General features: G+C 51.4%; 3 protein-coding genes across 13 annotated transcripts; 1 reads left to right on the top strand and 2 right to left on the bottom strand.

The window, feature by feature from the left end:
• The first annotated feature begins 2,177 nt into the window (after positions 1-2,177).
• Znf296 (zinc finger protein 296) lies at positions 2,178-6,176 on the top strand. Its single transcript, XM_034518087.2, has 3 exons — positions 2,178-2,875; positions 3,069-3,212; positions 4,816-6,176. Exons 1-3 carry the CDS (start codon positions 2,605-2,607, stop codon positions 5,805-5,807), a joined length of 1,407 nt encoding a protein of 468 aa, XP_034373978.1. The 5' UTR covers positions 2,178-2,604; the 3' UTR covers positions 5,808-6,176.
• A 113-nt stretch (positions 6,177-6,289) lies between these two features.
• Positions 6,290-31,171, bottom strand: Clasrp (CLK4 associating serine/arginine rich protein). Of its 10 annotated transcripts, none has more exons than XR_004607119.2 (21): positions 31,058-31,171; positions 29,820-29,935; positions 22,021-22,118; positions 21,472-21,573; positions 21,230-21,309; positions 18,381-18,465; positions 17,465-17,613; positions 16,617-16,713; positions 14,685-14,763; positions 14,495-14,568; positions 13,650-13,691; positions 12,288-12,503; positions 11,917-12,186; positions 10,830-11,093; positions 10,524-10,567; positions 10,214-10,274; positions 10,021-10,079; positions 9,895-9,941; positions 7,401-7,483; positions 6,625-6,649; positions 6,290-6,406 (listed from the first exon to the last, which is right to left on the bottom strand). XR_004607119.2 is itself a non-coding variant. In XM_034506820.2 (21 exons), the coding sequence occupies exons 2-21, from the start codon at positions 29,916-29,918 to the stop codon at positions 6,364-6,366; spliced, it is 2,013 nt and encodes a 670-aa protein (XP_034362711.1). In that variant the 5' UTR covers positions 29,919-29,935; positions 31,058-31,171; the 3' UTR covers positions 6,290-6,363. The 10 variants fall into 10 exon arrangements, 7 of the variants coding, with proteins under 7 accessions (XP_034362711.1, XP_076785098.1, XP_076785111.1 ...); XR_004607118.2 differs by having other exon boundaries at positions 11,917-12,189; XM_034506820.2 differs by having other exon boundaries at positions 10,528-10,567.
• Positions 31,172-32,672: 1,501 nt separating this feature from the next.
• Positions 32,673-55,842, bottom strand: Relb (RELB proto-oncogene, NF-kB subunit). Of its 2 annotated transcripts, none has more exons than XM_076929020.1 (11): positions 55,591-55,842; positions 54,490-54,537; positions 45,162-45,490; positions 43,254-43,411; positions 41,413-41,504; positions 40,615-40,746; positions 38,256-38,360; positions 37,182-37,397; positions 36,511-36,579; positions 36,318-36,395; positions 32,673-33,397 (listed from the first exon to the last, which is right to left on the bottom strand). In XM_076929020.1, exons 1-11 carry the CDS (start codon positions 55,640-55,642, stop codon positions 33,009-33,011), a joined length of 1,668 nt encoding a protein of 555 aa, XP_076785135.1. In that variant the 5' UTR covers positions 55,643-55,842; the 3' UTR covers positions 32,673-33,008. The 2 variants fall into 2 exon arrangements, with proteins under 2 accessions (XP_076785135.1, XP_076785143.1); XM_076929028.1 differs by lacking the exon at positions 55,591-55,842 and adding an exon at positions 54,639-54,744.
• Between the last annotated feature and the right edge of the window lie 454 nt (positions 55,843-56,296).

Raw genomic sequence — 56,296 nt, forward strand, 5'->3', positions numbered from 1 at the left:
AGAGAGACAGAGAGACAGAGACAGAGAGAAGAAAAAGGAAAAAAAATTAAAGAGGGACTGGTGGGCACAGTGGGTTAAAGAGCTTGCTGCCAAACCTAAGGACAAGTTCGATTCCCTAGACCTGCATGGTAGAAGGAAAGACACACCTCCTGATTACTGTCCTCTGACCTCTACTTGCATTGCTATGGCATAACAAGGGAACACACACACTAAGTAAATGCAAAAACATTTGAAAGTAGATTAATAAGTGAATTGATTTACTAATTTTAAAAAGTACATTTAAAAAGCCACCTTTGTGTCAGGCATGGTAGCAGATGCCTTTAATTCCAGCAGAGGCAGAGGCAGAGGCAGGCAGATCTCTTGAGTTTAAGGCCAGCCACAGAGCAAGTTCCAGGACAGCCAGGGCTAGCCAGAAAAACCCTGACTCAAAAACAAAGGTCACCTTTATTGGTGCTCTGGGTCCAGCCTCTACTAAGGCCCTCACAGCTTCGAGGGAATTGGGAACAGATGGAGGTCATAGGGAGTGATTTGCAAGGCCTTCAGCAGGGTGTGGCTACTTTAGATATGCTGGCCAGGGGGGCCCTAGGCCCTCAGGAGGACAATTGAATCCAAGCCTGAATAACAATATGAGGAACTTCTGAGCTTGGCCTTGGAATTCATTCAGCAGCCTGAGGACACCTGGGGCAGGACACACCAGGCCCTAAATATGTGGGAGCTTCTGGTAGGTGGGTGGGGGAGGACATTCAGCAAAACAGTTCTTCTACTGTGATGTGGTGGGTGCCAGGAAGAAAAGAGAACTCAGAAAGGATTGAGGGTGGGGCAGGGTGTTGATGTTCAAACCGTGCACCCGAAAGAATTCTTATCTGAGGAAGTTCAGGGGGCCCCAGAGGGAGGCAGAGAGGACAGCTGGCCCTTTGGTTTCCAGCCCTAGCTTGGGATTAGGAAGAAAATACTTCTGTTTTTGTCTCAAATCTTCCCAGACCCCCTGGTACCAGGAAAACCAATTAATCTCAGAGTAGCCAAAAGACCCTCTGGATGTGACCCTACCCCAAGTTCCTGCTCCCCTTTGTCTTGTTAGTTCAGAATGCATAGGCTCCTTCCTGGCTTTTCTTGGTTCCCTCAAAAACTTCAGCTCTTCATATCTATTTACTTATTGAGACAAGATCTCCCTAGATAATACCCTGTTTGGCCTAGAACTCATTATTTAGACCAGGCTGATCAGGAACTCTTGGGCAATCCTCCTGCCTCTGATTCCAACATGGAGTACTGGAATTACATTGTGTACCACCACCAAAAAACCAACCAAACAAACAAACAAACAAAAAAACCCAAAAAGACACACAAAAAAACTTTTAAAAAAACTATTTATTTGTTTCAGGGTCTCATGTACCCAAATTGGTCTCAAAGTCTCCGTGTAGCTGACTGAAACTGGCTTCCACAACTTCCATGTGCTGAGATTTCAGATAGGCAATAGCCACCCTGCCTTCCCAGGTCTCCATTCTGCCCTGCTTGCTCAGTCCTAGTACAGGGGAGAAAACTGAGTCCCTCTTGTGGGGTACCCCCGCCTGCTTCCGATCTTGATTTGGCCCCACCGCACTTGACTGCACAAAGGATACTGTGTATACTATGAAACAGCCCCAAGGGGCCTTGAATTTGTGATTCACAGGCACATGCGTAGCTGGGAATACCAGGCAGCACCGAAGTAAGTGGTGGTGAAAGTGGGGGTCCTTTTTTTTTTATCTTTTCGAGACTGGGTTTCTTTGTGTAGCCCTGGCTGTCCTGAAATTTACTTTAAAGACCAGGCTGGCCTCGAATTCACAGAGAATCTGCCTGCCTCTGCCTCCTGATCACTAGGATTAAAGGCGTGCACTTTACAGTCATTTTCTGTGGTGACCACTCCCTCTCACTGCCACTGTCCATCCCCATATTATAAGGTTTATGGAATGGTAGGTACTCGAGAAATGGGGTACCAAAGTCTGGGATGTAGTCCAGTGGATGAAGAGTGCTTGCTTAGAGTGCAAGAGGTTCAGAATTCCATGCCCAGCGCCACATAATACAGGTGTAGTGTTGCACCTCCCACGCCCCCCACGCAACCCCCCCCCCGTAAGGAGAGGTGGAAGAAGATCAAAAGTCGAAGCCATCATACAAGAGAGAGAGAGAGAGAGAGAGACAGAGCCAGCCCGAGAGAGAGGTTTAAAGTGAAATTTTCTTACTATACTTCCCCTTAAGTGAGAGATGAGAGAGATGTCCACCTCTCCTCGCTTGGGGCTTGGGGCATGAGGCGCGGCATCCCGAGCCTCAGGTTACCACCAGCGCCGAGGGGTGGGCCCAGCAGGGGGGCATTGGGAATAGTTTTTTACCCGCTCCCGGGTACACCAGCCCAGTGGAGGAGGACACAATTTGCGCACTGGTCCTGGGGCAGCGGGCTGGGCGGGGAAGGTCGAGTTTGACCGCCGCAACTGGCCCCGCCAAGACCCCGCCCCAGTGGGCGGAGACAAGGCAGGACCAGCACGTGTAAAAAGTTCGGCGCGGGTCGCCCTGGGCCACTCACTCACCTGAGCGCCAAGCCGCTGAGCGGTTTATCTGGACCTGCGCCCTCGCCCCATGTCCCGCCGCAAGGCCGGCCGCGTGCCTCGCCGCATAGACCCCGAGACCGACGACGACATGGAAATGCCCGACGTCGACATGGAAATGCCCGACCTTGTCATAGATGTGAAGCCGGACCGCAACCTGAGGTCCTTGGCGCAGGAGCCCTGGTCCGCGAGGGACATGCCCATGTCGGGGCTCTCCGATGTGGAGCGTCCCCTCCAAACCGCCTCGCGCCCACTTGGCGCGCCCAACACGTGTGCCCCGTGGATGCCTCTGAGTTCTTCCGGTGAGTCCCTAGCCCTTGCCCCTGCTTGCATCCGGACCTTCGAGTGGGTGACTCTCCCCTGGGGATGGCCTCGGGACCGGCCTGGCCTCCCCAGCTCCTCGCCTCTGACCTCCGGGTTTCCCCTCTCCACCTTGGAGCCCTCACCCGGAGTCGGGCTCCACCCCACCTCTTACCACCCGCTTCCTCCCAGCAGACCGCCAGCCCTGGACCGACAAGCACCCAGATCTGTTGACCTGCGGCCGCTGCGGGAAGATCTTCCCTTTAGGTTCCATCATCGCTTTCATGGATCACAAAAAACAAGGCTGTCAGCTCCTCCAAGTCTCCAGCCCCATCTTAGGTAAGTAATTCAGGGTGCAATGCACTCCTGATCCAGGGTTGGGCTTCCTGCCCTGCGGAGGAGCTAAGGTGGACAGATGGGGCACCGATCATTACTTCCCCTTTCTCCTTGCTCCCCTTAGGGTAGAACCTAAGGCGTGGCTTGGTCTTGCCTGTCCTAGGGCAGGGACTAGAGGATGGGGCGGGGGCTGGGCAGCGGAGGAAGGCCACCCACAAGGTGTGGCCAGTCCCAGAAGACTGGCCCGGGGTTTTGCCACACACCCCTAATTTAGTTTCACTTCTCCTTTCCCGTGGGCAGAAATAACTGACCAGGTGGCTGGACCAGGGTTGGCAGTAGGGACCTAGTGGAGGATGGGACAGTAGCCTGGGGAGCCAAATGGAGGGTACCATACCTACTGTGTTTTGATCCTTCTCATTGAGGTTTAGACAGTTCAGAACCAGGGAAGGGGCATCTGGCGTGTTCCCCTGGCTGGGATCTCCCAGCTGAGTGTTGGGAAGCCCCTAGTCTGGTCTCTGCATACTCGAGTTGTATATGGGGAAGGAATTCAAGCTCTGCGTGGTGCTTGCTCCGTCGAGTGAGCTCTTGTTGGGTATGAGATTTTAAGACTTGATCCGAACTTGAATGTCTAGCCTCCAGTGTGGTGCCCAGGTGGAACTTGGGAAATGTAATTTGGGGCTGGGCCAGAGAGGGTCTGTAATCCAATCAGCTTTGGTTGAGGGAAGGGCTAAGATGGCTTCGCCTGAAGCAACTCCAGCAATACTCTGGGCACTTGGTGTGGGTCACTGCTCAATTTAACGTTTTCCACGGGTCTCATGCTAGCCTAGGTAGCTGGTGTTAGTTATTATAGGCCTGGATAGCTGTGAGTACTTTTTTGAGACTGGGTTTCTACATGGCCCTGAGTGGCCTAGAGCTCTCTGTAGACCAGGCTGGCCTCCAACTCACAAAGATCTATCTGCCTGTCTCTGCCTCCCCAGTGCTGGGATTAAAGGCACGTGCCACTGCCTGTCTGGCTTAGCTGTGTGTATTTTTGTATTGTGTGAAGCTCAGCTCACCTTTGAGGGCTTATAGTGACCAAAACTCTCAGCTGTTCCCTATTTGAGGTCACAACCCTAGAAAGGGCCCCTCAGATTCCCATACTCAGCAGCTTAGGGAACAGGCAGAGAGGATAGGTCTTGTCCAAGGTTACACAGCTAGGGAGGAAAAGCCTTGAATTTAGCAAGTCTCTGCTTAGCTTTGGCCTGTGCTATCATAAAGGCCACCTCATCCAGTACTGTCTGGGATTGGGCTATCTAAAGTAGGTCTGCCAAGTGTCCTATAGATACTCCTAGACTCCATGGGTCTAGAAAAACCATCGAACTTGGAATCCAGACACCAGCCCACCTTCCCCAGTAAGTGGTGTCTGTGCCAGGCAGGCCCCAGCTCTGAGCTTTCATACTAAGATCTGCTTTTTGAACCTCTGTCCCTGCTTCCCCAATGCCTTGGTGATCCCCCTATACTATGAACAATGAAACCTGTTTATACTTCAGGAGGTTCCTTGAGGGCAGCATCCCCCCCAGGGTGGTACTGCTGGCCTGGCAGTGATCCTTTGCCCCTTCCCTTCCAGAATCCAAAGAGCTGAAGCCTCTGAGCTGCCTCCAATGTGGCAGACAGTACACCAGTGCTTGGAAGTTGCTGTGCCATGCCCAGTGGGACCACGGGCTATGCATCTACCAGACACAACAGTTGGAGAACCCAGAGGCTCCGCTGCTGGGCCTGGCTGAGGTAGCTGCAGCCATGTCAGCAGTGGCAGTGGGGCCAGTTGAGAACAAGCCCCCTCCAGTAAGCAGTGCTGCACGGCGGAGCCCCACCTGCTTGGTGTGTAAGAAGACCCTCAGCTCTTTCAGCAACCTCAAGGTCCATATGCGTTCCCACACTGGTGAGCGCCCCTACTCCTGTGACCAGTGTTCCTATGCCTGCACTCAGAGCAGCAAGCTCAACAGACACAAGAAGACCCATCGGAGCCCCTCCACTTCTGTCAGTAGCCAAGGAGTCTCTCCAGCAGCCCCTCCTGAACCAGCTGCCTCCGCAGCTGCTCCAGCCAGCACACTCCCATGCCAGAATGTGGAGAAGGCTGGAGCTGCAGCAACAGCAGGACTCCAGGAACCTGGGGCCCCTGGCAGTGGGGCTCAAGGCGGTCCAGGTTTTGTTGGCTGGGAAGCCACTGTCAAAGTAGAGAGGACTGACCCTGTAAAGATGGAGAAGACTGAGAAGACACCACCTAGCAAAGTAGAGAGGACTGTAAAGATGGAAAAGACTGAGAAGACACCACCTAGGAAGAGCCATGGGCCCGGGGGCAAGTGTGAGTTCTGTGGGAAATCCTTCACCAACAGCAGCAACCTGACCGTGCACCGACGCATACACACTGGCGAGCGGCCCTATACCTGTGACCAGTGCCCCTATGCTTGTGCCCAGAGTAGCAAGCTCAACCGCCACCGCCGCACCCATGGTCTGGGGACTGGTAAAACTGTCTATAAGTGCCCACACTGCCTTGTAGCCTTTGGCCTACAGGCCACACTAGAAGAACACCTGCAGCAGAAGCACCCAGCGATGGCCTGAGACGTGTTCTGTACAAGTGTCACCTCCCCAAGCAGACATGGGCTAGCACTTAGCCTTCCCTTTATATGAATAAACCATCTCCTGTTTATTCATGTGCCTGGACTTGGACTTTCTTGGGGTGTCTGAGGTGGGAGGCTCCCCCTCTATAGTATGGACAGCTGGACAGACCGGTTTGGAGTGGGGGGTAAGTGCCCTGGGCACTGGAGGACTGGCACAGAAAGCCGTGCTCCCGGTTCTTGGTGTGGGTGAGGCCGGGGCAGGGAGAGGCCTGGACCTGTCACCAGAGGCTGCTGGGTGCAGTCCAGTCCTAGCCCGTCATCCACTGGCCCTGTCCACACATGCCACAGGCTGGGCCCTTGACTGGATTGGCCCCTTCCTCCAGCCCCTGCAGGCCTCACTCACCACACCCTGCAGGCTGCGGCACCTGCAGCAGTCTCCAGCTGCATGTAACCTGGAAGTTCTAAATTAGAGGACATGTGAAGTCCATTAAATAATGTTAGCTTTTATTTCACTACAGAAACCCAGCAGCATAAGAGCCCCCGACTCAGTCTTCTGCCTAATGTCTGTAATGGGGGCTTCGGGACCTGGACCTCGAGCGCCTGCAGAGAAGAGGAAGACTTTGAGGGTGGGATGCTGGGAGCCTCCCTTGTATGCACACATGCACCAACATGCCTGGAGACTGGAGTGCAGAGGGAGGACTGCCTTCTCTAGGGAACATGTACAGCCCCACCAAATGAAAGGATGCCAAAGGGAGGGACATGGGGGGATTCTAGAAGACTTGGAGGGTCGTCCATGGTGGTTGGGCCAGCAGCCTCACCTGCGGGAAGAACTGTACTCTCGACCTGAAAAAGAAAAGGAGGGTGGTGTGATGCCCGCCAGCCTCTGATGCGCCATCTTGGAGTCTGTTCCTCACCCTTGATAGGCCATCTCTGTGCCAGAATCAAGCCCCTCCCCCCACATTCTCAGCACAAAAGGGACGGATGCAGACTGTTTTGTCACTGCTTTGTTTTGAGACCAGGGTCTTACTATGCAGCCCTGGCAAATCTGAAACTGGCTATGTAGACCAGACTGGTAGGACCTTTTAAGATAGTCTCCCTGTGTAATCCAGGCTGGCCCCAAACACCAAATCAAGCCGTCCTCCTACCCCAGGCTCTACAGTGCTGCTCTCTTGGGGTGGGGGGACCTGTCTTGTTTTGTAGTCAAGGTTGATCCTGAGTTTGGTGGTGACTTTTCTAGCCCAGATGCCTGACTGTCAGGTTAGAATTTTTTATTTGAAGCAGGATTTCTCCTTGTAACAAGGTTGGCCTCTACCTCTGAGTGCTGGGACCAGAGGTAAGAGCACAGCACCCTCATGCTTTCTTTTATTGTTGTTGTTTTGTTTTTGTTTTTTTTCGAGACAGGGCTTCTCTGTGTAACCCTGGCTGTCCTGGAACTCACTCTGTAGACCAGGCTGGCCTCGAACTCAGAAATCCGCCTGCCTCTGCCTCCCAAGTGCTGGGATTTAAGGCGAACACCACCACCGCCCGGCTAGCCCTGATGCTTTCTAGTGGTCTCCTGACCCTGCTACTGCAGGAAGGGCAGGGAAGCACTCACTGTATCTCGGGGAGGGTGAGCGGCTCTGGCGGCTATACTGGCGTTCCCACTCTTCTCTCTCCTTCTCTCTTCGCTCTCGCTCCCTGCAAGGGGAGAGGGGGGGCAACCAACAGGGAGGGGTGAGCACCTGCTGGACTGTACAGCACCTCTCCCCAGATCAGGAAAGCCAGACCTAGCATACTTAGAGGGCTGGCCAATTGTCTCCCCATAGCCAGGACTGGGAACGCTGGCAGCCTTGTCTGCTCTGTTCTGGGGGCTGCGAGAAGGACCATGATGCTATCCAGAGAACAGCAGAGTAAAACAATCAAGGCTCTCAAGGCTGGAGAGATGGCTCAGCGGTTAAGAGCATTGACTGCTCTTCCAGAGGTCCTGAGTTCAATTCTCAGCAACCACATGGTGGCTCACAACCATCTGTAATGAGATCTGATGCCCTCTTCTGGTGTGTCTGAAGACACTGACAGTGTACTCATATACATAAATAAATCTTTTTTAAAAAAAAATTGAGGCTCGCCTGGCAGTGGTGGCACATGCCTTTAATCCCAGCACTTGGGAGGAAAAAAAAAAAATTGAGATTCAGACAAGGATGATGCAAACAGGTGGTGACGGTGAAGTGGCACCCCGGTAACTCTTTAGAGTTTTTTTTTTTTTTTTTAATGTAATTTTTAAAGATTTATTTATTATATTTACATGAGTATACTATAGCTATTTTTAGACATACCAGAAAAAGACATCAGATTCTATTACAGATGGTTGTGACCCACCATGTGGTTGCTGGGAATTGAACTCAGGACCTCTGGAAGAGCAGTCAGTGCTCTTAACTGCTGCTGAGCCATCTCTCCAGCCCTTTAGAGTTCTATCTTTGAGAAGGTTGACTGTGATTGGTCTTGAACTCATGATTCTCCCGTGGAATTGTACACGCATGAAACACCATGCCTCCACCAGACAACAATGTCTGACATTCAATAACGAGCATGCCACACACAATGACATGACAAGACAGCTCAGTAAGCACTGTGCCACAAGCATGACAACCCAAGTTCTACCCTCAGGTCCTACACTGGGAGAAGAGTCCTGCTATCTACAAGTTATCCTCCAGGCCTCCACCCTCCACACATTCACACACGCATGTGCACAGGCTGGCTAGCTAGCTGGCTGGCTGGCTGGCTGGCTGGCTGGCTGGCTGGCTCCCTCCCTCCCTCCCTCCTCCTCCCCCCTCTCACACCAAGATAGACATGATCTTCCATGCCTATAATCCCAGCACTTGGGAAGATGGAGCTGGGTTGCTATGAATTCAAAGGTAACCTGGGCTACAGAGTAAGTTCCAGGCTACCTAGATCTACACTATAAAACACTCATCTCAAAAAAGAAAAACAAGGGCTGGAGAAATGGCTCAGTGGTTAAGAGCACTGGCTGCTCTCCTAGAAGTCCTAGATTCAATTCCCAGCAACCACATGGTGGCTCACAACCATCTGTAATGGGATCCAATGTCCTCTTCTGGTGTGTCTGGAGTCAGCTAGAGCATACTCATATGCATAAAAATAAATAAATCTGTTTTGTTTTTTTTTGTTTTTTTTTTTTTTAAAGACAGGGTTTCTCTGTATAGCCTTGGCTGACCTGGAACTCACTCTGTAGACCAGGCTGGCCTTGAATTCAGAAATCTGCCTGCCTCTGCCTCCCAAGTGCTGGGATTAAAGGCGTGTGCCACCACCGCCCGGCTAATAAATAAATCTTAAAGTACACATTAAAAAAAAAAAAAAAAAAGAAAAGAAAAGAAAAAAAGAAAGGAAGGAAGGAAGAAAAACAAAAATGCAAATGATATGTACTGTAAAGAAATGACAAGCAGGAGCAGGAGCTGGCCTGGGCACCTGGCAGCAGGCCCTCCCACAGCCCAGTCGGTTGGCATGGCTTTCTACAAGACAGGAACCATCCCCTGTTCCACAGAGCAAGACAACTGAGCTCATGAAAGCAAAATGTTTGTTCCTCCACTATAACACAAAGCAAACAGAGCTGACAGGACCAGGCCCTATCCCTGACAGCAGCCCAGGCTGTGGCCAACCGAGGTCTTCAGGTAAGAATGCTGCCTGGTTTCGTGGGCACTGAGCAGATGGCCCACTTGAGGCTCCAAGATTATAAGTAACTACCCAGAGCCACTTGCTCAGAGACTTAAGACAGCTGAAACTAAACCCCAAGCCTATGATCTGGGCCCAGGCTCTGACTACTGCCCAACACAGAGTGGAGGACAAGAAAGAAGAGAAGGAGGAAAAGTTCTTGGCCAAGAGACCCGCTACAGGCAGTCTCACTTCCCCACTTGTTAAGCATCAAACACCAAGGAAACAACTGCCAGGCATGGGGAGGCCGGGGAGTTTTAAGACACTGTTCAGACATGAGGTCAGAAGGAGAAGAGGACAGCAATGGCAATGGGCTTCGGAGCCAATGAAAGGAGCCAGAGGCTCCAGCAACAGGAGGATGGGTGGACCACAGGTCGGGGCCTTACTTCATTCGGATCTTTCGGGCCATGGCTCGCAGTTCATCCTCTCGCTCCTGCAGCAGAAACAGCCGTGAGGGGTGGTCCAGCCCCCCACTCCACCTGCGTGCCCTGCCCATCTGAGCACAGCCCGACCTGCCGCTCATGCTCCTGCTGGATCATCTTCTCCTGAGCTGCCTTCTTATCCGCCTTGACTGTGGAGGAAGGGTGTGAGGTTGAGGGCCGTCCGTGCTCATAGTCCCTTTGCCAACCTGACCTGCTCAGGCAGCCTCAGGAGAGGTCAGCCCACTCTTCCCATAGCACCGGCTGGACCGGAGGCAGGACTTACACTGGCGGTTCAGAGCCTTCTGCATCCGCAGCTTCAGCCTCTCCTGTGGGGTCAGCTTGGGCTGCGGGAGAAGGGGCGGGATAGGCGTGGGTGCCCAGAGCTCGCCCAGCCCACCTCAGCCAAGAGTCTGGGACTTGGGGGCCAGCTGGAGCCCCGTGGGAGGCGGGGATGGGACTTAGTTTGCCTGGGTAGCCCTTCCCCAGTCCCTGGGCTGGCTCTTCCCTCCCCCTGGGCCCCCTGCAGGCCCACCGGGCCCAACTCTGGACACTGCTGCTGACGGGAATTAGACGGGCGAGTTCCAAATTCTTACTGACTTTGGCAGCTCCTGTCTCTTTACCAGCGGCAGGTTCGGTCCTGGGTTTTGAGAGAAAATGGCAATGCCACTCTTACCATATGCCTCAGGACCGGCATCAGCTATGGGTTCCAGACTCCTCAGGATATGTTCCTGACCCCCAGAACCTAGGCAGAACCACATCCCTCTCCGACAGCCTTCTCAAGCCAAGGCCATGCATGATGGCACTGACCCTACACTGCAGTATAGCCAGGGTACTGTCACATTCACCTCAAAATAAACTGAGAGGGGGCTCCCTCAGCACCAGCCAGGCCCCTCACTCACTTTTTCAGCTTCTCGCCCACAGCAGGGGACGCTGCCGGCCTGGTCAGCTTCTCCCTTGGGGGCGACGGCGAGTGGCTCTGGTTCTGGCTGTGGCTCCGGCTGCGGCTTCTGCTCCGGCTCTGGCTGCGGCTGCGGCTTCCACTACGGGTCAGACTTCGGCTCCGGGAAGGGCTGAGGGACCAGCTGCTACGGCTATGACTGCTGCTATGATGCCTGGGGCCCCGGGCACCCCGCTTGTAGCGGTCACCTGAACGGGAGCGGCTCCTAGGTATAGCAGAGGCGGAAGGCTGTGAGGCTCCAGGGACCTACAGGAAGTCACCCCAATTCCCAAATGCACAGGCCTCCTTTGGGGGCGAACACTTCTCCTACATACTTCCCTCAGAGACCGAACAGCTCCCTAGACACATTCTAGACCAGTCAGCATCCGACACCATTTCTCACTAGACGCTTAGGTGCTAATACCCTGGGGGAGCTCAGGGCACTCAGACGCCACAATTGTGATAGGCCCCATTCTGGCCCCCTCCCCTCCCTCCACCGTTCCCCTGTGGTCATGCTACAGGGAAGACCCAGAAGCCAGTTTCCAAGCACTTAGTGAATCTCCCTGGGCTGACTAGTACTCGCCATCAGTACTGAGCATATACACAGCCTGGTAACATGTATGTTCGGCCCACTTAGAGCAACAGAAAGATGAGGGCTTGCCTGGCAGTTAATGACTGGTGACCCCTATAGCTGTGTCTGTTCTACAGACAAAGGAATTCCAGCTCTGTCACTAAGCCTAGCCCTATCCAAACTCTCCACCACTGTTTTCCCCAACCAAACCTAAAACCACCACAGCCTCTGTCCCCTGGGAACCCGCCCTCTTCTTCAAAGACTGTTGCCCCGCCCACGAGGTTCCCAGGTCTCGCAGACTGGGAAGTCCAGGTAAAAGCCAAGGAGATACCTTCATGCCCCACCCCATACTTTGGGTACTTACCCCGTCCAGCTTCCACTGGTGCTTCCCACGAGAAGAGGGGCGGGCCTGATCTGTCCCCAGCCCGCCTCCCCAGTACCCGCTCCTGCCCTATCGCAAACATTCTCCAGCACAGACCTGCTCCTTCGGCGGGGCGCGTACCCGCTGCGCCGGGCGGGCGACCGTGAGTAGCGGTGTCCGTCGCGAGAACCGCCGTCTGAGTGCCGCCGTCCGCGACTGCGGGAGCGCGAGTAGCGGCGGGAGCGCGAGCGCGAGCGGGACCAGGAACGGGAGCGGGAGCGCGCGTGGCGGCCAGAGCGATAATAGCCGCGGCGGGAGCGCGAGCTGGAGCGCGAACTGGATCTGGAGCTGGAGGTCCTGGAGGCGGAGGACGAAGAGGAGCGGCGGCTGCTGAAGCACGGGGGGAAAACGATTTGTCAGCGACACTGCCCTAGAGGGCCCGTCCCTCCTCCCGGCGGTCAGCTAGGGCAGGCACGAGCGTTACCGACCGGGCGCTGGCATTACGGCCTGGAGCGGGGCCACCCGGTTGGGGAGGCGCGGGGGGCTTCCCTGGGGCAGCCCCCGATGCGGCGGCTGCAGCAGCTGCAGCAGCTGCCTCTTCGTCGCTGCCTCCAAAACTGGTGATGAAAGTGATTTTTTCCTCGCGGCCAGGGCTCGGGGAGCGAGAGCGGGAGCGGGACTCGGAACTGGATTCCGAAGGTGACCTGCAGCAGGAGAGAGGTGGGCAAAAGGGAGGCAGCACTCAGAACCCCAGCTGCACCAGGGTCCTAGTGGGATGTGTGAGTTCCAGGCCAGCCTGGTATACATCCATAGCGAGGTTAAGAGCTAGGATAGAGAGACCTTGTCTCAAAAAAAGAAAAAAAGGAAAAAAGAAAAAAAGAAAAAAAAATTACTAAATAAATCTGTGGCTGGTGGGTTGGCTCAGCAGGTAAAGGCTCTTGGCCTGCAAACCTGACAACCCCAGATCAATCCCAGAATCCACATGGCAGACAGAGGACTGGCTCTAAGCTGTCCTTTTATCTTCAGCTCTGTGGTACATGTGCACTGCCCCCACCCAGACTGATAAATGTAATTTTACCAAAAGAAAATGGGCAGAAAGTAGAGGGCTGGGTAGTGGCACATGCCCTTAATCCCAGCAATAAGAAGATCTGAGTTTGAGACCAGCCTACTCTACATAGAAAGTTCCAGGACAGCCAGGGCTACATCAGAGTCCTTGTCTCAATAAACAACAATAACAAAACAACAACAAAAAAACAAAAACAAACAAACAAAAAAAAAAAAAGAAAAGAAAAGAAAAGAAAAAAAGAAAAGACTGGGTGTAGTTCAAAAGCTTTGCCTATGCAAGAGACCCTGGGTTCCAGCCCTAGAACAGTAGCAAAACACAGTGAGGTCTTCCTGTTATACCTGGAGAGGAAGTCCTCAGCTAATCCCATCCCATAAAACACTGGGCCTAGTGGGAACTCCTTTTAGGGAAAAGCAGGTCAACACAAAAGGTCCCTGGCCCACCAGGCCCCGCCCCCTGGCCTTAGAGAGGGAGGGCCCTCTACAACCCAATACCCTGGGACATCGCCCTGGAGCCCCTGTCAGTGCTTGGCATTTCTCACTAATTCTGGGAATCTCGTGTTAAAGACATCAGATTTCCATGTCACTTATGTTGTATTTGATTATATCACAAGCCTGTATGTTAACACTGGAAGAAAAAAGAGATTCTGAATTTTAAAAAATTTTTTGGAAAAGCAAAACTGATATAGACCCACCCCCCACCTACAGACCACAGGATGCCTTCGGCCACAGGACTGACCCAAAAGGTCACCAACAATGACAGCTTCTTCCAGGGCACTGACACTTACCGCTTATAGGGGTCATAGGTGGGGCTGTCTCGGCGAGCATAACTATGGAGATAACAGAGAAGGACAGAGCTAAGACCAGGCTGGCCGGTGTAGACCTGGACCTATCCCACCCTGAACCCCAGTGCTGCAGACTGTGCACCCCATCTCATCGTGGGGATCCCACATCTGTCTCTGTATTACACCATGAGGCTCTAAGCAACAGCAACCAGAACAGCCCTGGTGCTGCCAGCTTTCCAGTGCCACACTGGAAGCCATGATGACCAATCCCCGATCCATGCTGGCATGAAAACAGTGTGCCTAACCTAATTCAGTGACATATCTCAAATCTGAGGCTTCACTCTTCATGGGGAGGAGCAGTCCCTGTGGGGGCAAGTGACTTCGTAGGGTGGTACTGTCACACACGATCCTTCATCAGACATTTGCCCAGGGCTCCCAGGCCAAGACTATTCTCTACCCATATGCAACTGCTCCAACCAATCCTCTCTCAAGACTTCATTGTGGGTCGTGGCCTAGGCCTCTCTCCACTTTGCAATGGAGGAAACTATAGCTAGAAGAAAGGAGTCACTAATCTAGACCCTGTAGACCTGAAACTGACCAGCACGGGTGGGTTGTGTGTGATTGGGCTCTGAGTTCTGGCCACAATTCCCCCAGCTATCCTTAGCAGCCGCCTGTCCCACTCCCCAGGAGTCCCTAGTCTAGCAGGGTGACTGTGAGGTAGGGGCAGGTGGCCAAGGAAAGCTCTATAATTGTCGCCTCAGGTGCATCATTAGGACTCTTTGCTGAGCCAAGGCCAGGCTCCACTAAAGGCCCTGGCAGTTGAGGGTTGCCCAGGGGTGAAATCCTACCTGGGAGGGCTGATCTTGCGGCCCCTCAGGCGCTTCTCCCGGAACTCTCTTCGCTGTCTCCGGGAACGACGGCCCTAGATGGGGAGTACCAGGAGGGTGAGGAATGTGCCCTCACTGGAGACACACTTCTGCCCATGTGCCCTCACTGGAGACACACTTCTGCACCTTCCCCCCCCCCCCCCCACCTCACCGAGTACATGGCTTTCTCCTCCTCCAGGGCCTTGGCATGTTTGATAGCCTCTGCCTCTTCCTTGTCTTTCCGTAGCATCCTGCAGAGGAAGTTAGAATCGGCATGAAGGGCTCAGAGTGGGCAGAGCCCTGGTAAAGGCAGCAAAGACAGTAGGAATCTAATGGTAATCCACGATTCCTGGATAACTATGTCCTTTCTCCCTGATTCAGGGCTTTGCTTTTATAGGATAGCTGGTCTCGAACTCACTATGTAATCCTAGTAGCCAAGGGATGTGTAGGCATGCACTGTCCTGTCATTTCCTGCCCTTCCCTTTGATGGGGTCTTGTTCTGTCAGGTTAGGTTTGAACTCATGACCTTCTTGCCTCAGCCTCCAGACTGCAGAATCATAGGTGTGGGCTACTACACCTAATTTCTCTGAGATGTTCAATAGATTTTATTGAGCACCTAAAAAAACTGGTTTTAGATCTGTTTTCTGTGTGCTTTGCCTGTGTGTGTGTCTGCCTATCACATGTGTGCCTGGTGCTCCTGGAGGCCAGAAGGTGGCAGGTGCCCCAAAACTAGTTGTGAAGCACCCTCTTCAAGTTTCCTCTGTGCTGGTTTAGAAGAATTTGGCACTCGGGGCTGAAGAGATGGCTCAGAAATTAAGAACATCGACTGTCCTTCCAGGGAACCCGAGTTCAGTTGTAAGCACCCGCATCTGATAGCTCACAACTGCCTTGAACTCCAGCTCCAGGGGGTCCAGCACCCTTTTCTGGCCTGCACATGATGCACAGAACTAACTATACACAGGCAAAACACCTATACACATAAAACTCACAACAAAACAAAAAGAACCCACAAGAAAACTTTAAAACCTGTATGTGGCTACTCCATGCCCGTAACTGTGAAAGGCAGAGACAGGAGGATTGCCAACCATCAGCACAACTCCAGGTTCAGTGACAGATGTCATCTGGAGGCATCTCAGAGGACTAAGTGGACAGACCAGCAGAGTTGATGTCCTCCTCTGGTACTAGCATGGGCAACGCACCAGTGTGTGTGTGCGTGTGTGTGTGTGTGTGTGTGTGTGTGTGTGTGTGTGCGTGTGCGTGTGTGTGTGCGTGTGTGTGTGTGACTATACACACACAATTTTAAAATAAGATTCTCGCCGGGCAGTGGTGGCGCACGCCTTTAATCCCAGCACTTGGGAGGCAGAGGCAGGCGGATTTCTGAGTTTGAGGCCAGCCTGGTCTACAGAGTGAGTTCCAGGACAGCCAGGACTACACAGAGAAACCCTGTCTCGAAAAAAAAACAAAAATAAATAAATAAATAAGATTCTCTTCAATTTTTTTTGGGGGGGGGTGGGGGGGCAGGTGGTAGTGGCAGCAACAAACACCTTTAATCCCTTAAGGGCAAAAGCACTAGAACAGTGGTTCTCAACCTGTGGTCCTGACACCTTTGGCAAACCTGTATCTCCAGAAATATTTACATTACAATTCATAGCACCAGAAAAATTAGTTATGAAATAGCAATGAAAATGATGTTATGGTTGGGGTCACTACAACCTGAGAAACTGTATGAAAGAGCTGCAGGGTCAGGAAGAGCAGCTGTGCTAGAGGGTTCTAGGTTCAGACTAGGGCAGGACCTGGGACTGATCCCTAGTTCCACACAAAAAACAGTTTCTGATCTGTTGGTGCCACTGATGTAAACCAGGTACAGGCAGTGGCAGAGGCTTGCACCTCATTATCATGTGAACCAATGCATAAGACTGACCACTAGAGGGTGCTGTCCCCAAGGAACTAATAGCTTCCAGGTCACATTGTATGCCAAGATGTTTCTGCAGAAAGTGGGCCCACAAATTCATAGTTCACAGGCTGAGAACAGCTGTTGGTAGCAGGCATGTGATGCAGAAGCCAGGGAAGGGCCAGAGTATGGCATACCAGGCAGCACTCTCACCTGACAAAGTCCCCGTCAGCCATGCCATAGGTTGTGGCCTGCTTATTGAGATCAGCCACCTGCTCCTGGTTCAGCTCATCCACGTCCACCTCCACGTCTGCACCAAGAGAAAGGCTGTCAGGGACCCAAGCCCCAGGAGAAGAGGAGGGGAGCACCCCAAGTCAGGGCAGTTTTGCTAGATAGAGCACCTTCAGGGAGGATGTTGCTGTGCTAACACAGCTGTGAGGCCCAAGCTGGGGCTTGGCCAGCACAGCAGGGACCAGTGTAGGTAGGTGGATGAGTCTGTGGAAGGAGTGCAGGAAAGAGAAGAGGATGGAAGGTGGAAAGAGACGGAGGTGGGGTGGGCAGCAGAGCAGCGCAGAGGGAGGGCAGGAAAGGTGGACATGAACTTCGGCTCTGCCTGGGGCTAAGCCCGCATGTGCACCAGAAAGAGTAGGATAGAGAGGGGGCAGTGACAGTCTTCTTACTGGGCACACCCAGAGGGAAGGAGGTGACGGTGGGGTATGGACAACAGAGGCTGGAAGATGAGGGGCAGCTCTAGGAACGGGGAAGGCGGCTTTCCCAGAGCAAAGCATGGCTACCCCAGGTAGAAGAGGAAGGGCCAGCTCCTAGATGGAAGATCTTCTAGATCAGTGCCCAGAGATGGGGAGTGAGGGGAGGCACACTGGGAATAGGGTGCAGGCAAGACAAAGGACAGGGAAAGCTGGAAGTAGCAAGAGCCTGATGCCCTGTAGCTGAGGTGGGCAAGGAAGGCCTTGTAAGCATGGGTACCCCACAGAGGGCGAGGGACGAGACACAAAACCGATGCCCAGGGACTGCAGGTGGGCAGGGCAGAGAGGGGACCCCACCGATGTCGGGGATGACCTCATCTTCATCCGAGTTGCTCTCCTCCTCTGCTGGTGACTCTTCCTCCTCTGGCTTCTCAGCCACCTTCTCTACCTCGGCCACAGTACTATCTTCATAGGTATAGCCAATGGAAGCCTTCTTCTCTGCCAGCCTAGGAAAAGAGCCATGAGCAAGAGGGCACCCAGTAGGAGCAGGGCCACAGGTAGGCCCCAAGTGGCTACATATTACCTAAGCTGTGCCACTCTAGCCCACCCCACTATGGCCTGGTCCTTCCCATTCCTGTCCTAGTACAGGGCCTCCTCTTCCAAGAAGTCCTCCTTTCCTGCCTAAGGTACCACTGTCCTGGACTGCCCAAATTTGCCCATGTTGGCCTACTCCTGTCAGGATACAAGCCTGACTGTCATTCAGTCCCAGAGTCATCTTGGACAAAGTGCTTTCAGGGGCCATACTGAGAGGCCACTGGTAACTTCAACTGTCAATACTTCCCGCCTCATCCCAGAACCCTTATCCTGGAGCCAAGGCTGAGTGTTAAGAAGCAGATCCTGTAAGTGGTTGCTCCCAGATCTGAGCAGGGCTCCGACAGCAGCACCCAACCAAGCTGGCTTTTGAGATGGCTGGCAGCACTGATGCCTCCAGGGCCCGGCAGAGTGATGTCAGTGCTGTGGGCTGCAAGCTTACTGCATGCTGCACCACAAGTGCGTGACTCCCCATCACCCATGGTCCTCGCAGCTCCGGCCTAAAGGCTGACTCCAAGGGTACTGCTTTCCCCGGCCTTCCCCACAGGAATCATTCCTCCTATTCTGCAAGGTAGGAGGACAAGCTTGGGCGGAGCCTGTCCACTGTTGCTGCCTCTTCCTCTACATATATGGAGGCAACACCCATCAAGTCCCCGCCCCATCATATCAGACCCTGACTCACTTCTTCTTCTCATCCTCGCTGGGTCTCTGCAGGCCTCCGTACAGCTCATCAATGTAGATCTGATACAAGCACTGTTCCTCAGAGACTGGCAAGGAGAGGCACAGGTCAGCCCAGCCAGGCACATGTGAGTAGAGTGGGACACAAAGACACAGGAGGCGGGAGGAGGGGGACAGCCAAGGCAGGGTCACCTATCTCAAATCATTCTTCTGTCTAGGACCCAGGTGACTACAGTACATCAGCCAGATGATCCGCTCACACTGTGACCTGGCTCATGATGTTATCCCTTGACCTGTGTCTCAGTTCCCTCTTCTGTAAAATGGGATCCCTCACAGAGTGAGTAATTTGGACCTAGGGGCCCCTACCACTGTCATGGAGCCTGTCTGGCCTCCAGAACCATAAGCATGCCTGTAAGTGTTGGGTATCATCTAGACCCCGCAGGCTGCCACGTGCTCCTGTGGGTTAGTTTCTGTTAACGGAGTGTCTGCTGACTGTGTCTCCCCCCCCCCCCCCAGCACCCACTTCAGGAACTTCCCAGGTACTGAGGCAGCCAGTTTCTCCTCAGCCCCGCTTTGGGGCTCATGTGAGTCCTTTCCTGCCCCTCTGCAGGCTTCAGCTAAGCTCTTCTTTCTTTGTAAGGGGAACAGGTGAGGAGCAGAAGACCACACCTAAGCCAAACCAGTCCTCTAGCATGGAACTACATCCCCAGCCCTCTTTTTGAGACAGGGTTTCATAAAGTTGTTCAGGCTGTCCCAGGCAAATCCTGAACTTGATATCTCTCTGCCTCAGCCTCTGGAGGAGGTGTGGTGCCGGACCACTGTAGGACCCTGAGTGCCTCAGCTTTTCTGTCTGTGGCATCGGGGTCTGTGCTAGGTAACAAAGCATGGCCCCTCTGTGGCTGTGACAGACACCTGACTCCTGCCTAGTCTCCATATCCTAAAAGGCCCTACTGCCCTCTCCCACAGCTCTTTGGCCTGTCTTCAATGCCTGTACTCCAGGACCTCTGTGTACTCTATTTCAGGGGCTTGAGTCTATCTATACCTCCCCTGGCCCAGCAGAAAGCACAAGTCTACCCTGCTGTCTTACGTCCCTTCAGGAACACTCACAGACCATCTCTTACACTACCCAGGCTTGTTCTCAGACTGCTCATGTGAGTGTGCAGTGGCTCTCTGCCTGTCCCTGGGGCCCCACCCCAGAGCAGCACAGGACACACTGCTTGTAGGAGTGACCAAAGAACTAAGGGAAGCCCAGGTTTCAGCTACAAGGAACCATGTGGCCTGGACTGACAGCAAAAAAAATGACAGCACCATGGTGACAAATGACAAACTTCTTCCTTTGTTGTTTTTTGTTTTGTTTTGTTTGTTTGGTTTTTTTTTTGTTTGTTTGTTTTTTTGAGACAGGGTTTCTCTGTGTAGCCCTGGCTGTCCTGGAACTCACTCTGTAGACCAGGCTGGCCTTGAACTCAGAAATCCACCTGCCTCTGCCTCCCAAGTGCTGGGATTAAAGGTGTGAGCCACCACTGCCCGGCAATGACAAACTTCTTGACTCTAAGGCTGAACTGCCTGCTAGGATGTGGCTACCTCTGATTTTAACCACATTTTATTTTAATAAAAGCATCTTAGAAATACAGAAGTCAGGGACTAGGAAGCCCACGTGCAGGGCCACCTGTGTCAGCCTGAAGCAAGGCTTTCAGACCCACCGACACACCTAATACTCCACGGGGAGGAAAAGAGACCTGCCAGAAAAGGAGTTTGTGTGGATGACCCTGACCAAGGGCACCCACCAGGGAGCTCTCCATGCTTAGGCAGAGGCAGGGAAGATGTAATATCCAGACACCCATGAGTTCTGACTAAAATGGAGGTATCAAACTGGACATAGTGGTCCTTGCTTGGGGAGGGTGGGGCAGGGATGATGGCTTCCAGGCCAGCTCGGGCTATAGAGTAAGACTGTGTCTCAAACATACAAACAGTGAGAAAAACATCCCTAGGTCTAATGGTACAGCTTTATAGGGGAGCACTTTCCTAGCATGTGTGTGTGTGTAGCCCTGGACCAATCCCAGCTCCACAAAACACAGGAGGGAAAGGGGAACTACTGAGTCCTCTCCCTGTAGAAAGCCACGCAGGGACACAGCGGAGGTGTTAATCTGTTTTGTCTGCAATGCTAGGCACAGAACCAGAGTCTCCATCTGATCATGCATGTCATGTGCAATGTAACAAGGCATGTATGTAGAGGTCAGGGGACAATTCAGGAGTGGGTTCTCCTAAGCTAACTCAGGTTGTCAGGCTTTCATGGCAGGTACTCCATGAGAGAATACTGAGCCAGTTCCCTGGTTGGTACCCAGAGCCTTACACATCCCAGTGCTCCACCACCGAGCCACATCCCCAGCCACATACAGGTGTACCCTGATGATCTGACAGAGAAGCCTGCCTAAGAAGATCTGCCCTCCTGGGGAAGCCCAGCAGAAAGTCCTTGTCTCCTGGACCATCACCTCTCATTCACAAAAGGGAACAGTGAAGGCCAGACTTGGCATGCCCAGGGCTCTGCTCACAACAAGACAGAGTTTCTTCCTAGGTCCCTCACCCATGAAGTGGGTGCCCTCCTCCCTTCTTTTTTAGAAAAAGGGCTCTATATAGAATCAGAGGAAAGAGATGGGAGGCCTCCTGGGCAGAGACATCCAAGTCTCTAACTTCACAGAGACCCTGTGCCAGTTTCATGAAGGAAGACCCAAAAGGGGGAGAGGGTACACAGACTAGGACAGAACCAAGGGCAACCAACAGCAAGTACCTGGGTGAGCCTTGTCTAGGTGGTCCAGCCTCAGGCCCCCATGCCCCACACCCCGCCCCGCCACTCACTGCCGGCGAAGTCGTTCTGCACCAGGCCTCGGTACCGCTCGTAGTTACACTTCCGCTCATCTGACTCCTGTTCCGGGGAGCTTTGGGGAGGAGTGGGGTTAAAGAGAAGGTGAGAACCCAAGCCCCAGGCATCAGAAAAGGGGTGGTGAGTGGTGGTGGTTAGGCTCCTGGCTAAGGGAGGGAGTGGGCAAGGCTCAGGGTCAAGGGTATGCTGGGGCAGCCCAGCCTTGCAGGACACGTACATGGTGGTGAGCAGTGGGGGGGTGTAGTCAGGGATGTGGTCTAGATGCGCACGAACATCAAAGCGGTCAATCATGTTGTTGGTGTCTCCCTGCCAGGGCATCCTGAGGTGGGAGGACACAGTCAGAGAGGCAGATCTCAGAGTCCAAGCACTTGTCCCCACCACTCCAAGCTCCTCTGACATCCACCCAAATCTACACTTGAGGTCTGGGGCCCAACAAGTCATTCACCTGCCAGTCCACAAGCTCAGGATTTCACTTCTCAGAGCCAGGCAATAGGAAGGAACTTAAGCCAGGCTGAGGATGTACTAACAGAGGCACAGCCACCCTGAAACAGGACCCCCTGGCAACTTGCCCTCTGCCACCAGTCAGCCCTGACTCCTTCCCTACTGTGAGCACCCACATAACTTCTGACAGTCAGCTGCACATGCCTTCCTGGCCTGATTACACAAGTCTGTCCTTATCTGAGCCTCTACTGCAGACTCTAGAGTACCCTCAAGTTCTTCTGACACTATGCTGCCCACCTTCCCACTCCCACCCCCACCGTCTTACATGTTCACAGGGCTCTCAGCAGCCAGGGCAACTGCAGAATCCAGGTGAACCTTGCAGGCTCGGCCATGCACCTGCAGGAACTGGGCGGGGTCTTTCTTCTGCAGGGATGGACACGTCAGAAGTCACCAAGGAGCCAAGGCCCATCATGCCTCCCTAAGTAGACCTAGTGGTCACTTGGCCTCTGGGTCAAGTCTCTGAGCCACACCTCACAGGTGAGCCAACATGCACAGCATCAGCAGCTTAGCCACCCTCAGGGACAGGGAACGGTGTCCTTTCAGGCGTGGCCAGAGGTGCTGTGCTCTGCTCTAGCTGAGGCGTCCTGCCAGCCAGGCCTATCTATCCCAGCTACTTCAGAACTAAGACAGGAGGATGAGAAATTAAAAGCCTACCTGAGCTACAGACATACACTGTCTCAAGTGTTACCCCTAACTCTTCACTCCCATCCCAAGCCATCCATTTGGAGCACAGTGCGAGGCCTGAACCTGGTGCAGCCTCTGGGGCAGCAACATCACATGGGCAAGGACAGTGGTGCATCTGCAGGCACAAGGGAGACAGGAGGCAGAGAAGGTCCCACTCCATATGCAGTGGGACAGTGGAACTGACAACAGCACAGGCAAGGCACCAAGAAACTCAGTGCCACACAGGCTAACCCAGGCTGAGGCTGTGCTGGGGCAACAGTGCACTGCCTAACTCCCAGGCAGGAGGCCCTAGTTCCACTTAGCTCCACCCTTGGCACTGCAAAGAACTGCAATGAATAAAAAGTCCAACAAAAAATATCATCATACGACCCAGCAACTCTACTTCTAGGTACAGATTTTACACATGCTAATGTTCATGTCAGCACTACTCACGGGAGCCAGAAAATGCCAACAACACAGCAGACTACTTGTATAATAAAGTGTGGCATTACTCAGACATAAAGTGGACCAACATGCTATCTACTACAACACAGCAGAGCCTTGAACACACAGGACCCAAGGAAAGAAGCCCAAAACACTGCATCAAGTGGACAGACACTGAGAAGCTCCCCAGAACTGAGGGTAAGGGAGGATGGGAAGTGAGGGCTCCCAGACATGCGCAAGGCACTGGCATCATTGCTTGTGCAGTGTGGGGACTGAACCCTGGGCTTTGAGCATGCTAGGCAAGCATCCTGCCACTAATTCAGTGTAGCGATGAACTGTGAACTTTAATGGGTAGTTGGCATGGCACTTATAGCTCAAAAAAGCTGTTAACACAGAGTGCAGCCAAGCATGTCAGTATTTGCCCATAATCCCATCACTGGGCAGGCAGACAGTGGATCCTGGCTGCTTCCTGGGTCAAACACATCAAGAGAGAGCATCTATGGGGAATATCCAACATCGGCCTGTAGCCTCTACATGTGCTAACATACTTGAACAGAAAAGCCCATACATAATGCACCCACAAATTATTACTTTCCTTTTATTTCAACATATTTTGTTTAGTTTTTAGATTTATTTTTATTTTATATATACACGAGTATACTGTAGCTATCTTCAGACACACCAGAAGAGGGCATTGGATCCTATTACAGATGGTTGTGAGCCACCATGTGGTTGCTGGGAATTGAACTCAGGACCTCTGGAAGATCAGTCAGTGCTCCTAACCACTGCGCCATCTCTCCAGCCTGCCTGCCTGCCTGCCTGCTTTCTTTCTTTCCTTCTTTCCTTCTTTCCTTCTTTCCTTCTTTCCTTCTTTCCTTCCTTCCTTCCTTCCTTCCTTCCTTCCCTCCTTCCCCCCCCCCTCTTTCTTTCTGGCTTTTCAAGACAGGGTTTCTCTGTGTACCCTTGGCTGTCCTGGAACTCACTCTATAAACCAAGCTACCTTGAACAAGATGCACCTGTCTCTTGAGTGCCAGGATTAAAAGTGAGTGCCACCACCTCCTATCTTTGACACAAATAATTTAAAAAATAAAACAAACCAAAACCAGCCCAAAAATAGGACACCTACATGGGAGCCCACCTAGTCCACTATCCTGAAGCCTGAGTCCTGGGACTGGGGAAAGGGCTACAACTGCACAAGCCACGGCAACACAAAAGCATCATGGAGAGTGTAAACTATGGTGGGGAAAGCATAACTGCCCTGGCCTGGTAGTTACTGGGGTCACGTCGTATGAACCAGGGAAGAGCCACAGGAGGGGCTCTATGCTGCTCCACGAATTCTGAGATGGCTCCCACAGTTCTGCCAGAGTCTCAGCACGTCCTCTGGTTGGGTCCTGCTGTGCACGGGTCATCTTTTCCCTGGAGCAAGTGGCTCTGCTCTCTGTAATGCTTCCCTTGTCCCTCAAAGCCATGATCCTCCCCTCTTCCCAGCAACCTCTGGGCATCTCCCTGACTTTCCTCCGCTCTCCTGGTCCAGGCTCGTGGGCCTGTCCACTACTGTTCCCTCTTAGTAGGGCCACTCTCTCCCTTACCTCACATCTCCTGAGCCTCCCCCAAGCAACCCCATGTGAGCACCTTGGGTCTTCAAGTTTTCTTCAGGGCAGCAACCAGCACCTGCTATCCAGCTCAGCTAGCTTTGTCACCACCTCCCTCCCACAAGAACATGCAGCAGGATGTCTTTCCCCCCCTCCCCACCCCCAGGGGTTGGGATCTGTTTTGCTCAGTGCTGTGTCTGTCCCCAGGGCCTGGTCCCCAGTGGACTCTCAAGACCTGTAAATCAGGCAAGAGAAGAAAAGGATCCTCTCTGACAGAATGCTGGGCTCTCAGCCACAGCCTCCCAACGGCCAAGGTGCTTATAGTCCTCAGCTTCCCCCAGCGGGGAGTGGATGCAGGCCCTGTGCAAAGACCCACAGTGACCACAACTGGTACCCTGCTCATCTGACAGCTGGTCGCTGGGCTGTCAAGACACCCTGAGTTCACAGTGAAAAAGCTGACGGTGCAGCTGGGAAGCTGTGAAATCAAGTCCTGGAGCGCATCTGCCTGCCTTCTTCAGTTCCTCCCTTCTTCAGTTCCTCGGGCCGCCACCGGGCCTCCAGCTAGTCTGAGGCTAAGACTCTAGGGACTGCCAGGTGCAGCATGGAATCTGGCAAGTGTGTGAGAACCCTGGAGAGATCTGCATCTCAGAAGTGGCAGGCAAGGGCCCAGGTAAAGTGCCCCAGGCCAGGGCATGCCTAGGGGGATGACACTGTGGAAAAGCCAAGGAGCCCTAACAGCCTGGCTCTCACAACAGCATTGTTTGTGAGAATATTCCCAGCAACCCTAAAACGCCCATTTCCCACATGAGGAAACTGAGGCAAAGCCACATGGCCTGCATTTGAAACCAATCACCCCAGCATCAGGCAGAGGCGGCCCAACCACAGGCAGGCCTAACTCCTTTCTGCCTTTCGTTTATTTTTTCCAATTTTAGGATAATTGTTACTGAGGTACAAAGTAGCTAACATAGAACTATACTCAACTATTTTCATTTGAACTTCTGTGCTGCACTGGGGATTAAACCCTGAGCCTCGCCCACACTAGGCAAGTGCTCTTCTGATTGCCGTGCTGGCCCAGCCCTTAACTGCTTCAGCACACAGACAGCATAGTGTGTCTCAACTAACACACCCCTCTCTGTGTGAACTACACTTCCCATCTCTATGACGGCCTCATCTTGAAAAGTGCAAACTGTACATACTTTAGAACAACCCTCTCCTCATCCAGTCAACAACTACCACTCTTTGTGTTTGCATTACCTGGCATGCTGAAACCAGCCATACTGGCGGTTTGGTTTTCCTTTTTTTGTTTGTCTGGGACAGGGTCTCATCACGTAATTTAATTTGACCTGGAACTCACAGAGCTCCAGCTGCCCCTGCCTCCCAGTGTGTCTGTCTCTAGGTTTGTGCTCCACATTGGATGTGAGGTAACTAGCCTTTCAGTGCATGTACATGGTCACTTTCACATGTGTGCATGTTTGCAGGGATCACCCTCTGTCACTCTCCCACCTTGTTCACTAAGCCACAGCCTCTCATCCAAACACGAAGCTAGCTGATAGGGCTGGCTGACCTGGCTAGCCAGCTTGATCTGGGGACCCAGTCTCTGCCTTCCTAAGGCTGAACGACAGGCAGACCACCATGCGAACTGGTCCTCATGCTTTTGTAGCAAGTTCTTTAACCACTGAGCTATCTCCCAGCCCACAGCTCCTTCATTCACTCACCTACACAGTTAGTTTCTCCTAACTCTTGGCTCTGTGGGCCATACTGCAAAGAATCTTCCTGAGATGCTGAGCCCGGGCTGAGTGGAGCATGTACCCAGTGTGGAGGATGTCGAGGCTCCACCCCAGCACTGGAGGCAAACGCATCAACTGAATCCACTCTTACCTCCCAGGCTGTGCTCCCTCAGGTTCAGACAGGGCACGAGTCCATACAGGCGGCTCCCTGTCCTTCACTGCTTCCTGTAACGCTTCAGCACGCACAAACAGACACCCAGTCCCCACATCCCAAGCTCCACCCTCTAAGGCTCACAGTTCAATGTAGAGGACAGCCCTGCACTCCATACTGATGACCTATCTACAGGGAAGGGCGGGCATGAGGAAGTCAGGGGAATGCCTGGCCCAGCAGTTAGCTGGGCCTTCCAGGAGACTTATTTCCCACCTGTGCATCGACAGGGGACTGTAGTTCTTTTTCTTTTGTCCTTTGAGACAGTCTCACCAGGTAGCCCCATGTGGCCTGAAACTTGCTACAGAGATCAGGCTGACCTCAAACTCAGAAACACCACCCTTTGATTCAAGAATTAAAAGTGTACCACCCCATCAGGTCCTGTAGATTGCACTTCTTTATCCAAATTAGAGAAGAGACACAAAGGCACACACTTATAATCCTAGCACCCAGGAAGCTGAGGCAGAAGGAATGTGAGTTGGCGGGGTAGCCTAGGCTACACAGTGAATTCTAGGCCAGGCTGTACAACTTAGCAAGATCCAATCTCAAAAGGAAAGATGATGATGAGAACAGGAACAATGACAGCAGAGAAGCCATAAAACCTGAAACAAAGCCGTCACCAAGAATGATGGGGTGCAAACCAGCCACTCACAGACACGCTTGAACAGGCAGCCATCGCCCAGCCTGGTTTCCTCACCCCGACTTCCCATGTACCATCCCAACAGCCACAAGTAGTAGCCTGGCCATCTCCCAAAGCTAGGCTCCACACATCTGCATGCAGATCACACTCCCGTCCTCAAAGCTAGGCTCCACACATCTGGACGCAGATCACAGTCCCGTCCTGGACACTGGTTGCTTGTATGGACCACATCACAAAGAGCTCCACAGACACTTGTTGTCATGCTCTCCCTACCACCTAGCAAGGACTGTTCCTTCCTCATCAATGCCCTGAACAAAACCTTAGGAGGCTCCCTGCCAACAGGGAGGCGAGCCTGAACACCCTCACCAGGCTCCCCTCCGTGTCACCCACCCACTGGTCCCAATTCAAAATCCATTCTACCCAGCAACAGCAGGGGCTATGAGTCTGTTATTTCTCTTTCCTCTGCGTGTGGAGGGGTGGCACTGGCTAGGCAAGCACTCACCACTGAGCCACATTCCAGCCCTTCAAGTTAACCCTTCCTGAGCCTCAATTACGCATGACACACAAGCAGTGTGGCCATCTCCTCCCTGCTCAGAGAGGAAGCTAATGCCATTTAAATGGCTCTGAGGTTTCCTAATAACTGGACCACATTCACAAAGCTGCTGCCTCAATGACACAAGTGCTGACAAGGGCCACAGGCAAGGAAGACTGGTAGAGTCACCTGTAGCTGTGGCCGTGGCAGGGAGCTTACCCATGGCTTCTGGTAATGAGCATGGATGAGTCCTCCATGCTCTGTGTGTAACTCCAAATACACTCAAAGTCACTAGGCTTGACTTTCAAGGAATTCTCTCTGGTATGCTGTTGTGCCCCACCAAGAGTGAAGTCACCCCAAGGAAACCCCACAAAACTCCCAACGGCCAAGTACACACTGTTCTACATATCCAACCCCCCAATCAGCCTGCGAGGGAGCTGCACCCAGTTGCTCTCCACTGGCAGGCCACCCATCTCTACTTCCCCATTCAGTGGTCCCTCACACATCTGGCCTAGCCCACCAGGAAGGGAATCTACATGCCTTCTTCCTTGAGGCTGAATGGACCTGGGCGACTTTCAGATCATCAGGACAAAGGATCATGGGAAAACACCCGGAAAGTCTCTCACCAAGAAGCATGAGAGCCCCTGCCCCCTTTCTCTCATTTCCTCTCTGCTGGGTGGAAGGAAGACATGAGAACCGGAGCCTTCAGAGCTCTCTCAGACCTCAAGACAAAACTTCTTTGGAGATAAGATACAAATGTCTGTCATGTTAAAGCTATTTGCTCATATTTCATTTCTCTGCTACAGCCAAATCAATTCCACATAGTGCATCATTCTGTACTCAGAAGAAAACATTAGGCAACAGAGCGAGCCAGGAGGCCAGAATAACTTGAACAAGGGAGGCAGGCAGAGATCGGAATGGCACAAATCTGGAGGAGAGGTAAAAAAAAACAAAACCAAACCAAACCTAAGGGCCAAGTGGTTCAGTGGCAAACTGCTTGCCTAGACCCTATCAGAACAGCAGTGGCCTATGGGCGTGGCTCAGTGGTAGAGCCCTGCCTAGAATCCTCCAGTGAGGGGCTGGGGGCGTGGCTCAGTGGTAGAGCCCTGCCTAGAATCCCCCAGTGAGGGGCTGGGGGCGTGGCTCAGTGGTAGAGCACTTGCCTAACATAAGGCCTTTCCTGGCTTCCATTCTCAGCACCTCATAGGGAATATCCAAACTATGTACAGCCTTGAAAGCTATAGTAAAGAGACTGGCCTTCTCCCAACGACACTCAGGAGCCATAGGATTCTGAGCAAGAGACAGGCAGGGCCAGTTTACATTCACAAAGACCTCTCTAATCTGCTGAATGGGTTTCTCAAGACAAGACTGAAGGCAAAGGGAACAGAGAGGCTGGGCAGCCACACTGTAGTTAATAGGATGTCTACAGAAATGCCAGTCAAAAGAACTGAGCCAGGTAAGCTACTGTCATTTCACGCTGGGGAGCAGTCCCAAAACCAAGCAAGTCAGACTAAGCTGTATCTGTGATGGTAGATATGGAAAAGACCAGCAAAGATGTCCAAGAAAGCCAGGCAGAGGCCTCAAGGACTTTGTGGTCAAAGCATGGAGTTTGGTTTGTCTTTTTATTTATTTTTCTCCAGAAGCAATAAGAGTATCAAACAAGAGAGGGGAGAGGTCAGCTACCACTGATGAATCTTGATGGACTACTGCTAGATGCCAAGTCAAGCCTCAAGAATGGCTGAGCTGCTCTGGGCACTGGGAACACACTGATGGAGGAGCAGAAAATGCTCCAAATGTCTTACTCTTGGATGTTCAGAGAGCTACAGAGTCTTTGGTCTTTGACACCGGTGCACCAAGGCCACACCAGACACAGTAGGCTGACACAAACAGAAGCCCTCACGTTCACGCCAACCACAAGGCTGAAGAAATGACTACAGCTGAGCATGGAAACAACTCACACCTGTAAGCACAGCACTCAGGAGACAGAGGCAGGAAGAGTCTGAGTCTGAGGCCAGCCTGGGTTACCTAACAGGATTGTCTCCAAGAGACTGGGTAAGGGCAGCTCAGGTGGTGGGAGGCATGTGCAAGGCCCAGACTTCTATCTCCAATACCACAGAAAGTGGTCACAGTAGAAAAGGGGGGGGGGGGGCGGGGAAGACTAGGATTCTGAGACAAAGAGCTCCTGCCTTGACACACTTCCAGACCCAGGGCCCTTCCCTTGGAGCCCACCCACCCCATGCTCACGTCTGCTCACTCACAATCTTCTCATAGTACTCCCGACGCCGCTCTGCCCTCTTCTTGTAGTCCACCATCATGCCTCGAAGCTTCCGCTCATGCTTCCGCGCCTCGTGCCACATCGTGCTGAGGCTTCTACCTGAGGAAGGAGGGCACCAGATACATCAAAGGGACTGTAAAGATCACTTGGGTAAGAGTTACAGTCCTCTGACAAGTTGGTGTTGATCCTGATGCTAAATCCCAAGTCCCCTGGCTTCAGGGGAGAAAGAGAAGCCTTGCTGCAGACCTGGGGGCCGAGTGCACAAAAGGATTCCTAACAGTCCTGTGGCAGAAGGTCCAGGACTGAGAAAGTTCTCGGTGACCTAGGTAAGACCTCCTTCAGGGAAAGAAATCATCCTAGATTCTGGGCACCACAGTCCATATGAAAGACTATGGAGTAGGTAGCCTTTGGAAGGCTGAGGAGAACTGCCTTGAGGTCAAGGCCAGCCTTGGACAGTGTAGCCTAAAGATGGAGATCCTGCTTTAATATTTTTTAAAAATTGGCTGGGAGTAATGGTGCATGCCTTGAATCTCAGCAGTGGAAAGGCAGGACAAGCAGATGTCTGAGTTTGGAGCCAGCCTGGTCTATGTACTAAGTTCCAGGCTAGCCAAGGCTACATAATGAGATGCTGTCTGGAAAAAAAAAAAAAAAGATAAAAACAGAATAGAATTTTTGAAATAAAAGGAGTGTCTGAAATTGATCCTTAGCTGCCAGGGCTGGGCTCACAAGAACCCCAAAGATCCCTCTGCAGGAACCATGCATGGTGAAAGGGTGGCGGTGGGTGCAACAGTGTTGCAAGCCAGGTTAGTGGACAGAGACAACAGCACAGTAGAGACGTGCTGCTTGGGGAGGAGGGTGAGGCCAGGTAAAGGGCATGGACAGATGAAGATGGTCAGGCAGCTAAGATCTAAAGGAGGGATGTGAAGCGGGCCAAGCGTGCAGGCCAAAAGAAGAGATTGCGGCCCTGGGCGGGAGCGAAGGATGAAAGGCAGGAACAGAGCTGGTCTGGGGACCGGGGTCCGGGCCGAACCGCAAAGCCTGGACTCGGGCCTGAGGAGGGGCGAGGGGCGCAGCCTGAGGCCTGTCAGGCCGGAAGCAGGCGGGGCCACCCTCGGGGCCCGGCGGACACCCACGGCAATTCCCCGAGCGCCTCGGACAAGGATGAATGCCGACTGCCACCGCTCGGAAGCCTGGAGGTCGGGGTCGGACGCCTGCACTCACCGGCTGGTCGCCACCTCCCACTGCTGCGCTCGCGCGCACTCACGACCCGCACCGGAAGCGGAAGTGAGAGGTTGCACGAAGGAGAGAGGCGGCGCTACACAAAAGGCACTTCCTCGGTCGCGAGGAAGGGCTCTGAGATGTGGGCGTGTTTCTCACGATTGGTTCGAATTGTGGGCGGGGCCTATAGGGTTGCAGGATCTGAGACGGGTCCTAGAGGTAAGGTGGTCTGGAAGCTGCAAGAAGAGGAGCCCAGCATTCCAGACACGCTTTGTTGTTGTTTTTAATGATTTATTTATTTTAGGGGCTAGAGTGGTGACAAATCGATTGAGCGTTGGCTACTCTCGCCGAGGTACTGAGTTTAACTGCCAGCACTCACATAGCGGCTCACAACCAGTCTCTTAACTGTAGTCCTAAGGGATCCAGTACCCTCTTCTGATGTGCGTACATGCCGAGAACACCCATATGCAAAAAATACAAAAATAGAAAAGTCTTTTTAAGCCGGGTGGTAGTGGCGCACGCCTTTAATCCCAGCCCTTGGGAGGCAGAGGCAGGCGGATTTCTGAGTTCGAGGCCAGCCTGGTCTAGAGTGAGCTCCAGGAAAGCCAGGGCTACACAGAGAAACCCTGTCTCAAAAAACAAAAAAAAACAAAAAAAAACAAAAAAACAAAAAAGAAAGAAAGAAAGAAAGAAAGAAAGAAAGAAAGAAAGAAAGAAAGAAAAGTCTTTTTAGGGCTCAGCGGTTAAGAGCACTGACTGCTCTTCCAGAGGTCCTGAGTTCAATTCCCAGCAACCACATGGTGGCTCATAACCATCTGTAATGGGATTCGATGCCCTCTTTTGGTATATCTCATATACATAAAATAAAGTCTTTTTACAAAGATTTACTTTATGTTTGTGCCTGAAGGTGTATATTTCTCTGAGATACACACATATATATTATATAATTTTAATTAATTCCATATATACCTATATACATAGATGTGTATGTATATGTATATACACATGTAAATATGTGTATATATATGATTAATTTAAATGATTTATAGGCTCTGGTCCAGTTAATACAACAATGGCAGACTATGAACAGAAAGTCCAAGAATCCAGTAGATACTCAGTCTACAAGGCTGGATGTCTCAGCTGGTCTTCAGTATACACTGGAATCCCAGAGAAGAAGGCTCTAATGCCAGTGAGGGAATGGACTTGCTAGGAAGACGAGGGCAAGCAGGCAAAGACCTAAAGTTTCCTTCTTTCACATCCCTGGGTAGGCTTCCAGCAGCACTTGTGGCCCAGATTGATCTGGATTAAAATGTGTCTTCCCATCTCAAGATCCAGATTAGAAGTGGATTTTCCTACTTCAAATTAAGCAAAAATCTCTCACATGCATGCCCTTCATTTTTGGGTTTTAGTTCCAGATGTAGTCAGGTTGACAACCAAGAATAGCTGTCACACAGTGTGAGCTCCCGTGTGGATACTGCGATTGAACCTGGGTCCTCTGGAGAGGACCAGCAATAATTCTTAACCGCTTGAGGCATCTGGCCAGCCTCTCAACTACAATCGGTTTGTTCCAAACAAACCTAGCCTTTCCTAGGCAAATAAGAGAAAAGACCCCAAAGGCTCAAAAAACTAAGTTTTATTGGGAAAACTGAACAAACAACCTACTCCCTTCTTCAGGATTAGGGAAGAAGGCTGGGGATCTGCTCCCTCCTCCCCTATGTACAATCTCTGAGAATCTGTCCTGAGAAGGGGCCCACCTACAGGAGCCCCTTTTCCTCTTCGGACTCAGCATTCTGTATAATGGGCTCAGAGAGAACCAGAGCTCTCCCCATCTTCTCGCCAGCACTGCAGATGTCCGATTCAGGATGAGGAAGCTGGAAGACTTATCAAAGTTGGCTTCAAGGATGGAGTGCTATACCACATGCCTCACCCAGTGCCTCCTCTGTCACCTCAGAGGCTACGTGGCTTCAGGCCCTGGGGATAGGAGGCCACCCCCAAAGGCTGCCTCTCGGTACTGGTTGGGGAACATGTTGCTGCCCACAAGGCTAGCGGTACCAACATCCCCGGGGCCCGGAGCTGCAAAAGAGTCCAGCGACAGGGGCTCTGGGCCAGGAGACTCCACAACTGTGGCCCCTGCAGCCCCACTGCCCACCACAGCACTGGCAAGTGGTGGTGCTGGGGGCAGCAGGTCCAGCATAGTGAAGAGCGTGGGGGCGGAAGGATCATAGGCAAAGCCATCGTCCAGGAGGTCGGGGCCGCCAGGAGGCTCCAGCCCGGGGAGGGATATGGTACCAGGGAAGAAATCAGTATCTGCCGGCTGCAGAGCTGACGGCGGGAGGAACAGGCCTGATGAGGAAAGAAGAATGGCTGGGTTTAGGGCCTACCTCTGGCCAGGCAGTAGCTAACTTGGACTCCATCGTACTAAGTGTATTCTATCTTGGGCCTTTAACCCTAACCAGAGTAGAAAGAAAGTACCATCACTTTTTTTTTACTTTTAGTGTGTGTGTGTGTGTGTACACATGATGCATGTGTATGGGCACACCTGCTACCATAGTGCATGGGAGGTCAGAGTTCAGCTCTGTGGAGTCATTTCATTCCTGCTACCTTTATACGGAGATAGAACTCAGGTCCAAGCTTGCACGACAGGTGCCTATATCCACTGAGCCAGCACACTACACCACGTTTTTTAATGTGCATGACTGTTTACCTTTGTGTATAATGTATATATGTATAACACATGTGAGTTTCCCAAGACCCTGTCTTTAAGATTGGCAGGGCTGGAGGGATGACTCAGTGGTTAAGAACACTTCCTGCTTCTGCAAAGGACCAGGGTTGGGTTCCCGGCCCCCACTTCCAGCAGCTCAAATCTGCCTGTAACTCAAGATTCAGAGGGATCTGACGCCCTCTTCTTGCCTCCATGGGCAATTGCATAGTTGTGACATACACTCACTCATGCTGACATGCATACACATATGCGGTAGGAAAAGAAAATAAAGGCGGGGTCTCAGGCCATCCAGACTTCTCATTGGTTAAAGGTGGTTCCTGACATCCCTGATGACTGATGTCAGTTCAGACCTGGAACCCTCGTGGTGAAAGAAGAAAACTGACTCCAGTAAGTTGTTGTCTGATCTCCACACAAAATCTGTGTGTGTATGCACCCACACACAAGCAAAATGAATAAATAAATATTAGTTATAAAACTTAAAAGCAAGACATGGTCTCTTATAAACCAGGCTGGCTTCAAATATGCTAAGTAGCCCATAGTGACTTTGAACTCCAGATTCTCTTGCGTTCACCTCCCAGGTGCCACCACATCTGATTTATTATGTGTTGCTGGGCATCAAACCCGAGGCTTTGCACATAACCCAGCCCTGTCCCCCAGCTTCACAATTCTCCTTTAATAAAAGGAAACTGAGACAGCAAGTGATCTAAGAGCCAGTCTCAGCTGTCTATTCACAGAACCAAAGTAGGAGCCAGAGAGAAAGACAGACAGACAGACACTCCCTTGCAGCCACTGTGGAACTCACCACCATTTCTCAGCTTCCCAGTTCCTGGGTTTACAGGTATGAACCACCATGCCTGCCCTCTCTAGTAGTTTAATGCAATCCATCTGAAAAGGGATTGAGGGACTTCCCAGATCAGATTGGCCTAGGTACCCCTAGGTACCTAGGGGTATATAAGGACTATATATATATATATATATATATATATATATATGGACTATAGGGAATTGCCTTGATTGTTAATTGACGTAGGAAGGTCCATCCTATTGGGAGCAACAACATTTTCCTGGCAGGAGGTCTTGGACTCAATAAAAAGTTACCTAAGCTCCACCTTGAACCCCCTTTAGTACCCCCCATGCATATCAGCTTGCCCAGAGCACCCAAGATCAGATTTGCAGCTTTTTTTTTTTTTTTTTTTTTTTTTTTTTTTTTTTTTTTTTTGGTTTTTGAAGACAGGGTTTCTCCGTGTAGACCAGGCTGGCCTGGAACTCACAGCTCGGTCTTCATTTGGGTCCCAAACACTTGAGCAGGGCCTATCCCAAAAGATGCTGCCTGTCTGGAATATGTTTTCCTCTAGCTGGGCTGCCTTGTCTGCTCTCAGTGGGAGAGGATGTGCATAGCCCTGCAGAGACTTGATGTGCTAGGGTTGGGGGGATACCCAGGTAGGGCCTCCACCCTCTTTAGACTGTCTCTAGTGTTGTGCTAACCAGACCATGGGGACCCAAGGCAGCTGCCTTTGACCAGAAGACCTACACAATGAAAAGGGAAATGGCTCTGATGTTCATCCTTCCTGAAGCAGTTACCTCTCGCCTGGTTTTTGGAAAAGGAGAAATAATGTTCCAGTCTGCTGTTTGGAATTTGATGTGAATGCAAATAAAAATGAAATAACCTGCCGGGCAGTGGTGGCCGCACGCCTTTAATCCCAGCACTTGGGAGGCAGAGGCAGGTGGATTTCTGAGTTCGAGGCCAGCCTGGTCTACCGAGTGAGTTCCAGGACAGCCAGGGCTACATGGAGAAACCCTGTCTCGAAAAACCAAAAAAAAAAAAAAAAAAAAAAAAAAAGACTTTCTAAGGAGCCCTGAGTCTCAGAGATGTGGAGCAGCTTGGCTGCTGCGTCCCTGCAGAGAGCACGAGTCTCCCCTTATCTGACTCCGAAGCCTTCTGAGTGCTCCTCTGTGGGAAGATAAGTTTAACACAGGGTCTCCCAGCGTAGCCCCTCGGTGTGTCATGGAACTTTACATAGGCTATGTTGGCCTCCAACTCTTGGTAATTCCCCTGCCTCAGCCTCCTGAGTGCTAGGATCGTAGATGAGAGCCACTGACAGACGTCTTGACCCCTGATTCTTTTTACTGCATGTTGCTAGATGTATGGTCAGCTACTGACCTTGGGCAAGCATTCAGAGGGTATAAAGAAACCAGAAAAGGACTCAGGATGGCTCAGTGGTTGAGAGCACTGGCTGCTCTTGCTGACAATCCAGGTTCCATTCCCAGCATCCACATGGCAGCTCACAACCTTCAGTAAGTCCAGTTCTAGAGAATCTGACACCCTCTTTTGGCCTCTGTAAGAACCAGGCATGCATAGGGTCCATAGACATATGTGCAAGCAAAATACCCACATATAGAAAATAAAACATTCTTTTTAAATTACGAAAAGGAGGGGAAAGGGGGGGGGGGGCTTCAGACAGCACACTCACCTGAGCTGTGGCCAGGCAGGAAGTGGTCCAAGAACACTGGGAAAGGGGGGGCTTTAGACAGCACACTCACCTGAGCTGTGGCCAGGCAGGAAGTGGTCCAAGAACACTGGCTTCTTTTTCCTTCTTTTGCTTTCGATTCCATGTGGATCTGGGGGAAGGTGAAGATGGGGTTCCATATCCCAACAATCCACCCACCCCAAGCAGGTAACCTGTCCCCTCCCAGGGACCTGGGGATGGGTGTAGGCAGGGGTGGAGGGACACACCGGAGCTGCTCAGCTCTCCAAGGACGTCAGGCAGTCCCTGCTTTCGCTTCTTGTCCACACCGTAGCTGTCTGTTCAGGAAAACAGAAGCATTCAAAAGTCATACATCCGTTAAACACAGAGGTCGCTATGTCAGTCAGTCACAGAGGTCATTATAAAAAGGAAAGGTTCTTCACTAACTTATGCAAGTAGATTTCTGTATCCCAATAGAATAAAAGCTAAATACAGTTCTCTCTGGATCCTACCACAGGACCTTTGCACTGGCTAATCCAGTTGCTTTCACCCTGACTCGCTCACTCTCCCTGTGCATGCATGTGTGGAGACCAAATGTCAGTATTGGTTCTCATTCCTCGTTTATCATCTAACTTTCTCTTTTGTTATGTTTTAAGATAGTTTCTTAGTGGCCTGTGGTTTGCTGGCCAGCCTGGACTTGCTGGTTAGACTAGGCTGGCCAGAGAGCCTCAGGAATCCAGCTGACTCCGTCTTCCCAGTGCTAGGGACATGCCACCCTGCCTGGCTTTCTACAAGAGTGCTAGGATTTGAACTCAGGTCCTCATGCTTCCAAGGCAAGCCCTAAACTGACTGACCTACTGCCCCCAGGCCTGCTTTCTGCTTCTCCTGCTTCTCTAAAGACCTGGTCTCCAGGTGGAGTAGCTATGGGTTGAGCGGTTACCATGATCCCGAGGCAGGTACGTGAAGGGCAGCGGCTCGCTGCACACCCCATCGGTGAGCCGCTGCAAGAAGACATTGACAGTCACAGGCTCTGAGATCTCCAGGTCCTCGTAGGGTGGTGTTTTGAACACGATGGCAATCTGCCGGTGCACATCAGCTTGAGAGAAGTCGGCACGACCTTCCCAGGAAGCTGTGCTGAACACCACGGATATATCCTCTGGTAGGGTGGGTCGGGTAAGAATACAACTAAGCCAAGGGAATGGGACAGTCCACAGAGCCCCTACTCACTCATTCTACCAAGATATCAAACCAAGATTACAAATAATAAAAGGACCCAGGGAGGCCGGGCATAGTGGTGCACCCCTTTAATGCCAGCACTCAGAGGGTAGAGGCTGGACAGTCTTGATACTTTTAAAACAGTGTGGTCTACACAGTGAGTTTCAGGCCAGCCAGTAATATACAGTGAGTCCCTGTCTAAAGCAAACAAACAAACAAACAAACAAACCCAACTACCCAGCTTCTCTACACAAAAGTGAGTGACACAGGAATGGTGACAAGGACATGTAATCCCACTACACTACAGTAGCTGAGCAAATCAGCAATCCTCCTGACTCCTGTAGTCAATAGGGAGACTGAGGCGGGAGAATTGTGAATTCAAAGTAAAACCTGGAAGACTAAATGAGACTAAAAATTTGGTGTAAAAGACCTAGGGATATGGTTCAGTGGTACAGAGCTTCTATAAAATCCTCCAGGGAGGGACTGGGGCGTGGCTCGTCGGTAGTAGGGCCCATCACTGGGGAATCCTTGGCAGGTGCTCCCCTGCTGAGCCACGGCCCCAGCCCCTCTTAATGCATCTGCACAGTTGCATCTCCAGCACAGCAGTGTACTGAAAGAGCACTGCACAGCCCTGGTTGGCTCACAGGCCTCATACCTGGCAGGCCTGAGCTGGCTCACAGACCCACTGCCTGCGTCTGCCTGTCCCTGCAGCTGGGGCTCTGGCTCCATCCAGAGTGCTGCCCTGTCTAACCAGCACCCACGTCCACCTCTGTCCTCTGCATGGCTTATGGACCCTCACCTTTTTGCACCTTGTCACACAGCAAGTACAGCTCCTCTCCACCTGTGCACGGCCCGCTCTCCTTGTTGATTCGGCAGATCCGCAGCTCCGATGTGTTGGTGGACTCTAAAAAGTAGTGCAGAAGGAAAAGCGACAGTCATCACACCAAGGTGCTTGCTGACAGGTGAGCGAGACCCCATCCAGGTGGAACACAGGATGCTCAGGCAGGAGGGTACGAGACAGGCAATGGCCAGAACTCTACTTTGAAGTCCATTTAGTGTCTATCCAAAATGGAGACCCTCAGACTCAGGGAGACTTGGCATGTTGAGGGTGACACAGATCCCAAGATGAGCATTTGCAACCTGCACTACTGTGTCTGTTTGTTTGTTTCCCAAAGTGGAAGTGATGGAACACGGAATCTTGTACTGGCTAGATTTGACCACTGAGCCACACCCCCAGCCCCTCACTGGGGGATTCTAGGCAGGGGCTCTACCACTGAGCCACGCCCTCAGCCCCTCACTGGGGGATTCTAGGCAGGGGCTCTACCACTGAGCCACACCCCCAGCCCCTCACTGGGGGATCCTAGGCAGGGGCTCTACCACTGAGCCACGCCCCCAGCCCCTCACTGGGGGATCCTAGGCAGGGGCTCTACCACTGAGCCACGCCCCCAGCCCCTCACTGGGGGATTCTAGGCAGGGGCTCTACCACTGAGCCACGCCCCCAGCCCCTCACTGGGGGATCCTAGGCAGGGGCTCTACCACTGAGCCACACCCCCAGCCCCTCACTGGGGGATCCTAGGCAGGGGCTCTACCACTGAGCCACGCCCCCAGCCCCTCACTTGGGGATTCTAGGTAGGGGCTCTACCACTGAGCCACAACCCCAGGCCCTCACTGGGGGATCCTAGGCAGGGGCTCTACCACTGAGCCACGCCCCCAGCCCCTCACTGGGGGATTCTAGGCAGGGGCTCTACCACTGAGCCACGCCCCCAGCCCCTCACTGGGGGATTCTAGGCAGGGGCTCTCCCACTGAGCCACGCCCCCAGCCCCTCACTGGGGGATTCTAGGCAGGGGCTCTCCCACTGAGCCACGCCCCCAGCCCCTCACTTGGGGATTCTAGGTAGGGGCTCTACCACTGAGCCACACCTTAACCCTCATTTTTTTTTTAATTAACTAGATTAATATTGATCGGCTGCCCAAGCTGACATTGGATTTACCATCCTCCTGCCTGAGCCTCACATGTAGTTGGGACTACAAACATGTCAGTGTCACCGTGTACCTGCCACCTGACCTTACGTCTTATAGTACTCCATTGTCTAGCAAGACCAGCAGTCCTTGTCCTTCTTTTGTTAACAGCTCTCAAAACTAGGGCCCACGCCTCACCAGCCATGAGAACTGCTGAGCCTTCCCTTAGGTCAGCCATAATCCTAAAGGCTGGATTGGGCCAGAACAGCTACTCCTCATGTCCGCTGCTGATTGGTTAGAAGAGTAAATGACCAAACTCTTTCCACCAATGTGAGGATGAACAGAGGCTGTGAGCAACAACTGTACATTGTTGTATATTGTTAGCCGTGGTGGTGCCTGCTGCAAGTCCACCACTGGAGAGGTGGAGGCAGGAGGATGGCTGATTTGCTCAGTTACATATTGGGATCTTCTCTTAAAATAGTAAAAATAAATAAATAAATAAATAAATAAGTAAATAAATAAATAAATACAGGGCTAGGGCTGGGGATGTCGCTCGAGCGCTTCCATAATATGCACAAAAGCCTGGTTCACTCCTTAGTCCCAGTAAGTGGATTATGGTGATTCGTGCTGGTCATCTCAGCTCTTAGGAAGGCAGGAGGCAGGAGAACAGGGAGCCTACCAGGCTCCAGCGGGTATTTCCCAAGCTGTGCTTATACAGGAGTCTCAATTAAAATTAGTGGACTACAAAATAAAACCCAGTGCTATGAATGTAGAAGGATCCCACGGGAGGGAGAGAAGATGGAGGCGGATCAGTGAGGAACCGTAGTGCACTCTGTATGTGTACAGAACTGTCAAGGAACAAAGTTCATCAATAAACAGTGCCAAACAAAAAGAGAAATACATACAGAAACGGACAAGGTACAAACTGCACTGACCATCCCTGGCTTTGGATGTAAATGTGATGTCTGGGGCTGTGGCACTCACCATGTGCCCAGAAGGGGAAAAGAGAGAACAGAAGTGGAGACCCAGCTCCCCTGAGACTGTGGGCACCAAGCTACCGTGTAAATGTAGCAAGAAGGAAACATAAAACAAATTAAACCCCACAATGATGCCCTGCTCATCCGTGCCACTGTTCCGGGTACTTTGGCACACACACCTGTGACAACTCAATCCCAAGGGACATGGCATCCTTTACTCACTCTTGTCGTAGACAGGCTCAGAGAGAATGGGGTCCATGCGGTGCAAATGCCCCTGCTGGTCGCGATAGGAAGCCTGGAAGCAGATCCTGACAACATTCATGTCCACCTCCTGATGGTTCTTCAGGGAGCCAGCTTGGAGAGAGCAAAGGGAGGCTGCGGTCAGCTAGGCTGCTGCAGGCACAGTGATGAAGGGGAAGGGTGCTAAGGTGGAGTGATGGACGCTTGTCCCAGCACAGGAAATGTAGAGGTAAGAATATCCAGTGTCCAAGGTTATTCTCAGTCACAGGGTAAATTCAAGGGCAGCCTGGCCTATGTTGAGACCTTGTCTCGAAAACCAAAATGAAAAATCAAATAAAGGGGCAGTAAGATGGCTCAGCAGTGAAAGGTGCTTGCTGCAAAGCCTGAGAACCTGATTTCATTTGCTGGAGCCCACAAGGGAGAAAACTTTCTCCCACAGGGTACCCTTGGAACTCCACAGGAGTGCTCACACCATGCAGAACCCACACGTGTGCACACAAAATAAATACATGTAATACCTTTTAATTTCTTAAAAAAGAAAAGAAGCTGAGCAGTAGTGGCGCCCAGCACTCTCAAGGCAGAGGCAGGAGGATTTCTGAGTTGAAGGCCAGCCTGGTCTACAAAGTGAGTTCCAGGACAGCTAGGAATAGACAGAGAAACCCTGTCTTGAAAAACCAAAACCAAACCAAACACAAACAAACAAAAGCACAAAAACAAACAAACAAACAAAACAAAAACCAGCAAAAGGGCCAGGGCTAGGGAGACAAGTGGGGCACTTACCATTGTAGGGGTCAATTCCCAGCTGGATCTTTCGCTCAATGGCAGCTTCAATTTCCTTCTTCCTAACACACTGGATGCCCAAGTTGTTAAAGCTGAGTGGGAGACAGGACAGGCTGTGAGGGGGGGTGGCACCCTCTGGACAGTACAGACAGCTGTGCAGATGCTGTAGACACAATGCAAGGAGGAGCATGGGAAAGACCTGGGACTTGAACCTCTCACAGGCCACCAGGAGTCATATTGTAGTGAGACCAAGAACTTGTCTTATTTTTACTGTATAGAAAACCTAGGCAGGCTCCTTTATATCAAAAAGGTGCAAAGAAAGCCTGGTTCTGTGCACTTGGGAAACTGAAGCAGGGTGATCCTGAATTTGAGGCTAGCCTATGGTACACAGAAGGATACTCACTCTAAGTAATTAAAAGACTAAATGAGCCAGGCATGGTGGTAAATACTTCTAATCCCAACACTCAGAAGGCAGAGGCAGGTGAATCACTGTGAGTTCGAGGCCAGCCTGGTCTACAAATCGAGTCCAGGACAGCCAGGGCTATTACACAGAAAAACCCTGTTTCGCTGGTGAGATGGCTCAGTGGTTAAGAGCACTGACTGCTCTTCCAGAGGTCATGAGTTCAAATCCCAGCAACCACATGGTGGCTCACAACCATCCATAATGAGATCTGATGCCCTCATATGGGTGTCTGAAGACAGCAACAGTGTACTTACATTAAATAAATAAATAAATAAATAAATAAATAAATAAATAAATGGAAGAAAAAAAAAGAAAAACCGTGTTTCAAAAGACAATAAAATAAAACAAAATACTCAATAAATGGCTGTGGTTGTGCTCTTAGCTCTCAGGAGGTAGAGGCAGGAAGATCATAAATTCCAAAGTCAGTGGGCACGGTGGCACACTCTTCAATCCCAGCACTGGGGAGGCAGAGGAAGGAAGGTCTCTGTTCTAGGTAACAAGTTTCAGGCCAGCCAGGGCTACAAAGCCAGACTGTCAAAAGAAAAAAAAGTGAGGGTCATCCTTAGCTACAGTGGTAGATTTTGAGTCTAGCCTGGCCTATGTGAGTCCTTGTCACAAAAGCACAAACTAGAGTTAATTAGGTGGCTCAGCAGGTAAAGGTCTTTGTGAGCCAGCCTAACTACCTGAGGAAAATCCTGGGAAGCCACGCAGTGGAAGGAGAGGACTGAGTCTCATAGGTTGTCCTCTGATTCAGGCAACTCCGTTAAGATGGGTCTAGAGTCCACAGGCAGCTCCGATTTAACTGTGCATCTGTGCTCCCTTCCCTTTTCTGACCCTGCCTCCTCCTCTACAGAACAGAGCTAAATAGAATAGGTATGCGCAGGTCTGGGGTACCTGCCTGTGGAGACTGAGTCAGGAGGAGCTCAAATTCTAAGTTAGTTGTGACTACATGGCAAGACCCGGTCTCAAAAAGCAAAAGGAAAAGCAAATATGGAACGGATGTGCATGTGTGCAGTAAGTAGGTTTGCAGACCTGTGGGGTACACACCTAACTTTCCCCATCCTTCCAAGATGAACAATAGGGGGAGTCTGGCTAAGATGACGGCGACCTGGGCTTTCCCAGGTGCTGATGGTCACCTTTGGAGTCTCCAAGAACAGAAGTGAGAAACTGGGGTCAAAGGTCAGGGTCCAGCAGCAGTGGTGGCCACGCCTTTAGTCCCAGCACTTGGGAGGCAGAGGCAGGTGGATTTCTGAGTCCAAGGCCAGCCTGGTCTACAGAGTGAGTTCCAGGACAGCCAGGACTACACAGAGAAACCCTGTCTCGAAAAACCAAAAAAAGAAAAAAGAAAAAAAAGAAAAAAAAAGTCAGGGTCCAGTACCTGTGCCGGGGGCTGACGTGGGGCCGCAGCCGCACCCTGCAGACGCCGTCAGTGCAGTCTTTCCCCACGAGGCTGTGTGGGTGTACCCGATGTGGCCAGTCCTTCCACACCAGGCACGCCGTCACCTCCACCTCCCGCAGCCCGCCACAGTCTCGAAGCTGCAGGAAGACATGGGCTTGTTAGGAATTTGGTGGAACCCTATCCCCATCCAGGCTCCCTGGGGCGCCCTTGTTGCTAACCCCACCTCTTCTCCCTAGACAACTAGGGAAAAGCACTGCTTAAGATCCCTAAGCTATGCAAAGCTGGAAACATGGCAACAGTGGCCAGGTAACCTTGCGATGTGCCTTCTCTTCCACCTCCCTCCTTGTGTCTCTTCCTTCCCTACCCACACCTGTTTTGTTGGATTCTTCTTTTAAAATACAGTTTTTGAGACAGGATCTCATGTACTCGGATGGCCCAAGTTTCCTTATATTTGCTTTGTAACCAGGCTGCCCTTGAACTCCTGATTTTTCTGGCCCAGCCTTCCAGATGCTACATTACAGGTATGAGCCACCGTGTCCTGCTCTTTCTTGGATTTTTAAGATAAGCCTCATGTAGCCCAAGATAGTCTTGAATTCACTATGTAGCTGATGAGTGAACTTGAGCCCTCGCTTCCCCTGCCTCCAGAGTGGTGGAAGGCCTGTACCACTACATCCAGCACATAAAAAAATGTACTTTTTTTTTTTTTTTTTTTTTGAGACAGGGTCTCACTATGTAGACCAGGCTGGCCTCAAACTCATAGAGATCTGGCTGCCTCTGCCTCCTACCTGCTTGGATGAAAGGCCTGTGTCACCAAGCATGGCAGATGTAGTCCTAAGAGCTGAGCAAACATAACTCAGAGAGAGAAAGGAGAAAGATGGGCATACAGACAGAGACAGTCAGAGAGACAAGCTAGCTGTCCAGGACAACATACACCTGTAGTTCTGCCTAACTTTGGGGGCTGAGACAGAGGGATCTCTTCATGAGTAGCAGTGTTTGGGGTCAGCCTGGGAAACAACTGAAGATTCCAGTTCAAAAAACAAGCAACCACAACAAAAAACAGGCCTGACAGTATAAGCCTGTGATTCCATCTGCTTACGAGCTGAAAAACGATAAAAAGTTAAGTACCAACCTGGGCAACAAAATAAAAACTTTTTTTTTTTGGGGGGGGGGGGTGAGACAGGGTCTCTCTGTGTAGCCCTGGCTGTCCTGGAACTCACTCTGTAGACCAGGCTGGCCTCGAACTCAGAAATCCACCTGCCTCTGCCTCCCAAAAATAAAAACTTAAAATCAGAAGGCTGAGGGTGTGGCTCAGTGGTAGAGCCCCTCCCTGCCTAACAAATACAAAAATACCCAGGTTCAATCCCCATTGCTGAAAAAAAATTCCAGTAGAAAACCTGATTTCTTATTCAGTAGTCATAGATGACGGGGGAGACAATAACCAGTCCCAGTAGACTGCACCGACTCTCCCGGTTTTGCTCTGGATCTGTGTCTGGGCTCTGCTGGCCTGGTCTCTGAAAGCGGCCCAGAATTGCAAGGCCTACTATGTGACATACACTTCACGGGGGAGTTTGAGTGAGTGCTTCCCTCTAGTGGCGAAATGGGATGTTGAGGGTACCTTTGAATGGCACGCCTTTGGGATCCAGATGCTAATTTGTCATCGGAACAGCCTCACACGCTATATCACAGAACCCGTTGTTGTCTTCCTTGTTTTACAAAAAGGGCCACACACTGCAATCCAGGATGGCTCCTCTATCCTCCCCAAGTCTCTGGCAGCGCCGGGGTTTATAAAGGTGAGCCAGCACCCCAGGCCCTTTTGAGGTTTGCGGATGGATGGAAGCCCAGCTATTCCCAGGCATCATGGCCAGGGGACAGCAGCACAACACGCACCTCAATGGCGGGCAGGGTCTTGCTGGCTTCCGTGCTGCTCTCCCCGAGGATGCTGCCGGCCGAGCGGCCCTCGCACTCGTAGCGGAAGCGCATGCCACGCTGCTTTGGCTGCTCTGTGATGACTAGGTGTGGCCGTGGGCATGGGCCGGGTGACACCAGCCTGCCCAGTGTGCAGCTCCAAGACGGCGTGGCCGGAGGCGGTGGTGCGGTTGGGCCCAGCGTGACGCTGCTCAGTGAGGCTGGCCCGCGGGGCACCAGGCGCGGCATCTCACTCAGCTGTGTCCCGTCCAGGCCGAAGCCGTTCTCCTTAATGTATTCGTCAATGATTTCTGCGGGACAAACAGAGGAGATCCGTGAGGCTGGGGATAGGGCTAGGCTCCTTTCCTGCCTTCTCACACTTTCCCTGCTTGGTTTTACTTTTTGTCTTTTGTTGGTTGTTGTTTTGATTTGATTTTGGTTTTCTGAGACAGGGTCTCCTTTGTATAGCTGTGGCTGGCCTGGAACTAGGCAGATCTTGAAGACACAGAGATAAACCCTCTTCTGCTGAGATATACGCCACACCCTGCACTTCACCCTTATATTTTGCTTGTTTGATTTGTTTTTTTTGTTTGTTTGTTTGTTTGGTTGGTTGGTTTTTGGTTTATTTTTTGGAGGCACGGTCTCTGTGAAGCCCTGGCTCTCAATTCCCATTCTTTGTGAAGCCCAGAACTCAAGAGATCCACCTGCCTCTGCCTAAGAATGTTGAGATTAAAGGTGTACACAACTACCCTGGCTCACCCTTGATTAAGTCTTTTCCACTTTATTTTACCGTGTGTGTGTGTGTGTGTGTGTGTGTGTGTGTGTGTGTTGTCTGCATACGTGTCTGTGCATCACTTGGAAGGTCCAGTGCTCTCAGAAGCCAGAAGAAGGCATCAGAACCCTTAGAATTGAAGTTAAAAATGGTTGTGAACAACCATATAGATGCTGGGAAGAGTAGCCAGTCCTCTCAACTTCTGAGCTAGCTTTCCGATCCTCTAAAGATCTATAAAAATGACGCATATGCACGTATCTATATAGGGGTGTGTGCCAGCGAGTGCCCAGGTGCAGAAACCCGAAGAGGGTGTCAGCTGCGCTGGAGCTGGGGTTACCGGTGGCTGTGAGTCTCTCAACGTGACTGCTAGAAATCCAACCTCGGCTTCTCTGGGAGACCGGCTAACACTCTTAACTCCGGAGCCAGCACTCCAGCCCCGCCCCTTGGGTTTTTGAGACAGGGTCTTGCTGTGTAGCCAAGGCTGTTCTCCAATACAAGCTCCTCTTGCCTCTGCCTCTCTAGTGCTGCAGATACAGACAAGTGCTAGAAGGAAAGCCACGCAGCAATTCCACTGCTGTACCTCTACTTCAACACCATATTCACTTTCCCACGAGGCGCCTTCTCCACTTGTTCCACCCACTATCTATCTCCCAATTGGACAAAGGCAGTTGCCAGTTTGTATTTGTGCCTTTCACACAGCCAAAGGGATTTTGTTAGTACCAACCCGTCCATCTTTTGCCTAGAAGACTCCCATGGCTCCGAATTCCTTGGCAGTAAAGGCCAACAATATCCCCACATAAAACTTGCCTCAAATGTGGATAGAGTTCTTAGTAGAATTTGCCTTACAATCTCCCAGTGAGGGGCTGGGGGCGTGGCTCAGTGGTAGAGCCCCTGCCTAGAATCCCCCAGTGAGGGGCTGGGGTGTGGCTCAGTTGTCAGGGTGCTTAGTATGGGGGTGTGAATTTGAACCTTCCCATGGCTTACATGGCAAGATCCTGCCCTCAAATAAACGAACAAGGCTGCAGCTCAATTGGTAGAGTGCTGGCCCAACATGCACAGGGATAAAGCCCTGGGTTCCACCTCAGCACCACATCCAATGCCAGCCCCAGGGACATAGAGAGGTGAGGAATAGAAATTTAAGGTCGACCTTAACTAGATGGTCATTTTAAGGCCTGCCTGGGCTACTTTTTTTTTTTCTTGATTTTTCTTTCTTTCTTTCTTTTTTTCTTTCTTTCTTTCTTTTTGTTTGTTTTTGTTTATTTGTTTGTTTTTGTTTTTCGAGACAGGGCTTCTCTGTGCAGCCCTGGCTGTCCTGGAACTCACTCTGTAGACCAGGCTGGCCTTGAACTCAGAAATCTACCTGCCTCTGCCTCCCAAGTGCTGGGATTAAAGGCGTGTGCCACCACCGCCCGGCTTTTCTTGAATTTTCAAGTCAAGGTTTTTCTGTTTAGCCCTAGCTGTTTGGAGCTCACTTTGTAGACCAGGCTGGCCTCAAACTCACAGAGATCTGCCTGCCTCTGCCTCCCAAGTGCTGGGATCAAAGGCGTGCACTACCATTTCCCGACTTCAGCCTGGGCTACTTGGAAACCTGTCTCAAAAACAAACAAAACCGCCCTTAAAGTCCATTCTCTCAGGAAAAACAACGAAAACAAAAAAACAGCGGTGCCCCTTCTGTCTCTTGCACTCACCTAGCTTGGTGACCTTCAAGCCCATGAACCTATTCCTCCTCTCTCCCAGTTCCTGGCTTTCCCTCCATTCAACCCATAAGGCACCTCTTCCATGAAAGCCACACCTCTTTACCTTGCTCCCTTTTCTTCCCTGTCCCTTTATCTTTCTGCTTGTTCACTTTGTAGCCCAGGCTAGCCTAAAACTCACTATGTAGCTCAGATTGCACTCAAATTCTCTCTGTCTCTCTCTTTCACTGTCTTTTCTTTCCTTCTCTTTCATCCTTCCTCCTCTTCCTCCTTACTTTCTTTCTTCCTTTCTTCCCTTCTTCCTTTCTTTCTTTCTTCCTTCCTTCTTTCCTTCCTTCCTTTCTTTTTTTTTGAGACAGTGTTTCTCTGTGTAGCCCTGGTTGTCCTGGAACTTGCTCTGTAGACCAGGTTGGCCTTAAACTCAGAGCTCTGCTTGCTTGTGCATCCTGAGGGCTGGGATCAAAGGTGTGCATTACCACCCTTTGGCTCAAATTCTCTTTGATTTTCCCGCCTCTGCCTGTGAGTGCTGAGGTCCAGGTTTGGGATCTGGGCCTGCCCAGCTGCACTGGGCCAAGCCCCGCCCTTCACCTCACTTTCTCTGCTCATTCTCTGTTCTCTTCTGACTCCACAGTCCACACTGTTAGCTCCTCCAGGGTAGTGATTTAGTTTTGTTCAAAGCTGGATTCCTGGTGCCTGGCACTGGGTCTAGTACAAGAAAGACCATTGCCACTCATGAGTGAGCACTGGCCACAGAGAACAGAAACATGGACACCTGCAGAGTGTGCTGGAGCTCAGATCCCCGGTACTCCTCGAATCACACCAGAACCTGCTCCCATCAAACAAGGTGTGTCCCAGCTCTACCAATGCCAGGACCCTCATCCTCCCAAACAAACACCTGCCTTCTGATACTCACCCAATTCATCTGTGGAAGGAAGAGAAAAGAAAGGTGAGCGTCAGACACCATCAGACATGACATCTAACACAGACTCCCCCACCCTGTCCCCAAGGCAGACTCCCTGGGGCTCCCATTCCCAATCTCCTTTATCCCTTCCAGGCTACCCCTTCAGTTCTTAATGTTGGGGGCCCAGCATCAAGGTATCCCCAAAGGAACTCAAGAGGCCCCCCACACCAGCCATCCACTAAAGCCCTCAGACCAGGAATGAGAGTGCTGTCAAGAACTTGTGGAACACGGGGAAAGGGAGAGCTGTGAGTGGATTTGGGGTGTGTATGTGTGTAGCTGACAGACATGAACAGTTCTAAATAAACTGTGTACAGGTTCCATCCTGAAAGTCCACCCTGGGCCTGAGGAATCTGGTCAAGCTCGGGGTACTGCCCACTTTGCACCCTATCCTAGCTCCCAAAATCTCAGGCTCACCCCTACTTTGTAGAGGGGATGGGGAGAAGAGGGTAGCAGCCATGCTACATACCTAGTGAGACCTCATCACTTCCCCAGTAAAAATCCACGATGATGTAATGGAAACCAATCTCCCATCATTCCCCAGACAGGACTAGGGGAAGCCAGAGGAAGCAAATGGGCCCAGAAGTCACTCAGCAGGGAGGGTCACTCAACTGTTATTGTGAACAGGGAGTTATTGTGAAAGCTACTAGCTAGGAACTGATCACATAATATCCCAGTATCTGCCAGATCCCTCCTCCTGCCTTGCCTCCTGCCCTTCCTTTCTCTACGCTCCCGGGAGTGGCTCCTGGCAGCCCGAACTTTGCCCCTTACAAGGCAGTTTTCATGTATCCTTATCTCATCAGATCAGTGAGATCAGTAGATGCCAAGTTCCCTTCCAGTGAGATAAGGAGTAAGTCTCAAGGGGACCTGACAGGACCAACCTCAAAATACTTTGTTCTGGAAAACCCTTCTTAGATGCTGGATAAACCCGGAGATGCATAGACAAACTTGAACTTCCAGGTATTGCAGCATGTGACTGTAATCCCAGCTCTAAGTTGATGAGGCAGGAGGACTGACACTAGTTTGAGGCTAGCCTGTGCTATACAGCGAGCTTCAGGTCAGCCTAGGCTAAATGGTGAGATCTTGTCTAAACCAGACCAAACCTAAACTCAGGAAATTCTACTTGGGGGTTCTCAACAGATTCCTGGGAGCTGGGTGTGGAGGCACATACACCACTGTCATCCTAGCATGTGGGGTGCTATGGAGGGAGGACTGTAGCTCTTCCAGGCTAGCCTGGGTAACTTAGATACCAACAATCAAACAGAAAACATAGCTTCCAGGCTGTGCATGTGGACGGAGTCCAGACTATCTGAGTTTGCCTGTCATGTGTCTCACTAAGACACTCGGCTTGAGAACTGAATAGTGGGAACCATGCCTGCCACATTCTCCCTCCACCCAGAGTTCTGCTTGTGTCTGGCACATCAGAATGAAGGAATTTGTCCTTCGACCTGCCCTGCTCCATCAACCTGTCCCCACCCTACTTTTGAATGTCACTGACCCCATGACCTCTTTACAGCCATCACTGCGTTTATAATCTCACCTTTGATTATAGAGCTGCTTTCTTGTCTGCAGAGAGTCTTGTAAGGACAGGGCTGGGACTATCTTGGTCACTGCTGTGTCCCCAGCAATGACCAGCACTGAGTCTGATGTAGAACTGGTACTCAATAAATAATAACTGAACAAATGCTATCAGGATCAACCTGTGGGGGACCTCAATGCTGTGATTCAGGCCACACAAGCCTCAGCTCACTCCTGTCCTGAACCAGCATTTAGGTCACTCCTGTCTCTAAGACCATCCCCTGCCTTTCTACACCTCTGAAACTCTCATTTGCTGTGCCTGCTCCAGGACTTTTGGTGTCCACCCTGAGAGAAGTCTAGGTCTAGACGACCACTGAGGCTACAGACTTCTCACAGTGCTAAGATCCAGCTGGCTCTGTCTTCCAAATCTCAGGGGATAAATTATGTTTCTCATTTTTTTTTTTTTTGGTTTGGTTTGTTTGTTTGAGGTAGAATCTCACTGTGTAAAACAGGATGACTTCAAAGTTGAGATCTTCCTGCCTCAACATCCCCAAATACGGGGATTCCAGGCATGTTATGGTGGTTCTGAAGTTAAAGTCCTGTTTCCCAATTGGTTCTTGGTCTATCAATAAAGATGCCATGGGCCAATTACTATGCAGAAAGAATAGGCAGGACTCCTGGGTCCCTCCACCATGCTTGGGAGAGAGAAAAGTCAAGCAGCCATGTGAGATCTTGGGCAGAGCAAACACATGCCGCTTCTATGGGCAGAGGTTGGAAACGCTGAGCTGGGACTGATGGTGGCTGAGCAACCGAAGTTGACTTGGGGAGCTGAGTTGGGAGTTCTTGGAAGGGCACACTAGCCGAGGTAGATTGGGAGCGCCCTCAATTGTGCCAATAAAGGTAAGTTGAAACTGAGCAACTGTGCGGGTTTGTGTTTTTCATTTATGGATCCATTATTCTCTGGGCAAGGGCTGGTAGTGTGGTCCTTTCCTAGAGTTTACTCAGGGTAGCAAAAGCTATACGCAACAGATGACAGGGTGCCAAAGTGGAAGGCGAGAATCTACTATTAATTTAAGAATTCTCGGATGGAGCCAGGTGGTGGTGGCACATGCTTTTAATCCCAGCACTTGGGAGGCAGAGGCAGGCAGATTTCTGAGTTCGAGGCCAGCCTGGTCTACAGAGTGAGTTCCAGGACAGCCAGGGCTACACAGAGAAACCCTGTCTCAAAAAACCAAAAAAAAAAAAAAAAAAAAAAAAAAAAGAATTCTCCGAGAATTGGTTTCTCAGAGAGCAGAGCAGAGCAGAACAATTCATGTGGCTACACATGCATTGAGGCTGGGGTCAGGGAAACTTGAACAAAGGAACACAGGGAGAGCCTCAGCTCAGAGCTGCTGGGATCCCCTGCCCTGCAAAGAGACAGGATGGCTGCTCTGAGGTAGAGAGTCAGATAGTAAAAGCTGCCTGCTTCCTACAAGCAGGTAATAAAGGATAGACTTTTAAATTTTGATGTAATTGTTTTTAAGGATAGAAGGGAATTTACAGATTTTGCCCGAGCCACGTGGGGGTTTCCTCCTGCAGTTCAAAACTGACACAAAGATGAGAGGCAGAGAGCCAGAAGGTAGACACTGCAAACAGTGAGCTCCACAGAAGAGAGGAGTCAGGGAAACTGAATGGACAAGTTTTAGAGAAGATTTGAAAAGTCTTGCCAGGACAATTTCTTGGGATCTTTGAACATGGTCTACTCATTTATAGGTTTTCTTTGCCTGGTAGGACAAAAAATAGAGCCTGGAAATAAGCTTAAACAGTAAGTAGACATTGGTAATAAAATATTGAGACATTTGATCTTTAAAAAATAGAAGGCAGTAGAAACTTAGACCTTGAGAATTATACAGAGAGCCTGGAAATAGACTCGTACAGTAAGTAGACAGAACTAGTAAATAATTTAATACCTCATGAAGGTTAAGACACAGACAGTAAAAATACTGTCTCATTGATTAATATTTGTTTAAAGTGCTTTATTTGCTTTGATTTGTTTTATTTATCAAAATGAGTGTGTTTTTGAGTTTGGTAGTGGCATTATTCAGAGGTGTGGCCTTACTGGAGGAGGTGTGGCCTTGGAGAAGGTATGTCACTGGGGGTGGGCTTTGCAGTTTCAGATGGTCAAGCCAGGCCCATTATCACTCTCTCTTCCTGCTGCCTGCTGATTTGGATATAGAAATTTCAGTTACTTCCCAGCATCACGTCTACCTGCATGCCACCATACTTCCTGCAATGACAACGATGGGCTGAGTCTCTGAACTGTAAGCCAGTTTCAATGAAACGTTTTTCTCTGTGAGAGTTGCTGTAGTAAGCTGGGTGGTAGTGACAGTGTATGCCTTTAATCTCAGCACTTGGGAGACAGAAGTAGACAAATCTCTGAGTTTGAGGCCAGCCTGGTCTATAGAATGAGTTCTAGGACAGCCAAGGTGTGGTAGTTTGAATGTAATTTACCTCCATAGGCCCATAAGGCACTGTTAGAAGGTATGGCTTTATTGGAGTGGGTGTGGCCTTGCTGGAGGAAGTGTGTCGTTGTGGGGATGGGCTTTAAATTTTCATATTCTCAAGCTACACCCAGTGTGGTACACAATCTCCTTCTGCTGCCTGCGGATCAAGGTGTCGAGCTCTCAGGCCCTTCTCCAGCACCGTGTGTGCCTGCAGGCGATTATGGTTTCTGCCATGACAATAGTGAACCAAACCTCTGAAACTGTAAACCAGCCACAATTAAGTGTTTTTATAAAAGTTGTCATGGTCGTGATGTCTCTTCACAACAACAAAAACCCGAACTAAGACAGGCTGGTATCCAGGGCCTTGTACAAGGGTTTAACCCTGGGCTATACCACCAGCCCTTCAGGGTTTTTGTTTATTTATTTCAATTTGAGACAATCTTTTATGCTGCCCAGTATGGTGTTTTGAATGAGAATGGCTCCCATAGACTCATGTTTGAATACTTGATCTCCAGTTGGTGAAACATTTTGGAAAGAGTCAGTAAGTGTAGCCTTGTTGGAGGACGTGTGTCACTGGGCATGGACTGAGGATTCAGAAACTCACATCATTCCTAGTCTCCTCGGTTTATCCTTCTCTTTCTCTCTGCGATCTCTGCCTTATGCTTAGAAATCAGAAGGTGAGCTCTCAGCTAGTGCTCCACCCTATCCCTTCGTGCTTGATGGTCTCCCCGAGACGGGCATGGGCTCACCCTCTGAAACTGTAAGTCCCAATCAATCCTTTGTCTTGGTCATGGTGTTTTGTCCTAGCAATAGAAAAACAACTAAGACACTCAGATAGACCTTGAACATGACATGTAGCTGAGGGTGACCTTGAACTCCCTATCTTCTGTTTCTACCCCCTAGGTCCTGAAATCACAGATATGAACCAATAGGCCCCATACATGTGCTGGGATCAAACCCAGGGCCTTGCACATGCTAGGAAAACTCTCAACTGAGCTACATCTTCTGTTTATCATATTTGTGGGCTGTCTGTCTTCGTTTTGTGTTTTGATACAGGGTCCCACTATAAGCCAGGCTGGTTCTCAACTCATTCAATGGCCTCAAATTTGTGCCCATTCCCCTGCTTCAGTTTCCCCAGTTCTGGGAACATATAGTACGGTACAGGGATACACTACTATTACTGGCAATAGTCCTTTTTGTTGTTGTTGTTGAGACAGGGTTTCTCTCTGTAGATCTGGCTGTCCTAGAACTCACTATGTACACCTAGCTGACCTCACTGAGATCTGCCTGCCTCACTATATAGACCAGGCTAGCCTCACAGAGATCTGCCTCCTGAGTGCTGGGATTAAAGGTATAGACCATCACTTCCTGCTCCCTCTCCTCACTTTTGAGAACTATGACTAAGTAACAGCTATTATTACTCCTATTATCATGAATATGCACTAACAGTTACTACTAATGGGAAGGCTGTGTATTTGTAAGCATCAACTCATCTAATTTTCTCCATCTCCACAAAGGAACAAATGGGTATGAAACCCATTTTACAGATGAATAAAACTGAGGTAGTGTTAAGAAAACCACCCAGGGAGTGGATTCACCCAGGGAGGGGGTGTTAACATCATTTCTGAAATTCAGTTCCAAGGCCCAATATAATGGATGGTGAGGACCATCTAAAAGGGCCAGGTAATCAGAAAAAAAAAAAAAAAAAAAAAAAAAAAAAAACAGTTTCTAACAGTCCTGGAAATACGGACACATAAGGAACCATTTAAACCAGCAGAGAGGAACAAAGCCTGTAAAGTGGGTACACTCATTCTCTTTCCACAAGGGCTCCTCCCAATCCGATTTCCTACAAGCAAGTGGGCAGGGACTGTGGAGGGTTGCTCACCTGTGGTCCTGGAGACCGTTAGTGACAGCGAAGAGAGGTCACTGGAACCTGTGAGACGAGACCTGGATCAACAAACAGTGCAGGACCAGAGACTCTGACAAGCCTGATCCTCTCTCGGGCTTGGTCCTTTGAATAAAGTCCCTCCTTACCGAGGTTAGGTGAGGCCAGTTTTTTCTAACTCTTGACAAAGTTCTGGCTTTTCGTTTCTGCCCTTGACCCTGCCAATCACCACTCAATACCTGCTACTTTCCCCATTAAGGTGGGGCTTGGAGGACTCCTGATGCCTCAGGAAAACCCCGTCTCCTTTCTTCACTCAGGGCGAAATCCGAGCCCCAATACTTTGTCACTGGAGAACTTTCCTCTCATCTCACTACAGGCCCCGCCCCCTTCCAAGCCCAGCGTCAGGCCCCGCCCTTCGTTTTCCGAACAGGCCCTGCCCCTTCTCTAGGCATGTAACCACGCCCCGTTCCTTCTCCCGCCCCCCAACCTAGGGTAAGTCCCGCCCACTCAGTGAGCAACACACCTCTTCTTGCTCTTGGAGCCTGACCCCGCCCTAATTTCCTGTCAAGCACAGTCCTGGATCCGCCTCCTCGAGGTCAGGCGCCGCTCCTCTTTAAATCTTGAAGCTGCGCCCCGCCTCTTTCTTTGCCTTTCGGCCTTGCGGGAGGAGGGTCTCCCTTGTTTGGAGAGTATAAAGCCACTTCCTCGAATTAGGCTCCACCCCTATTCCTTAGAGCAGCCTCACCCACTCCGAAAACGAGAAGCCTCCTCCAGGAGTTTGTCCCGCCCCTATGCGTGTCCGGCTCCTCCCCTTCAGAGTTATGCCCCACCCCTCCTCTGGATAGCAGCCGGGCCCGCCCCCTTCTTTGCCTCAGGCTCAGGCCCCGCCCCCTTCTCACTCCTTAGCGGGACAGCTAACCTGTATCTCCCCGGCAGGACCCTTCACCATCCTCTACCGTCTGCCTCGTCCCTCACGCAGTGTCCCCGTCACCCTCGTACTCTCCGCACCGAAGCGCGAGTCCTGAGGGAACCCACAGATGACTCCGAGCGCCTCGAACTCTCCCAGCCCGAGCCCCGCCCCAAAGGTTCCACTCTGCTTACCCAAGGCCCCTAGCTCGGGCGCGGACTCTCTGGCAGCGCGGCGACTCGGCATGGCCCGGCTCGTAGGGACAGACAGCCCGAAGGCCAGCTCAGGGCGAAGCGCGCACGAGGGCAAGCCGGGCAGCCGGACAGCCCGGTCTGCTGCCGCGATCACCGGCCGGACGAGCGGCGCAAGGCTAGGGCCGAAGGCCGGGCGGGACGCACGGCGCCCGGGGCTGCGGGGGGCGCCGGGCCGAGCGGGCGGCGGGCGGGGGCGGGGCGGCGGAATTCCCCGGCGCCGCCGGCCTGCGCACCCATTGGCTCGCACCCCTCCGTGACGTCACGCCAAAGGGAATGGGAAAACCCCCGCTGCTCACGTGACTGCGGGGGCCGGGCCGGCCGGGAAGAGAAGGCTTGGCATTGTGCAGGGTCCGGGTGCCAGTCGCTGCCCATTGCACTGGTCAAGACCACTGAGGTCTGTCCGGGTACACTCGCGCCCTACCCACAGAACAAGCTGAGAAACGGGCACTCCTTTTCCCCTATTAGGGCTTGAACCTGCTATCTTTCAGGCTGGCAAATGAAGCCAGAAGCGGGAAGTTAGCAGCCATTGATAATTTGATGTAAAATTTAGATAGGGTCTCATCTTACCCAGACTGATGACCTTGAACTGCAGATCCTTTTGTCCTCACGAATCCTTCAGATTCGTCCCTCCAGTGCTGAGACGACA

This window comes from Arvicanthis niloticus, chromosome 1 (assembly GCF_011762505.2).
Source record: "Arvicanthis niloticus isolate mArvNil1 chromosome 1, mArvNil1.pat.X, whole genome shotgun sequence".
Lineage (NCBI taxonomy): Eukaryota > Metazoa > Chordata > Mammalia > Rodentia > Muridae > Arvicanthis > Arvicanthis niloticus.

What these genes read in the sequence shown, in the direction of transcription:
- Znf296 (XM_034518087.2), top strand. Translation starts at nt 2,605, where the DNA reads ATGTCCCGCCGCAAGGCCGGCCGCGTGCCTCGCCGCATAGACCCCGAG. An exon ending in GATGCCTCTGAGTTCTTCCG is followed by an intron (nt 2,876 to 3,068) that starts GTGAGTCCCTAG and finishes TCCTCCCAGCAG; the next exon opens with ACCGCCAGCCCTGGACCGAC. An exon ending in AGTCTCCAGCCCCATCTTAG is followed by an intron (nt 3,213 to 4,815) that starts GTAAGTAATTCA and finishes CTTCCCTTCCAG; the next exon opens with AATCCAAAGAGCTGAAGCCT.
- Clasrp (XM_076928981.1), bottom strand. Translation starts at nt 29,918, where the DNA reads ATGTGGCACGAGGCGCGGAAGCATGAGCGGAAGCTTCGAGGCATGATG. An exon ending in GGGAGTACTATGAGAAGATT is followed by an intron (nt 22,119 to 29,819) that starts GTGAGTGAGCAG and finishes CCATCCCTGCAG; the next exon opens with AAGAAAGACCCCGCCCAGTT. An exon ending in CCCCCACTGCTCACCACCAT is followed by an intron (nt 21,310 to 21,471) that starts GTACGTGTCCTG and finishes TCCTCCCCAAAG; the next exon opens with CTCCCCGGAACAGGAGTCAG.
- Relb (XM_076929020.1), bottom strand. Translation starts at nt 55,642, where the DNA reads ATGCCGAGTCGCCGCGCTGCCAGAGAGTCCGCGCCCGAGCTAGGGGCC. An exon ending in AACGGTCTCCAGGACCACAG is followed by an intron (nt 45,491 to 54,489) that starts GTGAGCAACCCT and finishes TTTGTCCCGCAG; the next exon opens with AAATCATTGACGAATACATT. An exon ending in GGGAATTGACCCCTACAATG is followed by an intron (nt 40,747 to 41,412) that starts GTAAGTGCCCCA and finishes GCTCTCTCCAAG; the next exon opens with CTGGCTCCCTGAAGAACCAT.